This window comes from Chelmon rostratus, chromosome 24 (assembly GCF_017976325.1).
Source record: "Chelmon rostratus isolate fCheRos1 chromosome 24, fCheRos1.pri, whole genome shotgun sequence".
NCBI classification, from domain to species: Eukaryota; Metazoa; Chordata; class Actinopteri; order Chaetodontiformes; family Chaetodontidae; genus Chelmon; species Chelmon rostratus.
The window spans coordinates 3,471,508-3,542,075 of NC_055681.1; the positions used below are offsets into that span (position 1 = coordinate 3,471,508).

The 70,568-nt window shown below is 42.9% G+C and overlaps 4 protein-coding genes across 7 annotated transcripts in view; 3 read left to right on the plus strand and 1 right to left on the minus strand.

Annotated features, from left to right (window-relative positions):
• The first annotated feature begins 560 nt into the window (after positions 1–560).
• Positions 561–13,006, plus strand: gtf3c3 (general transcription factor IIIC, polypeptide 3). Its single transcript, XM_041966220.1, has 19 exons — positions 561–816; positions 1,002–1,074; positions 1,933–2,282; positions 2,377–2,500; positions 2,618–2,809; positions 3,250–3,415; positions 3,575–3,722; positions 3,830–4,001; positions 6,924–7,024; positions 7,146–7,317; positions 7,926–8,128; positions 8,233–8,334; positions 8,446–8,578; positions 9,377–9,602; positions 9,711–9,765; positions 10,795–10,930; positions 11,458–11,582; positions 11,670–11,822; positions 12,084–13,006. Exons 1-19 carry the CDS (start codon positions 724–726, stop codon positions 12,204–12,206), a joined length of 2,847 nt encoding a protein of 948 aa, XP_041822154.1. The 5' UTR covers positions 561–723; the 3' UTR covers positions 12,207–13,006.
• Positions 13,007–13,755: 749 nt separating this feature from the next.
• Positions 13,756–45,554, plus strand: hecw2b (HECT, C2 and WW domain containing E3 ubiquitin protein ligase 2b). Of its 4 annotated transcripts, XM_041965973.1 has the most exons (32): positions 13,756–14,227; positions 21,983–23,180; positions 26,004–26,111; positions 26,198–26,292; positions 27,200–27,275; positions 27,353–27,522; positions 27,686–27,828; positions 28,279–28,379; positions 29,271–30,199; positions 30,292–30,436; positions 30,870–31,022; positions 31,702–31,803; positions 32,494–32,644; positions 32,752–32,855; positions 32,949–33,073; positions 33,830–34,015; positions 34,666–34,818; positions 34,904–35,006; positions 35,089–35,185; positions 35,302–35,385; positions 35,659–35,768; positions 36,569–36,689; positions 36,816–36,929; positions 38,171–38,323; positions 38,409–38,507; positions 38,602–38,731; positions 38,820–38,966; positions 39,050–39,164; positions 40,123–40,208; positions 40,287–40,399; positions 40,526–40,684; positions 40,762–45,554. In XM_041965973.1, the coding sequence occupies exons 2-31, from the start codon at positions 22,778–22,780 to the stop codon at positions 40,635–40,637; spliced, it is 4,728 nt and encodes a 1,575-aa protein (XP_041821907.1). In that variant the 5' UTR covers positions 13,756–14,227; positions 21,983–22,777; the 3' UTR covers positions 40,638–40,684; positions 40,762–45,554. The 4 variants fall into 4 exon arrangements, with proteins under 4 accessions (XP_041821907.1, XP_041821906.1, XP_041821909.1 ...); XM_041965972.1 differs by having other exon boundaries at positions 40,526–45,554; XM_041965975.1 differs by having other exon boundaries at positions 29,274–30,199; positions 40,526–45,554.
• Positions 45,555–46,657: 1,103 nt separating this feature from the next.
• LOC121627450 (methyltransferase N6AMT1-like) lies at positions 46,658–48,812 on the minus strand. Its single transcript, XM_041966366.1, has 6 exons — positions 48,424–48,812; positions 47,668–47,754; positions 47,499–47,589; positions 47,327–47,410; positions 47,108–47,249; positions 46,658–47,027 (listed from the first exon to the last, which is right to left on the minus strand). The coding sequence occupies exons 1-6, from the start codon at positions 48,582–48,584 to the stop codon at positions 46,897–46,899; spliced, it is 696 nt and encodes a 231-aa protein (XP_041822300.1). The 5' UTR covers positions 48,585–48,812; the 3' UTR covers positions 46,658–46,896.
• A 16,162-nt stretch (positions 48,813–64,974) lies between these two features.
• Positions 64,975–70,568, plus strand: part of LOC121627431 (vascular endothelial growth factor C-like) — a 13,760-nt gene continuing 8,166 nt past the window's right edge. The window contains exons 1-3 of the mRNA XM_041966340.1: positions 64,975–66,011; positions 69,713–69,965; positions 70,356–70,546. Of these exons, the coding sequence (XP_041822274.1) occupies positions 65,910–66,011; positions 69,713–69,965; positions 70,356–70,546 (546 nt within the window). The 5' untranslated portion in view covers positions 64,975–65,909. The remainder of the gene's footprint in view (positions 66,012–69,712; positions 69,966–70,355; positions 70,547–70,568) is intronic.

Here is a 70,568-nt window from a genome sequence, read left to right on the forward strand (position 1 = left end):
AAGAAATATTAGTGAAATGTACTTGAAGTATCAATAAAAGTGCTCATGTAGTGCAGGAAAACACACCTGGTGAGTGTCATACAATCATAATTAGAATTATTTGATTATTATTACTGATGCATTTATGTGTGTGAGTTCAAGAAGGAGTTAGTTGTAACTATTAAACCTGATTATTTACACTATATCGATACCATAATACAATACTGTGCTGTTGGGTGGTGTAATCATAAACACCATGTTTTTTATAAGCTCATCATATATCATATATGAGTCTACATAAGTGTTATAAAAAATAAAACATAAAGTCGGAGTACTTAGATTATAAAAATAGATTTTACATGAATTCTTCATATGCTATTTGTTTACAAAATTGATATATTGATTTTCACTTTATCTTAATTTCCGTTGTCTCACATTTAGCGGTAATATTTAGGTGCTTTCTCGCCTTTCACGACTAGATGTCGCCAAAACACCGTTATCGTTTTGAGTTAGGTAGCAGCGGTAACCCGGAAGTTGTTGTAGATCACGTGACTGCAGGTCACCGTGCTGGGGCGCCCGGCGTCCTTTTGAAGCGCAGCCGCGAGTGTTGAGGACGTCTTCTTCTGTTATCAGTTTATATTGTGTTACTGCTTTAGCGCGATGTGACGCAGTTTGTTTTGAAGAAGCATCTTTTTTCTCGTCAAACAGCTTCTGCCGGAGACACGCACACAGTTGCGGACAGCGATGTCTGCTTTCAGCGCTGAGCTAATAGACTACCTAGAGGGTAGGATAACTTTTGAGGAGTTTGACAAGCGGAGGGATGAGCGGAAAGCAAAGGTAAAATATAAATTATGGTAATTTTGGCTGGATTTCTATAGCGACTAGCAAAACTCATTTAGCTAGTTAGCTTGCTAGCTAGTTATCACCCTTCACATCTACACTGGTTACAGGCTTGTATTTGGTTGTTGAAATTGTCTGAAAATGCTAAGCTGTCATAAAGGTGTTATGTTGTGTCCTGTCAGGAGTCTGAGGTGTCAACTGAAGAGCTGGAGGACGATGCTCAGCCCTCTACCTCAGCACAGATGCCGAAGACCGGTAAAACTGCTGTCCGTCTGATACTGGTTGGGTTTTGAAATGGGGCTTTGATGCTAATCCAGGACGGTTTGGTTTCACAGGAGATGATGGTCCAGGTGCAGGGTCCTGGTGTTGTTTGCATGTTGTCACACTCTTATGATCTGCGGGGTCACTTGAATAGAACAAAACAGAAATTAGTAATGTTATTAGGAATAAATGGTGAGTTTCATTAAATAAAAAAAGTATTTTTTTCTTGAGAAAAGAGCGCTGTGCTTTAACTGTAAATACAAATGTCAGTTCTTTATTTCACCTGAAAAAACATTTGAAGCAGGTCACAGTGCTTTTTTTGATTTTGTTGTACCTGCAGTTTTCCTCTCAGGCTGCTTACAGCTGCAACACCCTCCACCACTAACTTACAGCCATACATCGGACAGATATGCACCCCACTCTGCATAATAATGGTAGCAAAACTGGTGTATGGGCATTGTGCTAATAATGACAGGCTGCATGTGGTCCCAACGACCTCGAAAAGTAGCATGGGACACCCTGTATGAAGCCTACTAGAATGCAAAGAATGAATTTCTTAGTTTTTTCTTAGCGACTAAACAAATACTTCAATGTGCTGATTTTCTTTGCCATGTTATATTCGCAAACTCATAAAACAAGCAATGTGAAGACATTGATTTGGCTCAGAGATATTGCGTTCCTCATAGTTTTCTGACATTTTGTAGACCTGATTGATTAAGCAAGGAAATAATCTACTAATTCATTGATACTGAAAATGATCATTAGTTGTAGTCTTAATGTAGCCTGAGAGGCGAAATGTGGGGCAAATCTGCCACGAATCATTTGCTGAGGCTCACACAACTCTCCTCTCAGAGGAGGGAGTCAGCCCGGGGGTCCAACTGGCCTTCGCCTCCATGCTGGAAGGAACGCCAGACCTACCCTCTTCAGAAGAGGAGGAGGAAGACGAGGAAGAAGAGGACAGCTTGAGCTATCTGGATGATGAAGATGATGAGGATTACAAAGTGGAGGAAGAGGAGAGGCGAAAAGTGGAGGTGGAGGTGGAGGAGATGGAGTTTGAGATGGAGAAGAAGCGGAGGCGAGGGAGAAGAGGGAGAGGACGCAGGAAGAAGAAAGAGGAGATGGAGGAGGAGGAGGATCCGACGGTTGGGGACGTGTTTGCGCTGGAGATGGAGCTGAGTCGAGAAAACAAGAAGATGATGAAGGTGAGGAGGAGGAGGAGGAGGCAAGAGTCTGTAGCTGTGCTTTCCCAGCGCTTCATGTGTGTTAGTTTCTGACTGTTTGTGTACGTTTGTGCAGGAGCGGCGTCATCGCAGCAAGCTGCCCCGAGCGCTGAGAGGCTTGATGGGAGAAGCCAACATCCGCTACGCCAGGGGAGAGAAAGAGGACGCCATCCTGATGTGCATGGAGATCATAAGACAGGGTACGAAACAACTCGCATGCGTGTGCTGTTAGAGATCAGAACAAGGCTAGCTGTAGCAGATGACTCGATGGTTGTGTTCAAAGTCAGTAATAAAAGTTCAAATTTAAACCCTTCCAGCTCCTCTAGCCTATGAGCCTTTCTCCACATTGGCTATGATCTACGAGGATGATGAAGACATGGACAAAGCGCTGCAGTTTGGTCTGATCGCCGCCCACCTGAACCCCTCCGACTGCGAGGAGTGGATCAGACTGGCAGAAATGTCTCTGGAGCAGGACAACATCCGGCAGGCCATTGTCTGCTACACAAAGGGTGAGTCTGACACTCAAGATACAAATTAAAAGATTTCAATTATATGTAGCATAAAGCTAAAATAAGTGCAAAAAGTTTTCAACAGCAGATCGTATCTTTTCTCTGCAGACTCACTGCATGAAACTCAATGCACTCACTCAAAGTCTCAGCTGAAATGTTCGGAGCACCTGTTTTAAAAGTCAATACATCAGTAGATCGCGTTCGTTTAGTTGTGGGAAGCCAAATTGAGATCAATATTCAGTTTATTTTGCAGCCTTATCAGAATGAGACATTTGAAGCGCATCTTGGGAATAAAAAGTTGTGTTGACCATTTTTGTTATCGACCAAATGATTAATCAGTTAATCGAGAAAATGATGAGCAGATTAATGAATAATAATCATTAGTTTCAGCCGTGCTATCACTATTGATGTACTCCACTCCTCGCTCACTGCTTCCCCAGCCATTAAATACGACCCCACCAACGTGCGCTACCTGTGGGAGCGCTCCAGCCTCCACATGCGTCTGGGCGAGCACAAACATTGCATGGACGGCTACCGCAGGATCCTGTCGCTGCTGCCGCTGGAGGACGGAGAGCATTTCATGCAGCTGTCCAAGGACATGGCTAAGTACAGGACACATACAGACAGATCTACATCCTCACTCACAGAGACTGGCACAACAGATTGTCAGAATCACACCACAGTTTAGTTGTGATATGTTTTTAAACCAGAGTCAGATGTTGGATTATCTCTGTCAGAGCTCACATCTGTGTGTGTTCTGTTTAGGAGTTACTATGAGAGTAGTGACTTGACCTCAGCTCTGGGTGTTATAGAGGACGCTCTGGCACGACACCCCAGCCTGGTCAGCGATGATTTCGTCAACATGGCAGCTGAGCTCTATATCGCCAACCGGCAGTATAGCAAGGCCCTGCAGGTACACCTCCGTGTGTTTGTGTGCAGTGAAGCAGCGTCTTGTAGACAGACAGCTAATAAGAGGTGTGTTTTGTCTTAATGAGTGCATCTACATGTGTGTTTTCCAAGGTCTTGGGCCAGTTTGCAGGTGTAGTTTTGATCAGGGATGAATCCACATCAGACGTCTCGGCGCCAACGCAGGAGGAGAAAGCGGCAGAGAAGACGACTGAGGGGCAGGAGAAGAGCAGTGACGAAGACACAAAGTCCAAAACAGCAGAGGAGACGGCGGCAGAGGAGAACGGTGAGTCAGTTTTAACAAAAACGAGTCATTTTCTTCTGCAGTTTCACAACAAGCAGAAATGTTGATATGTTGGGAATGTTTTTAAATAATCACAAAGTGGGATAAATGGGTTAGTTTGCTATCTTTGGGTTTAAGTTAAGTGTTCTGCTATCATGAAGCTGGCCCACTTTTCATCAGGGTAGATCACCATGGTAACCCATGCTGAACGACTAACATGTTGTGTAGGAGATTCAGGTCTAAAGATCAGATCAAAACCTGAGATCTTGAGTCATCATTGCCATGCTATCCTGATGTGGCCAAAATAGTGAGTTTACTATAGAGCACATATGTCAAAGAGATTCCATAAAGGGCTGTGTGGCTGCAGGTTTTCGTTCCAACCAAAGAGGAGCACACCAGGCCAACCAATCAACATCAAGGGATCATTAGTTATCAGCTGAAGACTGAGATCAGCTGATTAATTGATTCCAGCCTGGTGTGCTCCTCCTTGGTTGGAACGAAAACCTGCAGCCACACGGCCCTTTATGGAATCACTTTGACATGCCTGCTATAGAGTGACAAATAATGAAGAGCAATAAAGAGATTTGTAGAGATCAGTTAACTCTATCAGAGATGCTGGTAATGATTTTTTTTCACCATGTGTCCAATCTGGGTTTAAAACAGGACAAATTGTTTAGTGAAAATTTCCTGTCTTCAGACATTTTCTTGCACCGTCTCTAGTTTTTCTTTCTGCTTTGGCAGCAGAAACAGTCTTACTTAAAGTTTAACTGTGAAAAAACATGACTTATTTATAAGTTTGTCCATCATGAGGCAAAAGAACGTCAGAATGGTGACAATGCTAACCATAATTAAGGCTGAATATATAGTAATTCCCACGCTGTTTAAGGCTTTAATGTTTCTGCTGGTATATGAAAGTGTTTATTTATATATAGAGAGATTTATACATCACCTTACAGAATAACAGCTTTTGCTGCTGCAGATAGGGACTTTATGAAAAAGATTGGCCATGGAGGACTGGACTCATTTGGTCACAGTTATTACTTCTCAGGGCTCTAATGATGTTCACGGTCAGTTTAGCTTCGTGGTCCCAGTTATTCAGGATCACTGATGTCTGACTCAGTGAAGCTTACAAGGTGTTTTTTCTAACCTCAGCCACTCTAGCAGTAAAGTAACAGTAGCTAGCTTGTTGATGCAGATGGTGGTAAAATACTCTGAGGTGTAATAAATTTGACATTTTTATTGGCTTGAGGGATGTTTTAGACCTGACTCTCTTTATTAAAGAGACAAGAGGTGTTTGTCTTTGAAAGCACCGGCACTAAAACGCTGCTGCTCATTCATCAGGGAAGACGGGAGGACAAATCAGTGCTTTGAACAGAAGTCAACACAAGAGAAACAAAACAAAAGGAACAGAGAGAGAAAAGACGTCTTTTTGTGTTCTTTTATTAAAAAAATAAAATTAGCTCTTCTTGTGCTTCATTGTTGTCATTTATTTTCAAATCATGTTTCCCCTTTCATGTGCAAAAAAGTGTGAATCGTATTTGTTCCAAAATGTCAACTTTTTAATCACCTTTCAAACAAATACAGCTTCGTTTTTACTTTCACCATGAAGTGCACATCATTTGCAGGGAAAGAAGAAAATGGGAGAGATACAGTGACATGCAAAAGTTTGGGCGCCCCTGATCAAAATAATTTTTACTGTGCACAACTAAATGAGTTAAAGATTACCTGATTTCCAATCAGCAGAACATTAAAGGATAACTTTCGTTTTTACAACCTGGACCTTATTTGTAGCATTAAATACGACCATTTACTCAGCCAGACAACTTTGGTGGCATTTGGAGTCGTTTTGAAGAAATTAGCCCCAGAGGAGCGGCGCGTATATCCGTATAATGCGAGTACTCGGGGCATCCATGCGCAGCCTCTATATAACGCATAATCTGCGGCGAAACTCGTTCATATTCCAATATTTTGTTCTGATATGCTGGTGCTATTCCCCTCTGAGCCCGTGGTGGCATGTTATCAACATCCGGCGTCTCTAGACAACTACTTCTGACGTGGATGATGTCATTACCGAACGCCACGCGCTGCGAGCAACCAGCCACAACACGGCTGACTCTGCGGCGGTCGGCTACGAGTAAGCAATAACGAACCATAGCTGTGCCAAACTACAGCTAAACTAGCCGTAATGGACAATTTTCTGTAATATTTTAAGCAAGATTACTTTTAATTTCCATCCTGACCTGAGGAAACAGCTACCTGAAAATGTAGCTGCTGTGCTTGGCAGCTGCTTACAGATCAGCTGATATGCGGAACAAGGTTTGAGGAGTCAGAGTATTTATAAAGCTCTTAAATTTGCATCACCTGGCCTTTCCGAATGATGATCATGAACAAGCCATAGCACTATCAAGCTAATGACTCTTTCTTCTTTTGCATGGTGCTGCTTTCTTTTTTCCACCCTGAAATTGTACAAAACAAAAATTGTGCATCAGTCTTGCTTAAAATGTCGAAAGGATGGTTCACCTTTGACTTCATGCCTCATTCCATCTTGTCCTCACCGAACTACTCACAGTCACAGAAATTTGGAGCAGATTTTTACACGCCGCTGTAGCTCCCGTTTGAAGGACTTTAATCAGCTGCTGTGAGTAATCATATGCTCAAAAAGCAAAAACAGACTTAGAAAACTGACGTTCAGCCTATGTGAAGGGAAAACTGGAGTCAGATGATTTTCAAAGGGCCACAGTACTTTGTTGTGTTATTTGAAATGTTGCCTGCTAACAATCTTCACGCCTTAGCTGTGAATTTTTCTCACAGCTCCCACACTCCTCAGCACCATCAAAGAAGCTGTAATCATAGCTGTTATTTTTGAACATAGTAACGCTCATTGAAGATGAAGAAGTGTGTGTGTGTGTGTGTGTGTGTCTCCAGGTGAAATTAAGGATGTACAGGTACCAGACAGCGTCCCAGTGGACCTGAGGGCCAAGCTAATGGTCTGCCTCATTCACCTGCATGTCTACACACCCCTGGAGGTAAACAGAACAAACAAGGCATTATTGATTACATCTGACCTCATTTAAAGATATTGATTTCTTGGAGTGATGTTTTTGAGGCAATAGCCCTCTGTCTCCATCACTCTCCACCCTCTCACAGGGACTTGTGTCATCGCTGATGGAGCAGAATCCAGAGGAGATCGGTGACTTGTACCTGGATGTAGGTGAAGCCTACCTGGAGCAGGGCGAGTACATGTCTGCTCTGCCTCTGCTGTCTGCCCTCGTTATATCCGAAAAGTACAACCTGGCTGTCGTCTGGCTCCGGCATGCAGGTGGGAACAACTGATTCACATATCTCAAAGTGAAGATTTCAAAGCTTTAATACATTAAGCTTTTTTTTGCTTTTCTTCAACAAGCCCACACAGCGTTGGTTATCAGCCTGTAGCCATTTGAGATGTTGCATGTGGAACTCAATGTGCTGTTAAGTCTGTATTCCAATTGGAAAGCAGAAGCTAGCAAGTTAGGCTAACCATTCAGCATAGCCTCTTTTTGTTCCCCCGCCCCATTTATATCAGTGAGGATCAGCTACATAACAGAAACACGTGTTTTATGCAACACGCCCTCCAAAATGACCATAAAGTTGAATCAACACCTCTTTAAAACAGTTCGTAGTATATCCAAATTTTTTATATGTGAATTTTAATTTCACTTTAAAAGTTTCAGCTCCGTGGTTCAGACCTTTCAAGAGAAACGGTTTATTAATGAAATATCCTCTGAGATGAGAGGCGTCTCTGCAGTAACACACATCCAAAAGATTCTCCACTGTGTGAAACTGCAGCTAAGGTGCAAGACAGGATTTGAAATGACCCCTCTGTTTGGCTGGCTAGAGCAAATGAACAACGCTGTTATATAAGAGGCCTTCATCACGTTTCCCACGCAGAGTGTCTGAAGGCGCTGGGCCACATGGAGGTGGCAGCAGAAAGCTACAATAAGGTGGTGGAGATGGCTCCGCTGCACCTGGAGGCCCGGCTCTCCCTGGCCACCCTGCAGCAGCAGCTAGGTCGTCCGGAGTGCGCCCTCAAGGCCCTGGAGTCCATGTACGACAGCGAAACCCTGGCACAGGACTCATCGGCTGCACAGAAGGCAAGGGCGCGCCAGCTGGAGTCAAACATTTTCAAATATCTCATTCTTAAGAGGCTTGTGTTTGTGTGCCTGTACTCATGTCTCTGTTTATGCTGCGGTTGCAGGAATTAAAGCTGCTGCTGCATCGTTCCACACTGCTGAAGACTCAGGGACAAACACAGGACTACCTGGATGCTATGATCACAATGATCTCCATGCTGCTTAAGGTGACACAAAGCTGATATGGAATCGTGTGTGCATACGGCAGAAGGCCCATTTGCATTTCCATCACCTCCCGGTGTCTGACAAATGATTCAAACAACGTGTGTGTGTCCTAGGTGGCCATGCAGCGAGCTAAGGTGTGTGTGCGCTCTGTAACCGTGTCGGGCAAAAGTCACCTGCGGCTGGCGGAGGTCAAAGACATGCTGCCAGAAATTGCTGACCATGAAGCCGCCTATCTAGACAACACTGGTATGCATATTTGTGTGTGTTTGTGGGTTTTAAGTCTTCATACCTGGTTGCCTGGCTGGTGCACAGAGCCTGCAGTTGGCAGAAGGAACACAGAGCATTTGGCCGGATATTGTTCACTGTCAGCATTAACAGTTGCCATATGTGGAGACAAACCTGTTCATCGCTCTCTTAAAGGACCTCATTTGAAGCTTTGCATTGTTCAGCTCATTAACTACAAATAGCGGCTCGTTAGGACTCAATCTCTGAGCTTCATCCATGCAGAATTTCTAAACAACCTCTTGACAAAGATTGTAGAAACTCTATCTTAAAAAAAAGCTATATGGAGCTAGCAACAAGCTAGCTAAAGCTAGATTTTTGCTTGACATCAGGGGTTAACAGAAATCCAGTTTAGATATCTGCACTGTGGGCTGTATTCATAGTCAAATCCCATATTTCAGATGTATTATATGTGATTGGACCACATGGCGCTTTAATTATATTCCCCACAGTAACTCCATTTACGTCCTTTCATTCACTGCAGAGAGCAGTGATCGGGGGGAGCAGAGCGTGGAAATGGCTCTGCTGGATGTGTGTTCACATTTGCATGAAAGTGCATTTGTTGTCAAGTACATGCAAGAAGACGGAGAGAACAGAAAACTGTATTTAATGTGGATTTGTGACGTTTGGTGTCCTGATCAGCTCACTGACGTCAGCGCCAAGGCAGATACCGACTCAACAGCAGCATTCACAAACCATTCAAACTGCTAAACCTGAAATACAAACACGCAGTCACAGTGATGACATTTGTTCCCTGTCCAGGTAAAACCAACGTTCTGTCCAAAGAGGACTGGTGGCAGCTGCTGGTGAGCTGCGTGCGAACACTGTGCGAGGTGAAGCGCTACGAGGAGGCCGAGCTGCTGGTGGAGTCCGCCATGGAGTTCTACTCCTTCTACGACAACAAACCCCGGAGGAAGGAGATGGAGTTCTTCGGCCTGTCCGCCACCATCCTCGACAACAACTACTACAAGGCCTACAACTACATCAGGTCGACTCGCACGTACAGCTGCATCAGGCGGGGAAGAAGTTGCAAACCTGTATGTTGTCAGTTGTTGAAAAGTTAGACATAAACTGTCTGTCTTTCTTGTCTCGACAGATTGCTGCTGATGGAAAACGTGGATTTGCCTCAGCTTTGGAATATTTTCAACCAGGTGTGCTAAACATATTTCTGCACCTTTTCATGAAACAAGTAACACAATATGTAAGGGATGATAGGTTAGAGTGAGTAGGTTCCTATGGAGACACAAACCCTGAACCTACTCTCTCTGCTTTATCCTGCTTAGAACACGGCCTAGTACTAAAGACTTCAATAATGTGACACAAAATAATGATTAAAACATATTTTGTTGATTTAAAATTAGCCCAGTCTCGTCTGTCACTGCTGTCACTACGCAGCAGCACTGAAAGTAAATGCGTACGTTGCGTAGCAACCGCCTCACACTGTGTGCAGGCTGGCGGGCAGAATAACATATTTCTATACAGTGATCATATCAAATATGGAGAAGTGACGGGATATCCCAGACCTGAGAGACGTAGCTGGAGACAGAGTTTGGTTTACCGCTGTTATTTTGTACTGATGGATAAAAGTCCCGCAGCAGCTGATTTTGGCGTTCAGCGTCATACATAAAAAAAAGCTGTCTCCAGTTTTGTCTCCACTGAGCAGTATTTTAGCACGTTGCTCGCCCATGCTGTGTTTTTCTTGGTGTTTTTTCGTGTCTGTCCGCGTTCAGTCTGGTCAATCTCTGTGTCCTCAAGTCTCTTGTGCCTTAATATTGCTTATCCTGTTGGTCCAGCATTGTTTTTTTATTTGGTCTTTTTTGCTGGGGACATGTCATTCTCCAGCCACACGTCAAGTGTTTTGTCCTCTCCAAACAAATGAAAAGCAAAATGCTCTATATTTTGCTTCTCAAATCAGCTGCCAATTTGTTATTGAGCTTGGTACATTAAGGGATTGCCCCTTTAGTCGATGACTGTTGCTATGGCTTCCCTACCAACTGAGTACCTGAGCAGCCGGTCGTCTATCGAGAAATAAACACCACTGAATCTTGGCAATTGACCGATCAGAATTGCGTATTTAAGAGTGCCGTGTTCTAAAGCACATAAAAGCTTTAATCAGTGACAAAAATACTAAATTCTGTCTGTTATCAAACGTCTGGGTCATTTCTTTTCCTTCTCCTCAGCTGACGATAACGTCGCAGCACCAGCGCCACCATCGCTTCTGTCTGCGTCTGCTGTTAAAACATCCCGACAACCACGCCTTGTGTGTCCTTTGCGGACACAACGCCATGGTGTCGGGGAGCTTTAAACATGCTCTAGGTACGAAACATGAACGGCATATTTTAGCTCCTGAAGTGCAAACTGGTTTGAAAACTGATGTTGCAGCATCCTTCGCTCGTTGTCCTCTTGGCCATTGTCTCAGCTTGGTATCGTGTTTTTCTGGATTGCAGATGCATTACAAAGCTAAATAAAAAATATATATGGCTAATGCTAACATAGCAGAAATCCCTTTTTTAATGTATTTATTTGGTTTTAATTGCTCAAAACTATTTGCAAAAGTAACTAACAATATAGTTGCAGGGATGCAACTGTTTTGTATATGTTATAATTCCACACACTCCCTTTAATAAGCATGTCTCTTGTCTAGCATTGTAGTCTAAGGATTCACTCTAGTCCGTCAGCCTGAAATATGACCAGAATACAGGCATAAAGTGAGCAGATTGTAGTCCACGCTTCCTCGAGCAGGCTGTCATCAGTTTTGGTGATATTTTTCCGCTCAGTCTGGATGAGGAAGTATTTGTCGGTAATTTTCCAGTCATCTAACACATGTTGAAACGTGTCTTCAGGCCAGTATGTTCAGGCCTTCCAGACTCACCCCGACAACCCGCTCCACAGCCTGTGTGTCGGCCTCACCTTCTTCCACATGGCATCGCAGAAGTATGTAGCCAAAAGACATATGCTGGTGCTGAAGGTACAGTGTTTGTGTATCATACACCGTCTTTTAGCTTTTAGCATCTGCTAGTCTGTTTTTCCTAAATACGTACGCGTGTGTTTTCAGGGCTTCTCCTTCCTGTGGCGGTACGTGGAGCTGCGTGGGGAGTGCCAGGAGAGCATGTTCAACCTGGGCAGAGCGCTGCACCAGATGGGCCTCACACATTTGGCCATTCATTATTACCAGAAGGCTCTTGCAATGCCTGCACAGAAGCTGGAAGTTCGTATGCACGCAACACACGTCACCTAACGGTTTCTTTCCTCATGCTGACTTGACAGCGTTTGAATGCTCAGCCTGCTGTATCATTGTGATTTTAAATTTAGAAACTTCTCCCTCACTTTTAATCAGGGCATTGATAAATGGGCCAGTTTTTGTGTGCAGACAATCCTCCAGGAGGCCTCAATAATGCAGCCTTATGAGATCTTTTCCTCTTCTTGTCTGTCCCTCTCTCCATGCTTTCACCACTCGTCCTCCCTGCAGGGTATCCCAGACGATCAGGTGGATCTGAGGAGGGAGATTGCCTTCAACCTCTCCCTCATCTACCAGGCCAGCGGGAACGTGGAGATGGCCCGGCAGCTCATCAACACGCACTGCGTTGTTTGAAAGTGCACGCAAAGAAAATCCTCATCTGTGGCAGCGCTTTTGACAAAGATTCAGCCCCCGCAAATACCACCTTATAAAAAATATGGAGGACTAAAAATTTAATTTTACAAATCCCATCAGTTTATCTATGTATTTCAACTTCTCTAGTTCTGTGTATTGATTTCTGTTATGACATCAGTGGGACGTCACTGTAAAGCATTACTGGCCACAGGATAGTTTCATCTGAGCTGCTGGTGGTGTATAAAGGTCAGCTGACAGTGAAACGTTATTTTTATAACATGTATCTATTTAATAATTTATGTATTCACGTCAGTATTCATGTTTATTTCTGTATTTATTGATTCATGAACAAGTCATTTTTTGTCCTCCATATTTAACAGCTTTTGGGTCTTATCATAATATATCCTGGCAGTTGTGATGTGTGTGACTGTGCTTTAATATGTTTTCATAGTATCTATGTTTTTCCATCTTCTCCATGCTAAATGAATGGGATCATCAGTTGTAATGATCGTTTCAGCAAATGCACTGAAAAGCTTTATCACCTCGACAGTTGACTTCTGAGACTGAAGTAGCACCTGATCAGTTTTTTAGACTGTCCCCCCCCCAGAGTCCCTGCAGATATTTGATTTTTTATGTCGGATAAAGTTTAGTTTAGATCATTTGCAAATGTGTGCACATTGCTAATGTTGTTCAAGAAATCAATATTTTCAACCAGAACTACTGTGAAAACCCATTTTGTAAAGACAGCTCTACAAAACATTTTCAGTGCAATATGTTTTTATATTTTTGAATCATAAAAATAAGTGTGATGTTTTGGACTTCGGGCTCTATGTTGTGATTTTTTTTTTATTTTTTTGTCTTTTTTATTTTAGTAGTGTGATAAAAAAGATGGACGGACAGACTTTCCCTTTTGTTGTTGTCGGGATTAAGGCGGTGGGATTATTTGACAAATCCCTCCCTCTCTCTTCTCCCAACCGTCTGCTTCCATCATGTTTCCTCCGCAGGTCACTGCACTCCATCTAGGCCAGAGCCGGGGGCGGGACAGGCCTGCTGGGGGAAGGAGGGGCAGAGCTTTCTGGGCCTCTTCCCCACTCACTCAATAATATGATCACCTATGTTGAAAAGAAAAGTGTGATGTTTTTTGGTTCCTTAATGAGACCCCTTAATGAGTGATTGTGGTACCCAGGTCTGCCACCCCCCCTTCTTGCCTTCCCATAACACCTGCTATTGGCTGGGACTCTGTAGCATATTCACACCATTAACCCCTACCCCTCCTTTGTGTGACATTTGATCCTGGGATGCCCTTATTAAACAGCATCACTGCCTCCATGTGGACGCCGCTCATTGAGATCATATCTGGTGAACAAATCAGATTGTAATTTCTGCGAGGGAGCGACCTTTAGCGACCCCTTTAAGGTCCACGACCCTCAGGTTGGGCACCCGGGATCTGAGAGGAGGGGGTGGTGGTGGGAGGTGTTAAATCAGTTATTTTGATGTTGAGCTCGGCCAGTATGGACTCCCACAACAAGGCCTGGCTTTAGGGAAAAGTTGCTTGTTATGTGAATATGTTATAACCAGACTGCGCTTCGATTCCCTTTCAGTCCGGCATGGAGGAGCGTCAGCGGAGCGGGGATAAAGCGTGCGAAGGAGCGGAAACGGGGAGGCGGATGTGAAGCGGTCCAGCCAAATAAATAAGATATGAACACGTCTTTCCACCCAGCCTGGCAACATCACCGAGAAGTGAACGGCGCCGCGGAGAGGACGAGGCGGCAACCATGATTTAGACGCCGGGATTGACAAAAACAAAAGCGGACGTTTTCGACGGGAGGTTTCGCTTCGACCGCAGGTTGGGACTACCGAGAGGCGGCGGCGCTGCGCACGGGCTCTGGAGCGCCGGATCCCGCTTGGAAGCCGATGAAGAGTCGGTGGTACCCGGGCCGTCGTCCATGATCAAGCGGCTTCTGGGATCTGTTTGGGATGTGGAGGGAGCTGTAAACGACGTTTAAATCACCGCAGCAAAGGTAAGCGACGTGTCTCGTGTGTGTAATAATAGATTATTTTATCTTATTTTTGTACATCAGGTGGTTTGATGTGGATCCTGCAGCCTGATTTGTCAGGATCAAGCCATTACACATCAAGTATTTTTTTTTCTCACCCATCACTGGGCTGGTGCTGTGAGCTGATGAAGTCATGCCTTGATGGGCTTCACTTGCAGCAACAGTGACAAATACAGGCCTAACCAACGACAACAAAGCCAAAAATGCCATGTTTGTCCTGCAGCAGCATGCGTTGCTGTCAGGATGAAAAGAAGCTTTGGTCAACAGTGATTTCATGCTGCACACACACACACACAGTGCTGGAGAATGTGAGTAAATCAGATCAGGCCTGTAGTGTGCTCACACAATCAGATCAATCCCAGAATAACAGGACAGCTCATCTCCTCTTTCCTCTCTAATAGCTTCATGCAGGATCTGACCCTGATTGTAATCTCTATATGATAAACTACAGTGCAGGTTGAGGTTATGTTTGTCAGGAAATGGATTGGCAGGTCGTTGGGGAGCTCCTCATTGTGTTTGCCTGAGATGTGTGGCTAACAATGAGGATGTGGCTTTCTTCAGCATGCACCGATATTTCACCTGCAGAGATGTGTTTATTACTAATCTGAACAAAACATTTTATTTTGGATGTGTACTCCAGCATCCCTCAGTGTACAATAAGTCTTTTGGATGGTGTTACATATAATTCACAAAGGAGTAATATCATTGATCTTTTTCTCCAATGACACTGGAACCCTACTTGGTTCCAGTGTCTTGCTAAAGGACACTTCAGCAGGGTAGTGGTCCAGTTGAAGTCGGATCCATCACCACTCTGCTTCATCTCTGCAGGGAGATTCTCATGTTTATTGAGCCTATTTTTGACTACAAGGCCTATTGACCCGATATTTGAGACTGCTTTTCGTTACCTGTGCATCCTGTCCTGTGCATTTACTGGAATTAAACCTCAGATCTACATTTGAAAATACCTTTTTTCGTTTGCTCTGCGATAAAACTCACAGCAATGTTGTGTAATCTAATAAATACCTCCAATATGTGGTTGATGTTAAAGCTGCCAGGCCACATGAAAAATGTATAATCCAACCCACGTTATTTCAAAATGAGGCTGTAACAGAATAATTTGCCAAACCTAGATTCATTACGTTTGTACCAGTACTTAATGTGAGGCATTGACTTTGTTCAACACACAGGAAGTGACAAGTCAAAAGAAGCAGCAGAGGTCAAGATATCCTGACTTTTAGTCTTTTTAGCCTCTGTAACACTCCTGCATTTCGGATAATGCTTTCTTTCAAACGCCATTTCTACATTGGTATTGTTCTGTAGAAGATTTGAAGTCTTAATTCCAGTCCAAAGTAGCCTTGATCATCAGGCTTTAGAAAGCGTCACATATACAGTTAAAAAAATTGTGTTATGTTATGTTTTTGAACAATGAACCTTTATTTCAGAGACAAAAGCAGTGTGTCCAGACTATTTCTTGGCCTGGAGTAGTGATTTCTTGCAGTCTCCACTCAGCTGACAGGCCGCTGGCTCTAGCTTCATGTTTTTCATACAGACATGAGAGTGTTATCAATTTTCTCATCTGATTCCCCACAAGAGTCCAAGAGCATATTTCCCAAAAATGTACAATAATTCCTTTAATCCTTCCTATTAAACCGCGACATAAACCTAACCATAGCCTTTGCTTTAACCCCCCACCAGCAGTTTGTCTTTGGGTGCACAGTTGGTGGAGCTCTGTCACGTTGGATCGGGCACTGTGGTCTGCAGAAGGTTAGAAACACAAGAACGCACTGAAACGAAAACACAAACTGGCACAGAGGAATGTGATGGGTGTGTTGGGGACAGGAAGCTGTCGCCTCTGACGGGACCGCCTCATTGTTCTCCAATCACGCTACAGCTATTTCCGGACTGTGTGTGTGTGAATGCTGTGTGATAGTGGTCCTGTCCCAGGACTTTTTTAGAAACTGAGTAAATGTAACTTATTTGTCATCCAGATCACAAAACACCCAACCAGAGGAGCTGCAAGTTAACAGAGAGGCAGAAGCAGTTAAAGGGACAGTGTGTATTTTGCCCTCATGTCTGGCTGTGTCTCTCCCAGCAGACAGAGAAGTGGACCACCCCAACACCACAGTGTTATTTGGGCAAATAGGACACATTTCTGGCATCTCTTCAGGGACAGGGTCAGTCTTCGCTGCAGCTCCGCTTTGTGGTTTAATTAGGCTGATGTGTTTTTTTTTTTCTTTCTTTACATCTGAATCTTGCCAAGTGCAGATTTTAAGCTCCGACACTTGCATAATTCAATAATGTCGCCCCCTTTCTGTACAGGCACAAACGCTACCCTACCTTGAAGAATAGTAGCAGTATTTTGTTTTCAGCGGAGAGTTTTAGAGTCAGAGAGATGAGCTGATCCTCCTGCCCACAAATGTTTAGTTTTTATAGGAAACACTTCTGAATGTGCATGCACTCACCCATCATTGCTTTGTTTTAGCGTAGGATGAAAGTAGTACCAAATCAAAGGCAGGTTTTGGGCGTATGTGCATTACTTCCATCGCTTGCAGCCTGTGTGCGTTGCTCCACCATCATCGGCTGACAGTGTATTGATGTCAGTGCCTGGGTCTGTTTCCACCGAGTTGTGTGTATATTTAGTCACAAAGTCTCACCATTTATAAATACTCTGCAGATGTGAAACTGCTGCTGCAGGAAAGGTTGCATTTACTCTATCTCACACAGTACAGACAACACTTCAGGTATGAAGGCCCACATGGACAAGAGATTTTTCAGATGTTTTGGTTTTAGATTAAAAAAAAATACAACACATAATGTTAAAGCTGTACTAATAAGTATTTCATAATAGCAATAACTCAGTTTTAAATCGGTCCATTTATTGGTCTAGGTTGGGCCTGAACACTATCAACAATGAGTTGACAGAGCTCAGTGTCAACAGTGAGCCGAGGAAGCTGTTTTGGGATTTGGGACAAAGTAATTACATCAGGGAGTGCACCTTTTAAGCTGATGGGGTAGCCCTGCCACTGCAGCAGCTCACCTCCAACCTTAAAAGCTTACAGTCACACACACCTAAATCAAAACCCAGCTCAGATGACCAAACACACACTCAAAGTCTCAGAGGCGTCGGGGCAGTAGGGCAGTGATGAGTCAGCTCTGTGATCCAGTCTGTACACTCCATCAATCTGCTCACTGTCTCCTCTGCCTGTGTGTGTTAGTGAAAGTATTTGTTGGTGCATTTGTGTGCCACTTTACCTGTGCGTGTGTGTGTGCGCCTCCCCACCAACCACCTCCTGCTACTGAATTCAGCCTGTACAGAGCTGCAGTCTGCTGAGGTGGAAATACAACATGACATTCTCCAAAGGGGGGGTTGGGAAATCTATGCAAGCTGGGAGACCAGTGTAGAAACTCATGCCGTGTTCACTCCTCAGATGGCAGACTTTCACAGCTCTGAGGTTAAATAGTGGAAAAGTATGCAGATATGTTTTGTTATGAGCTCCTTTCATGGGTTTGGCTGCCTCTGATAACCAGACACTGCCTCCCGTCCATCCATCATTTCATTAGATTTAACGTCTTTGCAGTATCATTACATTAGAAATATTTCTCTGGAGTGTTATGTCACGCTAGTGTAGAACAGAAATGCATTTGTCCAGAGCAGTACCACATGTCAAGCTGATGACAGGCTCAAGAATGATATATCGCTGATTCATATTGTACAGAGAAACTGAAATCATGCTACCCTTGATGCCCACCACTGCCATAAGAAACAACCATTGGCACACAGCAGGATCGTGGCTCTGATTGGGCAACTTGGTGTCGGTGAAATCTGGAACACCTTTTTAAGTTTAATCATCCTCTTTTGGAAATATGTACATTACAACTGCAGGATCAGCATCGTTGTTTATAGTGTTTTACTGCCACTGAAAATGAGGAGTCAAACTTCAGGTTGGTTTGGTTCAACTTTAGTTTGCATTAGGGGATAAATGTGGCGCTTGGTACTGGCTGACACCTAAATAAGTGCTAAGCAGCTGGTGTGAGCGCAAAGGGATATTAAGTGCATGCCTAATGTGGAATTCTGGGCTGTAAGACTGAGGCTGACCAAGGCCAAAGGTCAGCTCAGTGAATACGCAGGAGGAGGACGGGGAGGTGTGGTTAGGGGTGAGAGTGGGGGAGGTTTTGTTACAGGTCAGGTATTAATAGCTCAGCCTTTAAATGTGACCTTGAACATCAGGCTGTTTGTAAATTAAAGTGGAGCTGACACTAATAGAGAGTCAAGTGATCCCACTGCACTGATGCACCTGTTCTGTTATAACACAGATATTATTGCTGGCTCTGCACAAATAATGCATTTGAAATCTTCACAAAGTTACGTCGTTCCAAGTTAAGTCATGGTATGAGTGTAACAGAGTTTACAGTAATACTTTGGTGTTTACCAGACGGGGAGGGTCAAATGTGGAGCTTCTTTTAGTCCAGACCAAGGCCAAAAACAGTCTGTACCGGACCAGACCATGTTTCATTTATTAAGTAATGCTTTTAGGTAGTGTGTGGATAAAGTGTGACTGATCGTTACATTCATACACTGACTTATTAGTGTGTGGACATGTACAGCTTGTGACAGTGCAGACGGTGAGACTATATAGAAGTGTATGTGCGTGTGCATGGCTACAGTCACTGTGCCCCAGTCTCCAGGAGCCAAATTTTACTGTTTTACTATTTTGTGTGCGTGTGTGTGTACATGTGTGTGTGTATATATATTGAATAACCTGCACAGAATGCTGGTACAGAAAAAGTTACTGAACACATACCCACATGTTGTAATCATGCTAACATCTGTGCAGCCTTGGATTGAAAGTGGGATACTGTTATGATTTTAGCATCTAATTATTAAAAATGCTGTAGTGAAAGAACAGGGAACTAATGGCAGGTGTAGGCCTATGTATTTCAACAAAGGGAAACCAAGAAAATTGGAAATTTAACCTGTTTTAAATAACCTAGACTATAGATTGCAGAGTTTACGAGGTGCGCTTGAATGCATCATGTAGTCCCTTTCGGCCACGCGCTTTGCTGCACGAAGCGCAGTAGATTTCGGAGTTTGTGCGGGGCACCTGAATGCACCATGCGTAGACACTCGGACACAGACAGCGGGACAGAAGCGGCGCGTCCGTGAATGACACCAAAACGTGGTAAAAACTGTCAACATGGGGTTTTATTACATGATTATTTTGTTACAAACATCTACGTGGACGATAGATTTTGTCGCCAGACGGAAAATCCACCCGCATGTGTCGCTGGTCAGGTGCTAGTTTTGGAACCAGTGGGTCTGTTTGGTTTTTCGTGGTTAGTATACTTGTGGAAACAATGGTTGTAATGGTTAATGAACGTAAGCTCGTATCGTTTAAAACATGCATGATAAACTTAGAATGTAATACTAAATCACTGAAGTAATCCTTTAAATGATAAAATATACAAGACGTTACGGTATCGATGTGAAATCAAAGAGTAAGCTAATCAACACACCTGTGCACTAACAACAGGTGTGCAGGAGGTTGGACGAACGACTTGCGGTCACTTAAATGAGCTACGTCTTGGTCCAGTGACGGACTCCAGTCACCATGTGGCATCAGGTGTACCCATCATGATTGAAAAACAGCCAATCCTGTGCACCAGGCAAGAAGTTATTAAGTTATTATTAAAAATAAATCATTAAATTCCTCCTGAAACGCAGTTTAGCATTAAGAATGAACATAAATCAACAAAGTTTTAGAGGAAATAACAGTAAAGTTAGATGCACTGAGGCAGAGTTTCACCTAATTTGCATTTTATTCACACACACTGATCTGTTGCGTTTCTGTTGCCGGACAGCTGGATGGAGATGTAGTTGCAGAGGCGGGCGGGTGGACGGGGCTCCAGCTGCAGATTGAAGCAGTGTGGTAATGCAGCGGATTAGAGAAGGCATTCTGTCAACATTAAATCCCCCCCATTCTCTGCTTTAATCCTGCTGCTGGATCAAGGACACTTACCTCCCAAGAGCTTCACGTGTGTGCATGTGTGTGCATGTATGTGTGATTAGTTTTATATAGACAAGAGGCAGCACTGCAGTGTGTGTTTGTGCACTCTCAGGATGGAGTTTCTGGAGTGTTTTCAGAGAAGGGGAGAGTGAAGGGTGTGTGAGTGTGCTTTAATTTGTTGGTACAAAGCCTGCAGACATTTCACTGTGATGTTCAAGAGTTTGTATGTGTGTGAGTGTGTGTGTTGGCTGTTTGGGCACCAGTGGCTATAAACTCTGCCACCAGCAACATGCTAAGCACAGGCCTCTGCCAAGAGCTATTTATAAGACTGTCCAGATGTGAGTGTGAGAGAGACAGAGATGAGTTTATTAAGTGTTTTATTGTCGTATCTCTCACATCATTGTGGTTAATAACAGTATTTAGAGGTTGTTCCACAGTAAAACCTTGGAATTATTTGGAAAATAAGGAAACTGCGTTGTCCTTCTGACAGGATTTAATGTACCGATCATGTTTCAAGCTAAAATTAATTATCACAACATGCGGGCACACTGCTTCTAACTGTTCAGACTGGCAGGACGAACTTGTACAACTTTTCCTCAACGTTTCCTCTGAAAATGAGTCTATTTATAGCTCATGCAGTTTCCTGTATACCTCTCTCGCCCTCTCGCTCGCTGTCAGCAGCACATTGCGCAGCTAATTTCGAAGCTTCCTGAAGGGGTACGGTGTGCTTGTGTGTGAGCGCACATCCAGTCTTATAATGGAAAGAAGGATGGAGAGAATGAGAGGAAGGAGGGGAGTGGCGCCTGAACGTCAGCTCTGACGTGACTGGTGCGGAAGCTGAGACGCGGTTTGGCGTAATCATCTCTCACCATGGCAACCAATGTGCGTGTGTGCGAGATAAAGCAAATGAGAAACTTAAAGAAGATGAATGAGAGAAAGTGTGTGTGTGTTGAAAGGTTGACGGGATCTGGTTTTATTTCTATCCATTCAGGATGTGGAGTTGAACTTGTTAGTTAGCTTGCGTGGAGACATCTGTACAAAGTCATTGTGTGGCTGACAGTAAGGTCTGTCTTTGTGTGATGAAGACATTGTAGTGGTATCAAAGTTCTGTAAAAATATAGAAAGATTGAGTCATTAATTCATGTTGTCAAAGGGTGAATTTTGAGGAAATGTGTATCCAGAATATATCAATTTAGAGGTGCAGTTACAAAAACTGTCGGTTTTGTGAATTATTTCTAAAACTGTTTTGTATATTTATGAGATTCTGAGACGTGAATTTAAAAGAAAATCTCAACATTTTTATGAAATACATTTATTTATTTGCGCTCTTGCACCGTGCATCATCTATATCTGAAGCTGAAAAATTAGCGTATCTTAGCTCAGCGTTGCATAGCAACTGATAGCAGTTAGCTGCAAAAGCTGCAAAATGCACATCCCAGACCATAAAGAGCGCAGACGCTCTCCTCACAACATGCAGCTATCAAAACGTTTTTCTCTGGGAGTGCTAAACATTTTCTTTGAATTACTTTTGCAGCTCCTCACATCTATCTCCTCAATAGTTTGTTTTCTACCCCGAGTAGTTACACTTAGTCATCTTCATCACAAGTGACACAAAATATTACCACAAGATACTGACCATCATCCCTGTTCTTGTTCCTCCTCTTTCCCCTATCATCTGGCTTACCTCCTCTCTCTTTCTGTCTCTCTCCGATAGGTGTCCAACCTCCCTCCACCCCTCTCCCCCCTGTGGACCATAGGAACGCCCCGTCATCACCCCCTCCTCCCCGGAAAGACCAGCGGAAGGATTCCCGGATCGCCTTTCATCCCTAATTCCTCGTCTCTCTCTGCCCATCGCTCACCTCCCTCGCTTCCCTGTGTCGTAATGGGTACCTGGATGATATACAAAATACCTTAGTGCCCTGAAGCAAGGCATTGCTGTGCTGTTGACACATTTGTCAAGATGGCAAGAGGGATAAATCGACACCAGCGACATTCACAGTGGAAACGTGACTGATCTGAGAGGGAGAAAAGGGGAAAAAAGAGCGATAGAAGGTTCAGCTATGGTTCAAACTGCCTCACGAATGATTGACAGCTAGTGGAACGTGGGACCTCCAGTGGGGCCATTTTTTTTACTTCAACTGCCAGCCATTCATAGCTTCTGCAGTTTGGTCAAGCGGGGGCACCCTCAAGCTAAAGTACTTGCATCTCTCCTTCCCTTCTTTCCTCTTCCCTAACTTCCTTCCCCCTTCCTTTTTGTTTTCTTTGGCCCACCCACCTGGCCTCCACCATTCGCCCCTCCCTCACAACGGCCGTCCTCCCCCCTCGCCCCCGCCCCCAGTCATCCCCCTCCTCTGCCCCCTCATCCCCCCATCACCATCATCATCACCATCACCACCATCCTCACCCTCAGCCCCACTCCCACCACCACCACCATCACCATCCCCAGCTCTCCTCCTCTCCCCCTCGCTTCTTGCCCCCTTCCTTCTCCGCCTCCTCTCCCGCGGTAACCATGGCGTTGGCCGCCACTGCCGCCTCCTCCTCCTCCTCCTCGTCGACCAACGGCAGCGCCCGAGAGCACCTGCTGGCGGTCCGTCGGCGCACCCCGCACACCCGGCCGTACACGATTGGGCCCGACAACCTCCGCAGCCTGACGGTGCAGGGCGCAGTCGGAGCCTCCACCTCTGCGTCCTCCACCACTATGTCATTAGCTATGTCGTCTGGGAGCCAACCGGAAGCAGCAGGGGTGGGGCTCCAGCGCGCCAATAGTGACACGGACCTGGTGACGTCGGACAGCCGCTCGTCACTCACGGCGTCTACGTACCAGCTGACTCTAGGCCACAGCCACCTGGTCATCTCCTGGGACATCAAGGAGGAAGTGGATGCCACTGACTGGATTGGCCTGTACCACATCGGTGAGCAAACTCAATCTGCCCCCTCCTCCACTGAAGTGTGGTACAGTCTGTTTCAGGAGGGGGAATTAAGATATTTGTTTTGAAATTCATGCAAGAATTAGCACATTATCTGACTGGACTTTGCAAAATCCATAAAGTGCAGGTAGAGTCGCTAACGTTAGCCTCAACCCTGATAGCATCGAGGACTAGCTGAACCTTTCTGATTTAACTTACATTCGCAGGAAATAATGTTGTCAGCTAATGACATGCTCCCAGGTCTTGGATGTAATGCTAGTTTACGACTGTAGGTAGTAAGCTAGTTAGCCTAGCGTGTTAAACTTTGAAGCTGAAGTTTAAACAGATAAACACTGTTTAATCCATTTCTTACACGCCGCTGTTTTTGTTGTTGGAGTTGTTGTGGTAAGCCATGCCTAGCTACTGTTGCTAAGCTGTGATTGGACAGTTGTTCTGGGGAGGGGTTTATGGCATTAATAGACCAACATCCTGCCTGCTAACCACTGCAGTCTTGCCACAAATAATTTGCCTTTGAGTCTGGTGGAAGCTAGCATGTTAACATCATTATTACTCTGCTGGCTAGAAACACACCAATACATTTTACTGTATCATGGTACCGCGAACACAAAACAACCTTTTCTGACCATTAATTTTATGGTAACATCACAAAAAAACCCAATGCAGTGCAAGTTTCTTGGTATTAATTTTTCCCTGTCCGGTGAGGTATTAATTGTGCACAGCTAATTCTCAGATGGACCTCTGCTGTGGTCTATTCTTGCTTTCTCATCATCATCATTCTCGCCTGTCTCCTGCCTCCCGTCTCTCAACGCCACGCTGCCTCTCCCTCTGTCTGTCCCCCTGCCTGTCTGTCCACACGTCTGTCCTCCTGTTTGCTTAGTGGTGTAATAAAATTTGCTGTAGGATAGCGTTATTGAAGAGGTTGCGACTTGAAACTGATCTCCTCAAGGTTGGAGCATTACATCAGCTGCACTGCTGCTGCAGTAACTGGCTAATGGAGTGTGTGTGTGTGTGCGTGTGCGTGCATGCATGTGTGTGTGTGTGTGTGTGTGTGTGGAAGAAGATGGTGATGAAAGGCCGTCGGTTGTCCTGAAGAAAGTGATGCTGACTCAGCGTCAGTAGCATTTAAGAGCAGTATGTCTCTTCTCATGTTACGTTCTTTCTCATGCACACGTGCATCATTTTAAGTGCGTCCTCCTCGTCCTATCGTGACATACTGTTGAATGACGGTGGGTGTGATATGAAGTGATGCTTGTCTGTCCCAAAACTATACAAGAAAGGCACGCAGATCTGTGTGAACGGCATTTTATAAGCAGACGTTTTAGTTGTTTCACAAGCATTTTCTCTGGACTGTGCATAAAGTCTAGCTCTTTTTCACGCAGGTTTGTTTTTTATTGCTCTGCCACATAGCATTGATCCAAGTATATTTTTTCACTGGCTGCTGTTGTTAGTCCTCATTCATTCTGAGTTTAATTGAAGATAAAAGCCTGTCTCTGTTCACAGTCTGTCTGCTGGGCTCGGTGATCCCCTGTAGCTCTCGGGCTCAGGTGTGAAACAGCAGCTTTCAGCCGCCAGTGAAATACACACCGTTTCACAAAAGCTAAGGTCATCTCAAACCACAGGTGGCCGATTTTGTCTGTGTGTGTGTTTGTGTGAATGCGATTGAGTGGACAATCCTCTATCCAGACAGAGAGTTAGAGAAAGCAGGGGAAAGGTGATGCCTCCAACCACTCTGCAGTTCTTGGGCAGTATTGACCCACAGGCAGGGGGATTTCTCGGGCGGTTCTCCCCAGGGGAAACTGTTTCCAGCCTGGCTGTCGGCCATGCTCCCCTGGAGCCGCCAGAGCGCCGCAGCCTCTCCCTGCCGTCTGACCTGTGTGTGTGTCTGTCACACTCTCAGGCTGTAGTTTATGGGTCAGACAGGTGTGGCTGTTTGTGTGTGTGTGTGAGGAATACTGATTTGCTGTCACCAACAAAGGCTCAGGCTTTATTGATGGTGACCTGGTGTGACGGGGGGCAAGGGGAGCACTGTATAAATGAGTGTGTGTGTGACTGACGGACATCAGCATTGATCCATCAGGACATGGGCCATTTGTCACAGGATGTACACATAAATGTTTGATGGCTCGACAGGCAGCGTCAGGGCTGTGATTTACGACCTGAGGGCAGAGTTTCCCTCCACTAAAAGACACAATAAGCTTTTACTTTACAGTGTACTGCTCCAGATTAAACCAGCGCCTTTTTGGCTCGGGACCTCCTCACAAATCAGTGTCTAGTCTGAGCTCCTTGTCACATTTCACAGGTCTGTGAGCTGTCTGCTCTTCAACCAAAGAGACATTTCCTCTCAAGGTCAAAAGAGGTCCAATTGTCCGGTATTTGACAAAAATATAACTGAAGAAGAATGAACACTGTGAGTTAAAGCCTGAAATCAGTGTCCAGGTGAACACACAGATCATGAAACCAAATCCAACTCATGATGTCGGTGCTTTTGGCTCGTGTTTCCTCGCTCTGTTGACTTCAGTGAATCAGAAATATGTTTAAAACCAGCAGCTTCCGACTCTCTTATGTGTTTACATAAGTCACCATCTTGCTGAGATGTGTGTGCATGTTACTGCCTCATTAAGTGAGTCAGTAGCTCAATAGCTGTTGGGGCAGTATGTGACCTTGCCAAATGTCTCCTTATGTTAATTGTTTTGTGTCCTTAGCGATTAGCATCTTACAGCTGCCTAATTCACCAAAGCGTCCATGTGCATTATTGAAACAGAAGGCGCACATGTTCAGCTTCTGAGTGTAAATGTGTGTGTTTCTCAGATGAGACGTGTGTGGCCAATGTGTGGGACTCCAAGAATCGCGGCGTGAACGGCACCCAGAGGGGTCAGATCGTGTGGAGACTGGAGCCGGGACCCTACTTCATGGAGCGTGAGTGGACTTCATGAGCGTCGTGTTTGCCTTAAAGTCTGAGAAAGTAACCCTGGTGATCGTTGGTGTCTGTGTCCTCTCCACAGCGGAGACTAAGGTGTGCTTTAAATACTATCATGGCGTAAGTGGAGCATTAAGAGCAACGACACCTTGCATCACCGTCAAGAACCCTGGCGTACCGGTATGTCCCATCTACAGCTCCCCCCAGTCCCTACAGTCTTTACTCAGCCTTGAATCTTTGTCTCTCAAGCACCTTGAAAAATATACTGCACCCAACTCAAGGGTCCCCAGTGAGAGCAGACCGAAGCTGCAGCTGGACTTTGTGTTTACTGCTAATTAGCAAATGTTTGCATGCTAACCTCTGTTGGTTAGCAGCAAGTTAGCATTGTCATTGTGAGCTTGTTAGCTTTTAGCTCATAACTCTTAGCAGCTAGCATGGCTGCAAACTCTGACATAAAATAAAGCGGTGCTGTTTTCTGCATCTGTGATTTTGCCAATTTCTGGTTTGCTAATTTCTGAAAACTACAGTACGCCATCATGGTTTCTACTTGACTGCAGCTCCAAAACAGCACTGCGATGCTTACTCCCTGGAGTCAACCTTCTCCTGTGAGGTACAAGTGTTGTTAGTCTTTGGCTAACTTTCAGTGTGACTCTGTGGAAGTAAATCTGTAAATATGGGTCCTGGTTATTAGCTGCAGATCCACCTTCCATGAAAACAGTGGCTGATTGTAGGAGAAAATCTTCTTGGGTTCAACTTGTCTTCGACTGAAGCTGAAACAAATTTGGAGATGTCAGGGATGCAGTCAGAGCCAGTGGAGGGAAATGAACAGAGAGAGGTGGACGTCGCTGAGCTCTCGGCAGCACGAACTGAGGCGAAGAGACGTTTGCTCCATTTGAGTCAGTAAAATTTAAAGCAGTCGGCTTGAATCAGACCTCTCGGACCGTTCTGCTGCTCCCTCGCTGATGTTTCCTCCTTTTAACTTTACGTCAAACTTTTTTTCCTCTAACGGTGAAGTCAGTTCACTTTAAAAATGGGAATGGTGAGGGATCCACTCATACTGCTCTCCTATTGGTCGTTTTCTCATTAGGTGGGCAGTGAAGGCCAAGTGGAGGACCAATCAGGGACCGAGCATTGTCGGAAACTAGTCAGCTTCACCCTATCAGGTGAGAGGAATGATTCAGTAGAATTGTAATGTAGCTGTGGTCCAGTTAAAAAACTGACTGAGTGTTTTCCACCCCAGACATCCGGGCTGTGGGCCTGAAGAAGGGCATGTTCTTCAACCCCGACCCCTACCTGAAGATGTCCATCCGGCCCGGGAAGAGGAGCGGCCTCCCAAAGTTCACCCACCATGGCCAGGAGAGGCGCTCCTCCATCATAGCCAACACCATCAACCCTGTGTGGCATGGGGAGGTCAGCAGAAACACACACCTTCACAAACCATGACATCCACAAAATAATTAAATAATGTGACTTGACCTGACTTCCTCTTAAATGACCTGAAGTTAAAAGACAAAAGCAGATCTAAATACACAATGTAAAAATACTGGACGTCTACCTGTCGATCTTCCTGTAGAAATACACCTTTGTGGCTCTGATGACGGACGTGTTGGAGATCGAGGTGAAGGATAAGTTTGCCAAGAGCAGACCAATCATCAAGCGGTTTCTGGGTCAGCTGATCATCCCTGTGCAGAGACTCCTGGAGGGGCCAACAGCTGAGTGAGCACAAACACACACACACACACACACACAAACTGTAGTATGTGTGTATTTGCGCCTCCTGCTTACTGAAAGTGAGCACTCAGACAGAAAGAGAGAACATCTCCACACACATCCGACCTTCAGCACTTAACCGCAGTGACTCAACAAAGTCCAGTCAATACCACTCAATACGTACCAATCAGCTCATTGTTCAGGCATTGATTTGACATTGATCTACAACTGGAGGACGTTGTCCTGTCCGGTGAACCACGATGTGTAGAGTGTGTATACAGTGTTTCTCATAGGGAGATGGTTTATGGTGGGAGGAGGTGGATCAAACGGCACTGAAGCCACGAAGTCACTGCGAGAAAATTCAACACTTTTCACTTAAATTTGCATTTTATACATAAGACACATTGTGCATGAATACCCATATCTGTTTGTGTTTGAACTCTTGTGTGTGTGTAGCGACCAGCCAGTCAGCTACAGCCTGTGTCGTCGTCTTCCTACGGACCACGTGAGCGGGCAGCTTCTGTTCAGGGTGGATATCACCTCCACTGGACAAGAAGGTGTGTGTGTGTGTGTGTGTGCGTTATGCTTCCTTTAAGTAGTGACCAACACCTCATTTACACCTGGTATTAAAATGGGATCTGTATCCAGATATGTTATCCGGATAATAAACAATCCGGCCTTGCCTTTGTGTTTGACGTCTGGTATTTTTAAGATCGTTGTCCTCATTGAGGTCAGATCTCTCACACAACGTGTGTTTGAGTAACCTGAGGTGGCGGCAAATCAGCCCCAGACATTAAGAAAAAAAAACAGTTTTTGTGAGTTGTAAGGAAAAACTTTGTGAAATGCTGTCAAACAAATTCAAATTATTTGTCTCTTACAAATTTGACAAATGTAATATATAATTATTCATTTTGTTTGTAGAAAATATGATCAATTGATCAGTTATAAGCCTTGTTAACAGCAGATCAGCTGCACAGATGAGTGCAGCACACACAGCTGTTTCTTACTGTGTATCCTTCACTTACTAAGTTAGGAGTCATACAGTCGGGGTGCCACAGTGATGTTCCCGCTCTTCATCCGCAGGTCTGGAACTGTGTGGAAGTACATTGAGAGCAATTGAGTCAAATTCTTTGTGTATATTTACACACTTGCCCAAGAAAGCCGATTGTGATTCCTCCCATTTTGCCGACAGGCTGTGAATGCAGCACAAGCAACAAATGAAACTCTGGATTATAATCAGTGCACTCGGATCAAATGTGCGCTGTGCATAACAAACTGACCATCAGTCAGTATGAATTAGACATTTGGTACGTTCATTTAGGCGGTCTGACAGTTAAATGCTGCATTATATGATTTAAAAGCTGCTCATTAAAAATCCTCTAAACTGTGTTGTTTTATCCCCGCTCTTCTTCTATCGCTCCTCTTCATCCGCCCCCTCTTTCTCTCAGAAGCTTCCCCAGACGCTGTGGGAACCATCTTGGGAGGCGCAGTGAACGGTGATCCCGGCAGTCCCTCCGACGACGAAGACCTCCCTCACCCATCCTCATCTTCGCGCGTCACATGTGGACCCTCTCCCACGGGCTCCGATGAGGGCTCCATGATGGGCAACGGTGCTTGTTACTATGGTGATGATAGCGTGTGGCGGGAGCCTGGACAGATGGGAGAGGAAGATCTGCTTCCTGTGGCTGTGGGAGGCCACACCCACCGGCAGGTGTCACTCAATGACTACCTGGATGCCATCGAGACGCCCAGGAGCCCCGGGGACCGGCCTCTGGTGGGACCTTCGCCAAAACTCCGCTCCAGCTTTCCAACGGACACGCGGCTCAATGCCATGCTGCACATAGACTCAGATGAGGATGAGGAGATGGCGGGGCAACACAGGGAGCAATCGCAGGAGGCGAGGACACAGCAGAGCACAGACTTATCAGGGACATCGGCGACATCTGAGGTTCAACAGGGGAGCGAGGGTTCAGAGGCAGAGCCACAGGGGCAGACTGCAGCTGAGACTGGCGCTGGGGCCACAACAGAGACCAGTTCCTCTGCTAGAGCTCAGACTGGGACTGAGCCTGCAGGGGCCGAACATGGAGATGCAGAAGGTGCAGCCGGAGACAATGAACAGGCAGAAACATCAAGCGGTGCTGAGACAGCAGCTGCGACCACGGAGGTCGCCGAAGCATCGGCTGAGGCTGCACACATCACTGGAGAAACCCCCACAGCTCCCAGCTCCTCTCAGGCATCAGGAGCCGAGGCAGCCGTGGCAGCACCCGGGCTGGGCGAGTCTGTGGAGGAGTGTACCTGCCAGGAGCAGACCAGCAGAGCGGGTGCAAACCAGGAAGTACCCTGCAATTCCTCATTTGGTCCACTTTCACCCATTCAGGTGAGCGGCTACAGTTCTGCTGACTAAAAGCTACATGTCATGGATGCCAGGTGGGAAGAGCTTTTATTCAACATGTCTTCTTCTTTCATCAGGAGGTGGAGATTAGAAAAGAAGTAGCTCCAAAGGCGGAGGAGGAAGGGGCGGAGTCATCGAGCAGCGAGGCGAACGGGCCAATCGCAGCAGCTGCTTCCACGAGCAGCAACATAACTGACAGAGAAGGAGAGACATCAGAGGGTGGTAGGTGATAAATGTTTCTCTTAAAAAGGATTCGCTGCTGTTTTTTAGGTATAAATTAATTCAGTTTAACTTTTCTGGAACAAGTGAAGGACCAAACTGAAGTTTAGTGCAGGAGAAATGAAAGAGCTTCAGACTTAAAGCTAAAGTCCTTGTAAATAACTTGTGTCTCTGACAGTAATTTGTGCCAGACTTAGTAATTATCCCTCTGAGGCAGAACCGACAAGCTGCTACTCCCAACACAATTTCTATGGCGAGTCAGAGTTTATTTAAAGCTGGTGACAGGATCTTAAAATAAAGTGTCTAACCTCTTTTTGAATATCAAAATTGGTTTGTTCAGTAAACTCGAGTTTCTAATTTTCTTTCTCTCTCTTGTTTATTTTACCTGCCGCCTTGTTGCATTGCACACTTAAAAAAAGCCTTGTTTGAATTACAGGAGCCAGAGCCAGCAGTGGGGAGGGGGAGGAGGCAGGGGAGGTGTGGAGGAGGAGGCAGTCCATGCAGGCCTCTGGAGGCGTGGCCCAAAGCCAGGAGGTGTCCGGGGCCAGACAGAGTTCAAACGGGACAGCGGGGGTGGAGAGAGAGGCGGGTAAGATGCAGGGTGGAGGTGGATTATCTTAAACCTCTTTTATTCCAGTAAAGCTTTATTTACATGGGAACACTGAGACATTTCCACACCGCTCCCATGCAGCGTCACTCCTTTATCAGGTGCGACCGAGCAGCTCCACCGGAGCAGCTGGGGGCTAATTACTTCACCTGAGGTCTCCTTAATTGTTATTATTGAGGGAATCCAGGGTATGAATCATTCACTTTCTATGTCTATATTTTCCAGCCCCCTGCTGGCCTGTGTTCTCCTCTAACAGGAGCACATTAACTCAGACATTTATAGGCTGTCTGGGCTAAGCTGCCATGTCCTTCACTTTAAAGATGTTGCTTTGATTTTTATCTACTTTTGTTTGTGTCTCTTTTTTTCTTTTGAGTGTCTCCCAAGTCCAAGTATGTTTCAGCCTCAGAACAACGTGATTGCGTTAGTTGTATGTATTGTGTGCTGCTGCAGGGTTGGATCATAGTAGGAAACAGTGTTGGGTTTGAGGGGAGATGAAGCAGCAGCAGGACCTGGTCTGGTACTCTGAAGTCCACGAGGTTTTCTTCAGAACATGCAGCACATATGAAGAGACGTTTCTTCCTTTTCTTATAAGTGATGCAAAAATGTTTCGCGGTGTTGATGACATAGTTTAATGCGTGGCTGTGTGTGTGTGTGTGTGTAGGTGCCACAGCTCAGGTCAATGGCCACCAGTCTGTTCGCTCCCTGCCATCTGTCCGCCATGACATCAGTCGTTACCAGAGAGTGGACGAGCTGCTACCACCTAGTGAGTGTGTGCGTGTGTGTATGTGTGTGTGTACTACAGTGAATTATCATCACACACATATTGCATATGTGCGCTCAATGATGTAGTTTTAAGCAGATTTGTAAGTGTACGTGAACCCGTCAGTTATAACTCTTGACTTCTTGAGGATACAGTATAACATAGCTGTCATAATATTTGGTGACAGTGTGTAGAAATGCTAAACTCATGAAGACACGTTGAGCTTGAAGGTCCATGTTGTGGATTTCACAGCAGGGGTTTGGTTGAGTTTCTGCTTACAGCTGCATTACTGTGTGATATTCTGTGTGGTTTTCATTGGTTGGTCACTTTACCTCTTACACTAAACAGCAAATTGTGCAGTCATGTGAGGCCAAAGTCTGTTTTACAGGTTGGCTTCATATTGGATAGTCAAGATAAACACATTTTATTGGTCATAACTCAAAATCTGAAGCATTTCGACCACTTTCTGGTTGTATAATCGAGCTTTGTGGCGACTTACAGGGATTCATTGTTCGTCTTTTCCGTGGGCGTTCATTCCTTTACACCTTTGCTGAAATTCTCACCATTACTGATGCATAAAGCCAATTATACAGTTGTTTGTTTAGATGCCAAAGCTCTGCACTTTCCTCGTCAGCATGGCCTTGTTATTGTATGTGTCTTCAATCTGTGTGTGCGCGTGTGTTTGTGAACCAGACTGGGAGGCCCGTATCGACAGCCACGGTCGCATCTTTTATGTGGACCACGTGAACAGAACCACAACTTGGCAGCGTCCCACCGCTCCCCCCGCCCCACAGACCCTCCAGAGGTCCGACTCCATACAGCAGATGGAGCAGCTGAACCGCAGGTCAGGACACAGACACTGTAAAGTTCCACTGTTCCCATCACCTTCATTACTTTAAGTGCTTCTGTGGTGATTAACACACATGTACACACACACACACACCTTTCCAGGTATCAGAGTATACGCAGAACGATAACCAATGACAGCAGACCAGAGGAGCAGCCAGCCAATGAGCTGCCGCCGGATGAGACCGACATGCACCCCTCCATCCCAGGTAATCCCCTCACCGCACTGCATTCTGGTCTACGTAGTCTGTGAAGTCCCGAAGTTCTGATTTGTGCACTTTCTCCGACTGTGTGTGTTGCAGAGCTGCGGAGGGACAACAGTGTGGCTCAATCCAGTTCCAGGTCTCGTCTCACCCTGCTGCTCCAGTCCCCCAGCGCAAAGTTCCTCACCAGCCCTGACTTCTTCACTGTGCTGCATTCCAACCCTGTACGGCCATTCATTTTCTTCTTCTTCTTCTCTCTCTTTTTTCTTTCACCCAAACGTCTCTCTTTTCCCCGACCACCACCTCCTCGTAGATCACACACTGCTCTAATTGTTTTCGGAAACTGTAAAGACTGTATGAAATTATTAGGGGGATTCTCTTTTTTTTCTGATGCCAGATTTATAATACAACAACATGAAAGGGCTCCATCCAAAAGTTCCCTTTGGTTGATAAGGTGTATTGCCAAATCTAGTGGATGAGAAGATTAATACCACTCATGTATCTATTGGCTAAATATTAAGCTACAGCCAGCAGCTGGTAGCTTAGCTTAGCTTGAACACTGGAAGCAAGTGGAAACGGCTAGCCTGGGACTGTCCGATGGTTGCAAAATACGCTCACGTTAGAGGATGCATGCTAACATTTGCTGATAAGCACTAAACACAAATGACAGCTGAGGCTGATGGGAATTAGTAAAATAAAAAAAAAATACATTTTGACCTGATGATGGTGCTTCAGGGTATCACCGTGAGTCAGAATAGGGTACCCCCCTCCCTTCACTGGTGATTTCCATACAGTCCCTGACTCAAGAATAGCAATTAAATAGTATGACAGTGGGACGACTTCACATGACAAAACTTGACTCCTGTCTCTGGTGGATGTGTTTCCTCTCTTCTTTCTCTTGTTTCCTTCCTCCCTCCTCTACGTTCTCTTTCACTTTTCTTGCTTCTCTCTCTCTCTGTCCATCACCGTCTCTGTCTCAGAGTGCCTACCGTATGTTCACCACCAACACGTGTCTGAAGCATATGATCAGTAAGGTTCGTCGGGATGCTCACCACTTCGAGCGCTACCAGCACAACAGGGACCTGGTGGCCTTCCTCAACATGTTCGCCAACAAACAGCTGGAGCTGCCCAGAGGCTGGGAGATGAAGCACGACCACACCGGCAAGGTGGGGACCACACCTGCATCTGTGCACGTCTCCATTAACTCAAGGGCTTAATGGCTTTGGATGCAGTCGAATGTAGCGGTTTAAATTGACGACATGCTCAGCAACTTGTGTTGATGTCAGTGTTAAAACTTAGCAGGTTAGAAAGGCCTCTTAAACACAGTTTTATTTGTACATGTAATGCATGAAAATATATTATACCACATTCATCTTAGGGGTCAGTGTCATATTTCCTGCCACCTGTACCACATAATTAACGATATAGAATATTCAAACCACTTTGATCTGTCAGAGTTGGGATAGAGTTTACTAAATGCCAGAATTCCCTGCTTGAGGACGAAAAAAAAACGTATTCATCAGTAAGTATTATCCGTAGTATAATACATAAATGCTAGTAATTAATCAAAAAAAATATCTGTTTTTTATATCATGTTATTTATTATACTCCTGTAAGATTAGTGTGACCCACGTGATGACCACAAAGACTCAGAAATGTGGAAATTCAGAAAAAACGTGGATTTTAGAAAAGAAATTTGCGACGTGGAAGTAAAGTGAAGAAATACTTCAAATGTACTCTCAAATAATGCAAAGTACAGTTTGATCCACTGTATGATGGATACTTGTTGTGTGTGTGTGTGTGTGTACACATTCAGCCTTTCTTCGTGGACCATAACTGCCGTGCCACCACCTTCATCGACCCCCGGCTGCCTCTCCAGAGCACTCGGCCCCCGAGCCTCCTGGCTCACCGCCAACACCTGACCCGCCAACGCAGCCACAGTGCTGGGGAGGTCAGCCCACGACGACTGGTAAGGCACTCCTCTCCTCTGTGGAGCCACAGCTACAGCACACAGTCGCATCCTGTTTGAATCTCCTCCTCCCCTCCCTCTGTAGGTGGGTGAAGACCCTCGTCACGCCGGCCCACCCGTCGTGCCACGGCCTTCCAGCACCTTCAGCTCTGCCAACAGGGGGCAGTGCCAAGATGTCGTGCCAGTGGGTCAGTATTCGCACAAACACACACACGACCCTTCAGACGTGATCAAAGTCGACCCGCCTGAACGTGTCTGCTCTTCTTCTAGCTTACAACGACAAGATTGTGGCGTTTCTGCGACAGCCAAACATCTTTGAGATTTTGCAGGAGAGACAGCCCGACTTCAGCCGGAACCATTCACTCAGGTACGATCAATACCCAGGGCACCTTACAGAGCTCAGCATTGATACCTAGAGCTTCCAGATGAAGTGAAGCTACAGTCCCCGGCATCTCTCTCAGTGCAGTGTTGCTATGACAACAGGGAGAAGGTGCAGCTGATCCGCACAGATGGAGGGTCAGGATTGGCCAGGCTGTCAGGTGATGCTGACCTTGTCATGCTGCTAAGGTGAGACTGGCGTCCTCGTTTCCTTTTTTCCCTTTTTTCCTCCATTCTTCCCCTCCATGTTTCCTTCCCTCCATGATGTTTCCTTTTTCTAATTTACTTCCCTGTCTATTTCCCTTCCACGTCCTATTATATTAGTAGCATATCACCTTCCCTCTTCACTTCCTTCCTTCTTCCCTAATGTATTTCCTTCCTTTCTCTCTTGCTTTCAGCTTCGGTCAGCTGAAATTAATTCTGCTTATTCAATTTCTTCCTCGCTCTGTCTCTCCTCTGCAGTCTGTTTGAAGATGAAGTAATGTCCTACGTGCCTCCTCACGCCTTACTTCACCCCAGCTACTGTCAGTCACCTCGGGGATCACCTGTCTCCTCGCCACAGAACTCGCCTGGTAGGAGACAAGTCACACACACATACACTGAATGGTTCTGAATATTTGTATTCAGGCCAATACCTTTTACTCCCTAATTGGTTTCAAGCCCTGAGTTGGCAGCATCTGCCCTTTAAAATGATAATATGTGGCTGAGATGTAATTGAAATTCATTGTCATTTTTGAAACAATAGCTTTCTCACCAGTTGATGATGCAAGAAGAAACAGCGTGTACAACGACACTGATAACGATTCCAACATGAGCCTGGCTAATTGACTTAAAAGCTTCACTTTTAAAGATAAGATTTTATTGATCTTATGCCGGGAAATTCACTTGCTACAACAGCAGAATAAAAAGGGGAGTTAGAAAACACAAGAAGAACAAATAGACAATAAAAAACATACAAAATTCATTACATACAGAGTCTAAAAGTACAGTGTCCTTGGGTTTTTGCAGTAAAAAAAAAAAAAAAAAATATAAAGACACATATTTATGTATGTGTGTGCACATAATGCACAGGATAAGTTGCACAAATGCTAAGATATTAGCATACGATGACATAAACTACAAGAGAGGCTACTACCTCTTCAGGTACTGAGTTAATTAGTGAGACATGTTCATATTGGGCAGGTTAATGTCCTGTTTAGAAAGATGAAGATCAACTTTATTAATCCCCAGCTGGGGAAACTTGGTATTATTTTACACCCTGTCAAGTGTTTGTGTTGAATGAATATTAAATAGTGCTTTATTTGCAGGCAGTTTTAGCAGTTGATGATAATATGCTGTGTGTCTCAGCTCACCTCTTTCTGTGTGTCTGCAGGTACTCAGAGGGCCAACGCCAGAGCCCCAGCACCCTACAAGAGAGACTTTGAGGCCAAACTGCGCAACTTCTTCAGGAAACTGGAAACTAAAGGCTACGGCCAAGGACCAGGGAAGCTGAAGTAGGTGGAATGTTTTTGTCTGCAGGAAGCAGCTGTTTGTTTGTTTGTATTTACACGTGCTGCCTGTCTGTCTGTCCACTCACTGGCCTGTGCGTGTGTGTGTGTGTGTGTGTGTGTGTGTCCTAGGTTGATCATCCGCCGTGACCACCTGCTAGAAGACGCCTTCAACCAGATCATGTGCTACTCCCGTAAAGACCTGCAGCGCAGCAAGCTCTACGTCAGCTTTGTGGGGGAGGAGGGGTGAGTAGAACGAGCATGAAACACACAACATGTGAGCATTTTACATCTCTGACTCATTTCCTGAACAATCTGGCTAATACATGATGTCCTGAACAATAATTCCCCACTCCTTTAATAAAGGCCACTCATGTCTTTGAACATAATTCAGCATTTTAAACATATTTTTGCATTTTAAATCCAGCAAACCTACCAAATATCACATTTCACTTAATCTACTTTGATAATATTGTATTTGCAACTTTCATGTTGTAATGTTTACAAGTTTAACCCCAAAAGCTAAAGCACACAGACGTCACAGAAGTGTTTTCTTCTTTGCCTTTAAGTTTATTATAATTACACACTATCACATCAAAATATAAATTAAATCAGTATTGTCTCAAAAACAGCAGGAGATGTAATTTTCTTCACCCTGAGTGGTGTCTCCAGCACCACCATACTGACAACTGATGATTCTGTATCAGCAACAGACGATTATGAACATATAAACATTCACTAAAGGCTTATGGCCAGATCAGGTTTGTGCTTTCACGTCGTAATAGTTATTCAAAATGAACCACGACTGTCAGATAATTGTTGATTATAGGAAAGGTACTATGAAAAGGCTTGAGGAGTCTTTTTGGTGAAGTAGACAAGCGGAGAAGGGAAAAGATTCATGGTTCTATCTCAGAGAAGAGGAAACTCCACAACAATTATCCCACAGATTTAGCTCCTTTACAAATTGTACAAAGAGCTTCTAAAATGTGATGTTTTGTAGTGAATTCATTGACTTAACAATTGGCACAACTGCTGTTGAAACTATTAATCAACCCATCAAGTAGTCAACTGACAGGAAATTAATTGTTAACTTTTTTGATCATCTTGTAATTCTTCTTATAAATTGAATTCATTTCTAATAATTCTGAGGTTTGGACTGTTGGTTGGAGAAAACAAACATTGTGAAGGTTTCACTTTGGGCGTTTCTCTCTATTTTCAGAATATTTATGAACCAATCAATTAATTAATGGAGAAAATAATCAGCAGATGAATCCGTAATGAAAATAATTAAGAATGAGCTTCACCTTCACTACAACAGTCAACGGCTGCTTTTACATTAATGCATGAGTAATAATAATCTTACATTGTATGATAGTGTAACGGTCACAGGGGACATGTTTCTGCTTTGAGTACATTTTCCAGATCTGGACCTGTCCTCCTCCTCTGTATGTGGTGAGGATGAAGTTGTGCCTGTGTGTCTGTTGCAGGTTGGACTACAGCGGGCCTTCCCGAGAGTTCTTCTTCTTGGTTTCCAGGGAGCTTTTCAACCCTTACTATGGTCTGTTTGAGTACTCTGCCAACGACACCTACACCGTCCAGATCAGCCCCATGTCCGCCTTCGTGGACAATCACCATGAATGGTGAGAGGCCGTGGTGACGCTCAGGCGTGATTTTCAGTATCCTGACGATGTGCATGTGTGTTAATGTGTTTGATGTGTGTTTCAGGTTCCGGTTCAGCGGTCGTATTTTGGGACTGGCTCTGATCCACCAGTACCTGCTGGATGCCTTCTTCACCAGACCCTTTTATAAGGGCCTGCTGCGCATGTAAGTACAAACCGCTTTTTAATGAACTCACCTTCCTTTCTGTAGGGGGGATATCAGAGTAAACACCGACTCACTGTCGTCTGTCACCATGTAGTCCCTGTGACCTGAGCGACCTGGAGTACCTGGATGAGGAGTTTCACCAGTCGCTTCAGTGGATGAAGGACAACGACATAGAAGACATGCTGGACCTCACCTTCACCGTCAACGAGGAAGTCTTTGGACAGGTTAGACTGTTTTGAAAAAAAAGACCTGCAAAAGATCAGCATTGTGCTGTTTGTCTATTTTTATAAGTGTGTGTATGTGTGTCTGTAGATAACAGAAAGGGAGCTGAAGCCAGGAGGAGCCAACATCCCCGTCTCTGAGAAGAACAAGAAGGAATACATCGAGCGGATGGTCAAGTGGAGGATCGAAAGAGGAGTGGTACAGCAGACGGAGAGCCTGGTCAGAGGCTTCTACGAGGTATGTCTTGCAGATGTTGCATATAAACTGTTTGAATTCCTCCGTTAAACTGCACTGTCAGTATGACACTCTGTGTTGTCCAGGTGGTGGACGCCAGGCTGGTGTCAGTATTTGATGCCAGAGAGCTGGAGCTGGTGATCGCCGGGACAGCAGAGATCGACTTGTCAGACTGGAGGAACAACACGGAGTACAGAGGAGGTAAGGAGGACCAGATTTATGGCAAACACAGTACTTTTACTACCCCCCTCTCTAAAAAACAGTTGGGACTCTGTTAAAATAGAATGTGATGATTTGCAAAACACTTGAGACTCTGTATTGAAAATAGCATAAAGACAACATATCAAATGTCTCATGTTGACCACTGTGCTGCACCACCTCATCTTGGGAACTGAGGGGACCGGTTGCTGTGTTGCTTGATGTGTGATTTCAGCTGCTCAGCAGTTTTGGGTCTCCTTTGTCGTATTTTATGTTTCATAATGTGCTGAATATTTTCAATGGGTGACAAGTTTACCACGCAGACTCTTTGTCTATGGAGCCATGCTGTTGTAATACACACAGAATGTGGTTTGGGATTGTCTTGCTGAAATAAGCAAGGCCGTCTGTGAAAATGTCCCTGAGCTTGTCTACTCGGCTGCATGTGTTAGTCCAAAGATAAGATAAGAGAAAACTTTATTTACCCCCAGCCGGGGAAATTTGGGAAAACCTGTAAATGTGGTTCACAAATGCTAATGAACTGTGCACTCATTAATGCTGAACCACATTTCCAGGTTTTGGAGTGATGTGGAACATAAGCTGCCAAGTAGACGATCTTTTTCAGGGAAGGCCTCGCTGACTTCAGCCAGACGGTCCCAAACCACATCCTGCACGGCTCCGTAAGGAAAGAGTCCGGATGCTAACGCGGTCCCAAACTGTCACCCACTGAAAATGTTTGGCACATTATGCGTGGATCCCGTTGTGGCCTGTTCCTGTCTCAGGTGTGAGAGGGTCACTGCTCCAGCTGCCTCTGGACAGAGTCCCCTCAGATCCCGCCGACGTGGATAATGACATATCAACATTCAGCACCACATCACCACACCGACTTCAGTTTGTTTGAAGGGCTTGGCCGAGGTCTTGTCACTCATTGCCATCATGGTCACGGTTGACTTCTTGTGTTCAGGTTACCATGACAACCATATTGTGATCCGGTGGTTCTGGGCAGCAGTGGAGAGGTTCAACAATGAGCAGAGGCTGCGGCTCCTGCAGGTGGGCGTGCGAGACAGACAGTTCATTCAGCTTTTTTTACAGAAACTGTTCACTTCAGTCTTCTCCTTCTCTCTTCAGTTTGTGACCGGCACATCCAGCATCCCTTACGAGGGCTTTGCGTCTCTGCGAGGCAGCAACGGACCACGCAGGTTCTGTGTGGAGAAATGGGGGAAGGTCACCTCACTGCCCAGGTAAACAGTGCCATCACGGTTTGACCATGTGCCGGACAAACAGGAGAAATTCCTGACTAATATTATATGATTACGGACCACGTGTCTAATATGTGTCTAATATCACTTCCTGTGGTCTCTCTCCAGAGCTCACACCTGTTTCAACCGGTTGGACCTGCCGCCGTACCCATCCTTCTCGATGCTGTATGAGAAGATGCTAACTGCTGTGGAGGAGACCAGTACCTTTGGGCTGGAATGAGACCCTCTTCTCAACAGCTAGCTGAAGAGAGGAAGCTGTGATGGGCTGTAAGGTTCAAAAAGCTGGATTTAAAGTCCCATTTATGGTTTGTGTTTAATTTCTAATGGGTTATGTTTCATAACAGAGGCTGATAAGACCTGTGAACCATCGGTAAACAGCTGTTTTTTGTTGCACCTGCACGAATTTCACACATACACTCTCACCTGTGTCATGTGACGAACGAGGACCTTCACTGCCTTTGGGACCAGAATCATAGCTGCCAGGGTTTGATCGATCGGTGACTGGGATTTTTCTTTTTCTTTTTTTTGTTCCTTGTTGTCACTTTCACTTTGATACCACGAGGTTAAAGTTTAAGAAACACATCAAAGAAGAAGCAACCACTGCCTTCTCTTCAAGCTGAGTAGACTCAGCCTCTTGTTTTCTAGTTTGGATGGACCTCAAAGGATTAAAAGGCCTGTCCAGAACTGTTCACTGACGCCCTCGTTGTAGTACAGCGTCTCCTTGTGGCCTGTTGTAGTGACTGCACTCGTGTAGATGGTGCATTTGTTTCTCAAAGCCTTTCAAGGACTCCCTGGGGTGACTTTTGGTAAAGTTTGTGGGATTTTCCACTGAACTTCGACGGCTGGTTTTGGAGACCCAGAACAGAAGCTTTGCTATTGTTGTTACAGTATTTTCATCTACAAGAAGAAGTGATTTTCTAATGATGTGGCAGTGACATGTTGTGATTAGAATGTAACTAACTTTATAATGTAGATAGTGGGGGGAGTGTTTTTTTGTTTCCTTTTGATCTGGATCAATTGGCAAAAAATATGTGGCCACCACTCGAGGTAATAATGTGTTGATGAGTAAATGAAGTTACATACAGTGTGTAACCATATCCATTCACTTTGATTGTATTTGACTGATCTGAAACTAGCTTTGATACAGTTCTATTCTCTAAAATTTGTTTAAAGTTGTCTACACTCAAGAGGTGTATATTGGAAAAAAACAACTGTATATCCAAATAGACAAAGTCAATGAAATGTCCACACAGCAGTGGTGGATCTAGAAAACTTTACATGGGGTGGCACAGGGTTGAAAACACTAAACACATCCTTTTTATTTTCTCTCAGCAGTCCAATCCGGCTACTCTGACCTCCAGGAGTCAGAATGGAAACAGATTTCTTGGTTAAATACACATTTTTAATTGCCAATATGCTCCAATCAATCAGTGAATATTTAACATGAAGTGATTTTCAGACCCAGTGCAGCTAAAACACTTCCAGTCTGCCTGTGTGCAGACTCCCGTGCACACATTCATTTGTTAATTAAATAAATAAAAACAACCCGTCCTCTGACACCACAGGTATGAAGCTATGGTCCCCAGCAGACCTTTAATGAATTGCCATGTTGTAAATTTCATGGCAATCCACTGAGAGATTTCAGTCTGGACCAGGGCTGCAACAATCAGCTGATTAATTGATTAAAAATTAATCATGTTTGTCCAAAACAGACACAAATCTGACTAAGACAGCAGATTTAGTTAACACTAATTAGGTGAAATAAGGTCAAAGACACTGGGGTATAATGTAACTTTCTCAATGCTTTTATTCCTTCAAACAGAAACAAATCAATCAATCAAATCAAATATATATGTTGCATTTCCTTTTTATTCTCAGTGCGTGGCATCCCCAGTGTCCAGTGTTTTAATTAAATTTTTGATTATTGTAGTGGCCTTATCTGCACTTGCCTTACTATGTTTTGAGTACAAAGAGTACAATAAAACAAAGAATTAACTTTGTTCTCTAAAATGCTGGAAATGATCAGATAAAAAGCAAAAAGCTCCATTTTATTAAGCATCTATGACTCAAAGTAATAAAATCGGCAGATTAATCAGGTATCATTATCGTCGTCAGTTGCAGCTCCAGTCTGGACCGAACTCCACGAACGTTGCTGTTTCTACAACAGTGGACATGCTCTGATTCTGAACCCCGTGCCTTCCTCTAGATCCACCCCTGCTACACACAGCCACACCACAACGGAAAAATACGACCAAGCTTGACACCGAGCTGCTGGTATCAAAAACACAATTAGTCCATCAGAGTTTAAGCTGCCACGTCACGTTAATGATGGCTCAGACGTCTCAGTAATACATCAACCAGCGTATTTGCTGTTGCTCATTAGATGAATACATCTTCTTTTCATTATTATTGGCTCTTTGTCACCTCACACACGATGAGTAGAAGCTCCCAGAAGAGCTCTAAATGTTGGGAGTTTTGTCGTTGCTCTTTTTACACTTACGCTGTTGACCACTTGTGTATTTGTACAGCCGTATTTGATTACACTTGCTGTATGCAAACTCTTCGAAATGTCTTTTTCTGACATGAAGCGTTGACACCGTTGAATAGTTGCTATAGATTTGCACTCTGTCATTTCAACATTGATTGAACTGTATCAGCTAAATGTTAATGTTTATGTTAATTTAATCAGGTTGTTGAGTGCAGTTCACACGGAGAGCTCGAAGCAGGCGCACAGTTCAAAACATACAGTCCTCATCATAGAGAAGCATGAACATTTTCTATAAAACCCATTCTGCAGGAGCTTGCAGTGAATCTTTTCTCTTTTGTACATTGAGATACTTGTTACCGTCCTGTTCACTCACATTGTCCCCCTCCGCACTATGAATGTAAGCACGCCTTGAACTGCCACACTGAAATACAACTGTCCACACGCAGGCCTACAACACCGACAAGTCCACCACAGAGTTCCTGAGCTAACACAACCCCCTCTGAATCCCTCATTTCCTACACATGGCAAATATATATGAATACATGGAAGCACATTTCTGCCCAGAAAACAAACAAACGAAAGAATGCATGAAAACGTATGTTAAATAAAAACAGAAATGCTCAATGCAAAGTCCAGATGTTGGCTTACGAAGTCAACATTATGAGATCCTTAAACCAAACTTTTGACTTACTGTCTCACAAAGCTGATTTAGGAAGGCAAAATTTAGACTTAACATCTCATTTTGACTTCACTCATGTTTTTGAATTAGTAAATCAAAATTACTGTCTTGTAATCAGCGCTGCTTAATTTTGACATATTGTCTATATCAAAATTTGTTGATTTAAGTCCAGATTTTTCCTCTTATTCCTGATTTTACGCTTGCACATAATTTTGATTTCATGTCTCATACTTTGTATCTGAGGATACTTTGTCTTTTACGTCACGTTAATGATGGCTCAGACGTCTCAGTAATACATCAACCAGCGTATTTGCTGTTGCTCATTAGATGAATACATCTTCTTTTCATTATTATTGGCTCTTTGTCACCTCACACACGATGAGTAGAAGCTCCCAGAAGAGCTCTAAATGTTGGGAGTTTTGTCGTTGCTCTTTTTACACTTACGCTGTTGACCACTTGTGTATTTGTACAGCCGTATTTGATTACACTTGCTGTATGCAAACTCTTCGAAATGTCTTTTTCTGACATGAAGCGTTGACACCGTTGAATAGTTGCTATAGATTTGCACTCTGTCATTTCAACATTGATTGAACTGTATCAGCTAAATGTTAATGTTTATGTTAATTTAATCAGGTTGTTGAGTGCAGTTCACACGGAGAGCTCGAAGCAGGCGCACAGTTCAAAACATACAGTCCTCATCATAGAGAAGCATGAACATTTTCTATAAAACCCATTCTGCAGGAGCTTGCAGTGAATCTTTTCTCTTTTGTACATTGAGATACTTGTTACCGTCCTGTTCACTCACATTGTCCCCCTCCGCACTATGAATGTAAGCACGCCTTGAACTGCCACACTGAAATACAACTGTCCACACGCAGGCCTACAACACCGACAAGTCCACCACAGAGTTCCTGAGCTAACACAACCCCCTCTGAATCCCTCATTTCCTACACATGGCAAATATATATGAATACATGGAAGCACATTTCTGCCCAGAAAACAAACAAACGAAAGAATGCATGAAAACGTATGTTAAATAAAAACAGAAATGCTCAATGCAAAGTCCAGATGTTGGCTTACGAAGTCAACATTATGAGATCCTTAAACCAAACTTTTGACTTACTGTCTCACAAAGCTGATTTAGGAAGGCAAAATTTAGACTTAACATCTCATTTTGACTTCACTCATGTTTTTGAATTAGTAAATCAAAATTACTGTCTTGTAATCAGCGCTGCTTAATTTTGACATATTGTCTATATCAAAATTTGTTGATTTAAGTCCAGATTTTTCCTCTTATTCCTGATTTTACGCTTGCACATAATTTTGATTTCATGTCTCATACTTTGTATCTGAGGATACTTTGTCTTTTATTGGGGATAACTTTTTTTTTCTTTTCCTGGCAGAAATTGGCTTCCATACAACCAAAGTTACTGCAGACAGACTGCTGTAGACTCTTTTTATGAGTGATAATGGTACAAAATACTACTTTAAAACCTAAACGGTGCATTTTATGCAAAGTTTGGGGGGGTACATTTGAAACTGATCATGTTGTCAATTTTTTTAAAACAGATTTTGATAAATCTTGGACCTACTGTTTTCCTTGTTTACTCTTTTAAAGAATGTACTAATAATCCAGAATATAATCTAACATTTCTGTGTGAAGTTGACACCTGGGTAGGAACATGGGTAAATTTTCATGTGCTCATTGATCTTAATGCGAATAGAATAAACAATGATATTCTTTCCCTCACTGAATGCACTGCCCTCCCTCTGTCTATCCAGAATGTACCAAAGTTTAGAGCCTCAGTCGGCTGCCTCACGTCTAACAGCCTGCCACTCTTTCTGTACAGTTCACCTCACTTTAAATATGAATGTTTGTCGGCACTCTAATCCTAAAATAAAATGTCATCTCTCTATGCAAGCTGTTTCTTCTCCTTTCCCTGTCACTTTGACTGGAATCGACCAAACAGAGGAGGATAATAAATGGAAATCAATATTTGTGTCATGTGTTTTCCTGAACATACAACAGATGTTCTGTCTTTTCAGTTCTAAAGGTTGTTTTGTTCCTGGCCAAGCATGACATGACGTGTAGTGAAAAACAGCCAAACTAGGGGCTGCCCGGACAGGTAGGTCCTGCAGGGGAGCCTGGCCAAAAGGGTCGACCTGGGCTTCAGGTAGACCAAGGGAGAGAACAGTCTTGGGTACATGGTTACCAGGCTTAAAAGCACTGAGTGGGCCATCAGGTCTACCTGACGAGTGAGGATCTTTATGTTAAATTAATGTCTTGCTTTCAGGTCTCCACGATGGCTTCTCGAGCCGGTCCGAGAGCAGCACTGACTTTCAGCACCGGGAGCGATTTGCCTGACACGACCAGATGAGGTGGGGTCTTTTACCATTATTGCAATTTAGGATCATCTCTGAGAGGGAAAATAAAGCAGTAAGAAGCACCAGATCCATAGAGCCCCAAATACACATTTAGATCTTTATTGAATTAAGGTTTCTGTTCTGGAATTTTGTGCTAATTAGAATAAATGTAATAGATAATACTTTATTTGTAAGATGTGTGCCATTTTTATAAAACATAAGTCAAAACACATTTATTTTAATGGGAATCAAATTAATGTGGAAGGCATCACAGAATAGCATTATCATTAAACATAGCACTGAAGAAAATGAACATCCGTCCATCCCTGCTGCCCTCATTTGAGGGCGTGCATGCCCAGAAGTGGGCTCTCCGGGCTGGGGCGCTGGTTGCTGGCTGCACGGTCCACCTTGTAGCAATAAGTGTGACAGACTGTGGAAACACTGTCAGCGTTTCCGTGAACTGAACGAGTCACCGGTGTTTTGTGCCGTGTTCAGAAAGAGGTGGATGCTGGAGCCATCATCGTGCAGGAGACGGTGACACGGAGGAGAGCCTGTCCGACAGACTCAGAGAGGCCGAGCAGCCTCTAAATTGGAAAATGGTCCAACTTGCAGTTCTGTCCAGATGGACAGTGTTAGTTAAGTTGTGAAACTTTTTTTGAACATCTGTAAAGCTGAAAGTGTTATTTTATTATTAAACCGGTCTGGGTGAATGCAGGGAGTCAATTTCTGCAGCTTTTTTTTTTTTTTTTTTTATTGTTCTGGAAACACATTAAATTCATCAGTCCATTACAGGCACCTTAGTCCTTTCGCCAGGGTCTTGCAGAACTGCTGCGTTTGTTCTGCAGAAGCACAGCAGTCGTCTGATGGCTTCTTGCAGAAATTACTGCGCCCTGTGTTATCCTGAACATGCTTCTACTCGCTGATGGTCAGTTCAAAGTGTCAGAGCATTTATTTGAGACAGTTCTGTGTTTGTTGGCTCCTGTGGAAGCGCAGGACAGACAGCCTCTCATTTCCAGCTCTTGTAGACAAGCAGGACTCTCCCCTCAAACCACACTGGCCCAGCAAACGGACGATCTCCTCTGGTGAGAACAAGAAAAACACTTGTTATCCTGAATGTTTCCTGCACTGAACATCAGTTCAGGGACATTGCTTAACTCACCAGGATCGTTCTCAGCAATGGTGATGAGGTAAAACAACCCTTTACCGGAGAGCAACTGGGCTACCAGGGGCAGAAATCTGTCGGTCACCTCTCGTCCTCGCCTCCCTCCGGCCCAGGCGGCCTCGATACCCGTGCCGCCAACCTGGAAGAGAAGCACACGTTCTTAACACGCTCCTCATTTCTGGACTGAAGACAACCTGCTGCAGAGAGCTGAAGCACCTCTTCTGAAGGTGTGACCACGTATGGAGGGTTGAAGAGTAGGACGTCCACTTTACCACTAAGGCGGGGCAGAAGACACTCCACCTAAAGGAAGTAGAGAAAAGCAGCCTTTAGACCTCAAATCATGGCACAGGAAGCGCGTGAACACCTGAAATACGAATGAAAGTCTCACCAGGGATGTGATGACAGGCTGCAGTGAAACGCTGTTGCAGGAGGCCGTCTCTGCTGTGCACTGCGCTGCTGCAGGATTCACATCAGTGCAACTGGAAGAGAAACCCTTCAGTCCACCACTGTACATAGACAACAAGTGTGTACCTTTTTATGGTGAAAATATCACTCACAGATACAAAGCTGAAGGGCCGACCACCGATGCCAGAAATGCCGACACCACTCCTGAGCCGCTGCCCACCTCCAGACACACACAAGGGCTAAAAACAGCAGAGAAACGTCCAGAGGTCACATTCAGGTGAACTACAGGAAACAGGATGAACTGAAGAAAAACAGATGAACTGTGTCCAGTGGTGGAGGAAGTCTTAACATCCTTTACTTAAAGTATTGATACCCCACTTTAAAAATGTGCCAGAATAAGTCCACAATTTAAAGCATGAAGTAAAAGTATTTAGTACTTCAATACTGAAAAGTAACAGTACTCAATGAAAATTTCACCCTGTGAATGTTACACTCGTTTATATTTCCTCATTGTATTCTAATGTGTCATGCATTTATGTAAAAGTAGGATTTTACAGTTAATTATCGATTGATTGTGTGGTTTGTAAACATCCTGTAAACTGTGAGAAACACAGTCTCAATGCATGGATGCACTGTCCTAATAATGAAGCCATTAACAAAGCAGTTGCCAATATATTTTCTTCTATGTAATACAAAACACAGTTTACAAGCTCTTCTTGTGTTTGAATGTAAAAATCTGAATATTTGACTCAAGCTGTCAGAGAAATGCAGTGAAGTAAAAAGTCGTATTTTTCCCTCTGAGATGTGGAGAAGCAAAAAGCGCCCTGAGAAGAAAAGTCTCCAACTCGTACTTCAACACAGTACTTGAGTAAAAGTACTTAGTTACTCCACCTCTGGCAGCATCTCACCTCATCAGCTGCAGCCGCTCGGCGTCTTTCTCCAGGGCGTCAATCAACAGGAAAGAGTCTTCCGCCGGCTCGTAAACGTCCCGGAACTGTCCACGTCCGGCGTGTCGGTAAACAGGTGTGGGATAACTTGTCGACATGTTCGCTGCACGGCTGGAGGACATCAGTGATCAACAGTCAGCTTCCAGCGCCGCTAACCGCCTGCACTCGCTACCGGCTCGTCAGCATTTCGTAAGTAAACATGTAACTGTCAGAAACTGTTCGTGTTGTCACACATTGGCACCGTGTTGTTCTTTAACGCTTGAGTCAGATTTACTCCAAAACACCGCTAACATGCTTCACAATCGCCTGGAAGTTAAAGCCATGTCGGTTTGCTAATATAGCTAGCTCGTTCCTAGCCACTTCCGTGTTTGCGACACACGTCACGGTGACGTACGCGAACCGCTTCCTGTTGGCGGCTCATCAGTTTGTTGTTTAAATTGGCTTGAATGTGTTGATGTACGTAGATGTTTGGCGATATGTTGACCAAAATAAATTAAGATGGTGTTAAGACGAAACGTAGACCTCTAATTAACCAATAATTATGTCTGACATTTGGCATTTATGGCTTGCAGTGTTCAGATTATTTCATTCAATAAGTTCCAGTTGTCAGTAAAATCAATTATTTTCTGTTAAATGTACTTAAAGTATCAAAAGTAAAAGTAGTCATGATGCCACACAAGTGTTACTTTAATATATATCTAAAATTATTAGATTCCAATAGCCAAAGCACAGAGTTGCAGGGATGGTCTAATATCATGCATTATAAGTGCCTTTTGTTTTTAAAGTGCTTTTCAAATTACTATTTAAGACTCTGCGAAATGTACCTGAAGTACTCATTATGCAGCTGAATGGTTATGTATTGAACCACTGGGTTGTTATTATGATGATTAGAACTTAAATTTGTGGAGCACTTTTCTGAGCAAAGAAAAAAAAATGCTGATGCAGTGTTGACAGCGAACAGCAAACAGATTAAAATAACAGAACAAATATAGACTTTGAATGTTTAATCAGTGCAGTTGCATGTTTTATCAGCTCATCCAAATGTAAAATGTGACTCTGAACATAACCAGAAACTACAGCCATCAGACACAGCCTCCAAAACATTATAAGCACAATAGTGCACTTTATCTAAATTTACACAGGTCAAAAGTGTGTGAATAATTTTTGAAGCTGGTTTTATTATTACCTGATGATCAAACATCCAGACTGCTGCATCATGCTGTCAACGACAGGAAAAATAGGAGGTGAGCAATATTTTCCAATGATCAGACAGGCACTAATGTGCATTTAATGCATAATTTATTGAGCACATCCTGTTCATCCTTTGTTTTAAAGTTCATTTAAAGTGTGGAAATGCTCAAGCAATAAATAAAAATACACTAGTATTCTAATGTCAGTGTATTAGTAATCTGGTAATGTTAGACTTTATGTACACTCACTGACATGACAAAGCATAGTTTTATTTCAGTCTTTCTTTAAATTGAAGAACAGCATGAGTCAGCATAAAATGAGTATAAATGCAATATATTAAGTATCATTAGTACGAAGGTAGTTGTTCCCATTCAGCACACTTTAAGTGCATGATTTAATGGTGTGCAAGTACGCTGCAGTATTCTCGGTCTGCTAATATGTAGTATATTGTAGTCTGTGTATTTTACTCAGAGTGTTTGTTTGGCATGTTTGTTTTCTTGAAAAGTGAATTAAACAGAAAAAGATGTGAATGGATTTTCTTTGCATCAATAGACTAATCAAACATGTTTCATCTCTCCTGTATTTGTCCTTTGATATTATAGTGAAGTAGAGGTGAAGTTAAATGTACTTTAAAGAGTAAATGTATTCTGTTACATTCCACCGCTGTAACAATTCACATTCAGATTTTATTATTTGAATTTACTATGAAACATGTTCCTGTCTCTTTACGGGCTGTTTTTGTTTTCACAGGACAAAAGACTGTAAAAACTACGACAGGATAATGGATGACCCCTGTGACCTTTGACTCCCACAGATTCATCCGGCTTTGATTGATGACGGACGACCCCCTTGAGACTGATTTTACCGTGCGACCGCCCTCTCGCCACAGTCCGTGATGCGGTCACCTCAGAGAAGGAAATGGACTCCAGTCAGTGTCTTTTTTGATGCTTGAAATCATTTCCAGATTGGTTTTTGTAATCTGTATCACAGGACATATTTTATGTCTTTCAGACAACAGCAGATATTTCCGGGCGGAGGACTTCTCTGAACTCCATCTGTGTGAAGTGTGGAGCCTGATCCTCCGACCTTCAAGGTAATTCAGATCAATAATTAAATGTATAAATAAAGACAGAAATCCAAAGCTCGGTTGGACATGCTGATTTATTGCCTTTGTTTTTAGAAAGCAGAATATAACTTCCTCAACACCAGAAACACCTCCCTTGAAAAGATCAAAACACACAATGTTGTGATTCTAAGAAGACAGTGGTCAGAATGCAGCCAGTGAAGGAGTGTAATCAAGTACTTTAGTGAACCTCAGTACTGTGATCATTTATCAGTGTGAACTATAAATATAACTGTACAGGCTTGAAAACTGTTATTGTTGTGTGATATTCACTTTTGTTTTCACCACAGAAGAAGAAGAAGACGAAGGGGAGCGTTCCCCTGAGCAGCTGAGAGGATCTTCTCTGAGGTAGGACATGTATTTCATTTTTGGAGCAGCTGATGTGTTTGATGTTGAGATGAATATTGAGAGCACGCGGTTGTTGTTGTGAGGTCAGTGGTGAAGTGTGGTTTCATCTGATGGTGGTGGATATATTTTCAGGGCTGGAACTGTTAGCTTCTTGTTGTCAGTCCCAGCTTTTGTGAGTGGAGGGTTGGTTGTCTTGTGAAGTATAAACACATTAAAAAAATCTGAGCTGGTTGTGAAGCTGAACAGTGTGTTAGCTGAGTCAGTCCTGTTGTTGTGAGGTGTGTCGACAGATGTTTTCAGTGTGTTACCTTCTTCATGCAGTCTGAGAGGGCAGAGTGTAAACTGTTGTCATTTAACTTGAAAACAAGCTGCTGAGTCCAGTGATTGTCTTGTGAAGTATAAACATGTGAATTAATGTGTAAAAAGTGTTGGACAAGCTTGAGAGCAGTTATAGCTCAGAGTGTAAAGTCGTGTTCCATGTTTTAAACAAGCTGTTGGTTGAAGCCCCTCTTTGTCTTTTGTTGTATGAACACATGAAAAAGGAAAGTTTGAGTGTGGCATGATGTCATCTTAGGAGTCCCCAGCAGGGTTTTGAGTCAGGTGTCCTCAGTTCTGTGAAAAGCTGTCAGAGTGGAGCTCCAAGTGCTGAAGGATCAGTAGAGCAGTGGCATGGCAGGTGCTCTGTGAAGCACCAGCAACAATGTGGAGACCTGGTTCGAATCCCACTGCCCCCTGATACCTGGAGCACAAGCGGGGGGTGGGGGGAAGGGAGGGGGGCCGTGCCCCCCTGGGAAACTTGGAGAGTTGGAATTAAGGGGTTATGCTGAAAAAAACTGGATGCAACTGACATTTTGCTGACATGTTGTGATTGTGCTGATTGATAACTTGAAAAACACACTGACACCTTAGACTAAAAAAAAGACACTTTACTAAAAAAAAGACACTTTACTAAAAAAAAGACACTAATACTAAAAAAAAGACACTTTACTAAAAAAAAGACACTAATACTAAAAAAAAGACACTTTACTAAAAAAAAGACACTTTACTAAAAAAAAGACACTAATACTAAAAAAAAGACACTTTACTAAAAAAAAGACACTAATACTAAAAAAAAGACACTTTACTAAAAAAAAGACACTAATACTAAAAAAAAGACACTTTACTAAAAAAAAGACACTAATACTAAAAAAAAGACACTTTACTAAAAAAAAGACACTAATACTAAAAAAAAGACACTTTACTAAAAAAAAGACACTAATACTAAAAAAAAGACACTTTACTAAAAAAAAGACACTAATACTAAAAAAAAGACACTTTACTAAAAAAAAGACACTAATACTAAAAAAAAGACACTTTACTAAAAAAAAGACACTAATACTAAAAAAAAGACACTTTACTAAAAAAAAGACACTAATACTAAAAAAAAGACACTAATACTAAAAAAAAGACACTTTACTAAAAAAAAGACACTAATACTAAAAAAAAGACACTAATACTAAAAAAAAGACACTTTACTAAAAAAAAGACACTTTACTAAAAAAAAGACACTAATACTAAAAAAAAGACACTTTACTAAAAAAAAGACACTAATACTAAAAAAAAGACACTTTACTAAAAAAAAGACACTAATACTAAAAAAAAGACACTTTACTAAAAAAAAGACACTAATACTAAAAAAAAGACACTTTACTAAAAAAAAGACACTTTACTAAAAAAAAGACACTAATACTAAAAAAAAGACACTAATACTAAAAAAAAGACACTAATACTAAAAAAAAGACACTAATACTAAAAAAAAGACACTAATACTAAAAAAAAGACACTAATACTAAAAAAAAGACACTAATACTAAAAAAAAGACACTAATACTAAAAAAAAGACACTAATACTAAAAAAAAGACACTAATACTAAAAAAAAGACACTTTACTAAAAAAAAGACACTTTACTAAAAAAAAGACACTAATACTAAAAAAAAGACACTAATACTAAAAAAAAGACACTTTACTAAAAAAAAGACACTAATACTAAAAAAAAGACACTTTACTAAAAAAAAGACACTAATACTAAAAAAAAGACACTAATACTAAAAAAAAGACACTAATACTAAAAAAAAGACACTAATACTAAAAAAAAGACACTTTACTAAAAAAAAGACACTAATACTAAAAAAAAGACACTAATACTAAAAAAAAGACACTAATACTAAAAAAAAGACACTAATACTAAAAAAAAGACACTAATACTAAAAAAAAGACACTAATACTAAAAAAAAGACACTTTACTAAAAAAAAGACACTAATACTAAAAAAAAGACACTAATACTAAAAAAAAGACACTTTACTAAAAAAAAGACACTAATACTAAAAAAAAGACACTAATACTAAAAAAAAGACACTTTACTAAAAAAAAGACACTAATACTAAAAAAAAGACACTAATACTAAAAAAAAGACACTAATACTAAAAAAAAGACACTAATACTAAAAAAAAGACACTAATACTAAAAAAAAGACACTTTACTAAAAAAAAGACACTAATACTAAAAAAAAGACACTAATACTAAAAAAAAGACACTTTACTAAAAAAAAGACACTAATACTAAAAAAAAGACACTAATACTAAAAAAAAGACACTAATACTAAAAAAAAGACACTTTACTAAAAAAAAGACACTAATACTAAAAAAAAGACACTTTACTAAAAAAAAGACACTTTACTAAAAAAAAGACACTAATACTAAAAAAAAGACACTAATACTAAAAAAAAGACACTAATACTAAAAAAAAGACACTAATACTAAAAAAAAGACACTTTACTAAAAAAAAGACACTAATACTAAAAAAAAGACACTAATACTAAAAAAAAGACACTTTACTAAAAAAAAGACACTAATACTAAAAAAAAGACACTAATACTAAAAAAAAGACACTAATACTAAAAAAAAGACACTTTACTAAAAAAAAGACACTAATACTAAAAAAAAGACACTTTACTAAAAAAAAGACACTTTACTAAAAAAAAGACACTAATACTAAAAAAAAGACACTAATACTAAAAAAAAGACACTAATACTAAAAAAAAGACACTTTACTAAAAAAAAGACACTAATACTAAAAAAAAGACACTTTACTAAAAAAAAGACACTTTACTAAAAAAAAGACACTAATACTAAAAAAAAGACACTTTACTAAAAAAAAGACACTAATACTAAAAAAAAGACACTTTACTAAAAAAAAGACACTTTACTAAAAAAAAGACACTAATACTAAAAAAAAGACACTTTACTAAAAAAAAGACACTTTACTAAAAAAAAGACACTAATACTAAAAAAAAGACACTTTACTAAAAAAAAGACACTAATACTAAAAAAAAGACACTTTACTAAAAAAAAGACACTAATACTAAAAAAAAGACACAGCATCAGGATTGTGATAGCTGTGTTACTAATGTGCTTTTTACTATCCTGCTCTCAAAGGAGAGGACACCTTGTCATACTTTGCAGTGTTGTCTTGGCTCATGCCGACAAACTCATGTGTGAACCCTCTGATTTATGCTCTGTTCTACCCCTGGTTTACGAAAGCCATCAAACTCATCTTCACACTCAAAATACTCAGGGTCCCAGGACTGACATGGTAACTTTTCAGTTTGAATGAAACACACTGTCTTGCATCACCTACTGCATACATGTATGTGGGCATGTTGTCTGGCCAAACTCACTGTGTATTCAGCATGTAATGAGCAGCCCTCCACAGTGGTTGCTGACATCTGTCGCACACTCTGCAGCAAAACATGAATACACATAAGAAGAATGAGAAGTATGAAAGTGGCAAGAATTTCATCACTTTTGGTTTCACCACAATGGCACAATTTCACTCCTTCTGTCGTGTGATGTCTTAAACACTGATAAACATGAAAAAATTAAATACATAATGTGATAAAGCATCATACGTTAATAATTTGCCAGTGCTTTTCTACATGTGAAAAACATTATTACTCACGGAATATAACACAGTGGAAATGCCATCAGTTTACAGCAAATGACAACTTTCTTTTTTTTCCTTCCTCACAAGATGACTTGGGTTTATATTCCTTTCATATTCATTTCTTTGTTATTGCTGGTTTTAATACAGCCACATATCTGAACAACATTTAACTACGTTTGTTTCACACATGTTATGGACATTGTGTCAGGATGGCAGCACTGTTTGGCTTAGTCGAAAGACAGGTGGACTAACCAGCCAAGTGTTTGCTGACTTTATGTACAAAGTTACTTTTACATTTTATTTTTACCTGACATACACGCTTCCTACATGTACAATTCCATCAGTAAACTCTGAAACATAACCAGGCAATGTTACCTGTCATAAAGAGTAACTTGGTCATTGTCACATATCTAAAATCTAAATAATGTAGTATAGTTTGACACTATACAACAACTAATTAAATCTTCCGCTTATTATAGATCAAATTTATGTGTGTTAAAGCACGCTGAGAACAACGTATTTACATGAGTGACATCATTAACCTGACCTTTCTGTGTGTGCTGTTTTAATTTTGCCTCTCCTCAGAGTTGGAGTAATCACGAACCCGCTGTACATTTCTCTGACAAGCAGAAACATATTTTGTTTGAAATGAAACACAAATTTTAATTACTGGCACTTTCTTTCAGTAACAAACCTACAAACACAAAGACAACAAACACCAAACAATGTGTCTAAGTGGCATTCATTGTCAGACAATTGTGATCATAGCGGTTTCAAAAAAATCCACTAGAAAATCTGTTCAGTTCTTTAAGACACCTATACATTGATTGTTTTTGTTAAACTAATTTGGACTGAAGTGACTGAGCGTCTTATACTAGCTGTGCATGGCTAATACTCCTCCCTGTTTGTGAGAATCTGGTACATGAACAATGGTTTGTTGTCATCAAGGAGCTCCACGTTTGTGCCAGCAGGTGGCGCCAGTTATCTTGAGTAATCATGAAAAGCTCCACATGGAGGGTGATCATTGTGTGTCTCTCCAGGCTACTCATGGTGTAGAGGATTCAGAATATGCTGTTACTCAGCTTGCATAAACCACAACTGGGCAAAGTACTCAGGGTGAGAAACATCTGCACTGCTTGGTGTGTATTTCATTGCAACAAGTCCCTAAAACCTGCTGTCTTGAATCTCTGGTTTTCAAATAAAGGGGGTCTCTTAATTCCAACAACATCCAGTCTATCAACCAAGTGTCAGGTGAGTGTGAAATCCACTGCCTGCATTTTTAAATCAAACACATACATCTTCAACCTTGTGTTAAAGAATTAATGCAGATTCTTGGTCAAGGTTGCCGCCTGATTTTGCAGAAATCACAGAAACTCATCACTGTAAACCCTAATTTCATTATAACTTTCCTGTCATCTACTGGTACTGCGTTTAGTAACAGAATTCACAGGACCATCTCATTTTCAGGTATTATATACCCTTTTTATAGTTACTACACTTGAGATTTCCCAGAGGTTATGAAAATTGTCACACCCAACCACTAGGAGATTTTAGGATTATCTTGTTTCCCTGGAGGAGAAGATATGTTTGAGATCCTTCTTTGTTTGTTCTTTAAGCACCTGAAGAGGGCCTGGAGTCTGAGGGGACACGGAAAGCGGCCGTCAACGTCACAAAGGGTCGCAAGCGAGTCCAAATCCTTGCTTCGGAAGAAGAGAAGGCCGAGCAGATAAAAAAAGCAGCCGGTTGGTGCATTTGAATTTTTCACATTTACCTGGGATTTTTCCATTGACTGACTTACATGCATGAATCATGCGATCGCGTATGTAATTGACGGTCTTGTTAACGTAGGACTTAGGCCGTCATTACACGAAATCCACAAAGTATTTAATTACGTGCCTGCAGACTCTGTTACAACACTACACGAGGATCTCATGACTCAGACTTCAAATAGGGTTACTGACAACTTGCAACCACATTTGAGTAGAAGTGAATCAAGAGCAATGCTGAAAAAGGACATTCAAAGCCTCCATTAAATCCAAAACAAATATACAGTTGTTATTAATTTACATGCTGTGTTGTCTCTAGGTGAGGCACAAACTGTGTTAGCCAAAGCAAAGGCCAAGTCCAAGGTCATTCATCTGCAGTCAGTGGTTCTGGCTGAAGACTTTATGGCTTCATTTGCTATTGAATGATTAGAAATGATCCTGTTTAATTTGGAAATGCTACTCCCAATATTGTACAGGAACCTGTTGTTTGACAGAACGCAAGTGCTGCAGCCTCGCTGTGTGTCAGTACATCTCTGCTTTCTCCAGCCTCGCCAAACAGTTCAACACTGGTGACATCACTGGAATGTATGTGTGTGTGTATATATATCTATGCAATGACTGCTCTCCACTGTTGCAGGCACAGAAAAAAGAGGCACTTTTCCACAATTATGGAGTACAATGGAGTGCCGTGTGGACTCGCTCACTGTCTCATGCAAAGGGCAGTGTATAGACTACAGGCCACAGGATGTCGAGGCAGAGGAACAGCACTTGATAAACAGAGACAATGCCAAGCAAGGATGGCTGGGGAATGACAACAGCATTCTCAGTGAAGAACCTTGGAGCCCTAATCTGCTTCTACACCTGCCAAAGAGCAGTGATTCCTAACACATCTCTGGGGGTCATCGGGTGGAAACCTCCCTTCAACAGTGTTTCGCCTACTGAGTCCCACTACACCTCCAGGAGGCTTGGCAGTGAACTCCGGCGTCCCAGAGTCACCCCCCCCTAGTGCCAGTTCACACTGCTCCTTACACAATCCAAACAGCACTGCCACGTTCAACTGACCAAGAGATGCTCCAGGTAGTGGCCAGTACCGATGCTACCATTTAACTATTGCTAATGCTAACCGCTAAAAAGAACAGAAGAAGACAATACAGTTCTGATGTTACCATTTAGCTAATGTTACGTGCTAACCACTACCTGCTAAGAGGAACAGAAGAATAAGAACCAATAAAAGCGGGGTGGGAATACAAACCCTGGTTCAGGTAGGGGGTAGAAAGTGAAGAGGTAGAGTCAAAGATGAAAGTAGGGATTGGATACAGACCCTTGTTTCAGGTAGGGGGTAGAAAATTTAGAGGGTGCTGAAGGTGGAGGCCTAATCCACAGACTAGATTTAACAGCCTCTTCTAACATTTCCTTCAAGAAGCAGCAAACCCTACCATTTCCTTCAAGAAGTAAACAAAACAGGAAAACAACCAAAAAGATCAAAAAACAAGCCAACTCTGTATCTTACAACGCAAACTCACCTGAACAGGCCGCATGGTCCCAAAGAGAGACTCTAGCTGGCCACACCTCTTCCTGGATCTCTTCCTATTGGGAGAGCGAGAAGATGGGGCGGGGAAAGCAGAGCAGCAGAGAGGTGTCTTGTTCAGACTTTAACCTCTTCTCCCGCCTGGTTAGGCATGCATGCCTAACCCAGCTCTATTTTTCTCCCCCTCTCGAACAAACTGCACACCTCACCTCTCCTTTCTAGAACTTCCAGAATTCACCTGCTTCCTTCTCTCTTCAATGTCTGCGGCTAAGCTTCTCAGCACCTGATTATGCCGCCATGTATACCGGCCTTGTGATAAGCTAATTCTACAACCTGACAAAATGTGCTTGAAACTTGCTGTACCTGAGCAGAGTGGGCACGATTGATCGCCCTGTACCCAGAGACTTAGGTTCTGCGGGGTTGGCAACACATCGTATGTCGCCCCTATCAGAAATTTAATACGGCCTTCCTCCATATTCCACAGGTCCCTCCAACTAAGTTTCCTCTTCTCAACACCTTCCCAATTCAACCATTGTTCCTGTTTGGCTTGACCAACTGCTTTGGCCCCCCTTAACAACTCCTCCTGCCTACGCACCTGTTCCACTACAAGCTTTCTTTTCTCCTTTAGACCTGCTTTATTCCACACTGGTTTGCCTGGGCCAAGCCCCAAGCCTCCCCAGCCAAATTGAACATTTCCTACTATTTCTGCATGCCTGAGAGCTGCCTCTGCCTCCTGCACTGCTGCCCTTGGGTTCCATTTCCTCCCGCCAGAAGGATTCGGAACCACATTGCTAACTAACATGTCCTTACTCCCAGATAATAAAAGTTCTGTCCTAACCTTAGTGCATTTAAACTCCTCTGTTAGACTGGATACTGGCAGCTGAAGCACTCCTTTCCCATACAAAGCTACATTGCTTAAGCACCTGGGAGCACCCAACCATTTTCTAATATAAGAGCTAACTAGCCTTTCCATTCTCTCTGCTACAGATAATGCGACTTCATATACTGACATTGGCCACATTAACCTAGGATACAAGCCAAACTGCAAGCACCACAACCTCAGTTTTCCTGGGAGCCCTGATTTGTCTATTCTCTCCAGCCCTTCTGCAACATCCTTTCTAAATTGCACAAACTGTTCAACATCATTCAGGTCCACATTATACCACTGTCCTAGACTCCTGATTTCTCCCCAATTGTTGGGATTTCCTCACCATCTATAGCAAACTTCCTATCACTTACTTTCCCTCTGTATATTGAAATACTCCTTGACTTACTAGGCTTAATCTTCATACTAGCCCACTTGAGATTCTGATTGACTTTATCTAACAACCTCCTTGTACATGGCACTGTTGAAGTTAGCAGTGTCATATCATCCATATAAGCCCTAATTGGTGGAAGACGCATTCCATTCTGCCGTCTCTCCCCACCTACGACCCACTTGGAAGCCCTAATAATTACCTCCATAGCCATTGTGAAAGCTAGCGGGGAAACTGTACATCCTGCCATAATACCAACCTCCAATCTTTGCCAGCCTGTTGTGAGCTCTGCACTACTTGCACACAGTCTGATGTCTTGGAAATATGCTTTCACCAAGTTAACAACTATCTCCGGCACTTTAAAGTAGTCAAAGGAACTCTAAATAAGGTTATGTGGCACTGACCCAAACGCATTAGCCAGATCTAAAAATACAACATTCAAGTCTCTTTTCTCCCTCTTAGCTGTCTGAATCTGATGCCAAATCATGCTAGTATGCTCTAAGCATCCCGCAAATCCTGGTATCCCTGCCTTTTGCACTGTCGTATCTATCATACCATTCCTTTCTAAGTAATTAGCCAGCGTCTGTGCTACGATACTAAAGAAAATCTTTCCCTCAACATTTAGGAGAGAAATCATCCGAAACTGGCTAAGGTCCGATGACTCCTTCTCCTTAGGGATGAAGACACCTCCTGCCCTGCGCCATGCTCTTGGAATACTTTGTTTCTGTTTATAGACACAGTAGGGGACAACATTGGGCCCTGGGGCCGAAGAAGCCTTTGCACGCCTAACCACCTCCACAACTTCTCTCCATCTAGGTGGGCTCACATCCATCTCCTGCTCCACTTCCCCTAATGGTGGCATGTCAGGTGAAAGACCTATGTTCCTATTCTCCTTTGAATCTGAATACGTCAACTTCAAATACTGTTCAATCTCTGATTTCGTTGCCCTCCTTTTTCTTGATTAAACAAGCCTTTCACAAAATTAAAGGGGTTCCTAAGAAATGCTGACCTTGCACGTTCCTTTTTCTTTCTCTTCTCCCTAAGGTGTTCTGCCCTTCTGAGTACTGCTAACCTGCTTCTCAGTTCCTCCTGCAACACATTTATTCCCTCCCTTTCTTCTTCTTCTGACGCCTTCCTCCACTGCTTTCTTAACTGCCTCCTTTCCTTTACTAACTTCTCTATTTCTATTTGCCGCCTAGACTTGCCGACCTGCACCCTCTCGCCTTTCCTTTTGACAAGCACCCCAAATCTCTCTCGACCATAGGAGTAGATCACATCTCCAATTTTATCCAATTTCTCCACAACACTCCTCTAAGCCTGCTTAATATGACTGATAAATCTCTATCAACTGCCTCCCGCTCTTTGCTATCATTAGCCCTCGGCCACCTAACTCTAGCTTTCTGCTCCATGCTTCTCTCCTTGGCTGGCCTGTTGACCTCAACACATGCACAACTGCATCCCCTCTCCGTACCTCCTTCTCTCCAGGGATAGTGTTACTGATATCCTGCCAACTGTGGTTTTCTACCTGTCGCTGGACTTCATCCGACTGATTCGACTGACTTCTCAAGAAATACTGGTCGATGCAGCCACTCTGCCCTTCCACCGCTAAACACTTCCTCCTTCCCTGATGAGTTCTAAGGCCTCGGATTGATGTTATTTTCTGCCAGCCACATGGGCAAACTTGAAGCTTCTTATCCTCTGCTGCACAACTTTTGCTCTCCTTAGTTGCCTTCACTGTCACCCGAGTACTGCTACCTCTGGCCCTAAGAGATGGGTCCGTGCCCCCATCCCTCACTGAGTCATGATTCCAAGGCATAGTCATATCCGTTATCCTGTTCGTTACCATGCAATCCACCTGTGAGTCATCTTCCACCCCTGCTCTCGCTGACTCTTGGGGTATTTTCCTTATATTGGTTGTAGCTAAGTCTGGTAGTAGCAAGTCTAAGTCTTGCCACTGCTGCCATGGGTTGCTTGCCCATACCAGCACCTGTGGGGTCTTTTCCCTCCTGTCAGCTGTCTTTCCAAGCAGTCACATGGTCTTTCCCTTGTTGTCAGCTGCTCCATTCACAACAGTCACTAGCCAAGCTAGTTGTGAGTTAATTTAAACACAAGATACTTGTGCTCAAAAAGAGGATCCATTCTCAGTGAAGAACCTTGGAGCCCTAATCTGCCTCTATACATGCCAAAGAGCAGTGATTCCTAACATGTCTCTGGGGGTCACCAGGTGGAAACCTCCCTTCAACAGTGTTTCGCCTACTTAGTCCAACTGTGCTGTATATCGGTTCATTAACAGGGACATTTAACCAGATTGTTCCAGATTGAGCAATCTGGGTTGTCATCCTTGGAAACTGGAAAAGGGGAAACAGTTTCAGAAAACACCTAACTGGATGAACCATCTGTCTATTACCTATCTATCATGGGCTAAATTTAACCAATGAGATCAAAGAACTAGTCAGGAGAGGAGCGAAAATATCTTTTCCATGAAGAAAACCCTTTGGTGCCGTTCTTTGCTCTTGCTTCAATAAAAAAAAAACAAAACTTCATCTTCAGTTCACATACGACTGATGCTACAGCAGCTTCTAGTCTAGCCTCTGAAGGTTACTGGTTATTTTTGAACAAACACAACGCTTGTCCAGAGGTGCCAGTAGATCCTCACTGGACACAGATTGGAAATATTTTTTGGAAATACAGTTCAAAACTTCAAAGCACTTGAATAACAAAAAAGCATGTTAAGAGCCTCTAGTTTAGAGAGATACAGTATAAAATACTCAATTCTAAAATTTATTTGGGTGTTGATGTTGGACTCATGACTGGGAAATGGAAATATGGGCACTAAGAAAAAGAGGTTGTTTCAGTGATGGAAAATTGTGTTATTAAGATTGCAACAGTATGGTTTCTCCATCCGTTTCTGCATTTCAACAACACTAAAGACAAGTTCTCACTCTCCCATTGTGTTGGTGGATTGTTCAAATGGTTTGTTACTATTCAGAAACAGTTCCCAAGTTCCTAGCTTTCACAAATGTGCTGCTAGCATTGATGGTCTAGTTATAACCTCCTGTCTCCACCACTCAGGACCAAGCACAACAGAGCCTTCTCCAAAGCAGCCCCATCCCTCTGGAACACCTCCAGGACTGCATCAATCCGTCCATGTTCAAATCAAAACTCAGCTTTTCAGAACTGCTCTCAATGTTACTGCTATTGTTTTTAGTGTGTTGTTTTCTATGATCATTTTAACGTATCACCGCCACATGCTCATAAAATGTATTATCATTTATAGTTCGAGCAACTGTATAGTTTCCCTCACTTGAGAAATTTCAAGCTTCGACATTTTGTACAGCTCATGTGATGATTTAACACAAAGATTTCCACTATTTAGTTCTGCTATGTAAAATCTGGAAATGTTGATAATGTGTTGTCAAATATTTCAACTGTATCAACAGAATAATTTTGAAAGGAAAAACATACTGTGGGCCTGAGGGTAAGGACCACCCAAGAGGATGCAAGATTAGCAACAGAAAAAGAAAGAAAAGATGTATTTCTTCGACACTAAATTATGTCTATTATTTCTATTCTTTTTTTACTTGTCTTGCTTAGGTTTTAGATGTGTTAGTTTGTTGTCGGCCTCAGTGGAGGATCACCAATAAATATCTTGTCAGAGAGGTTGAAATTCTCCCCTTTGCCCCTTAAGAAAACAGCTAATCCTTTCCTCTTCAGCAGATGTCATCTCATACATTCAAGTGGCAGTCGATTTGTTTTCTCTTTTTTGACATAAAAATGAGACCACAAAAACATCTGCCAGCTTCTTGGTTTGTTCGTGCCACCGACATCAAACTGAATAGGACCAATTCTGGCATTTCAAAATGGTAAACCTCCCTCTCTATCACCTCCAATTCTGCGCTCCGAGCTCACATGATGAAATGGAGAAAGCAATGACTGGAATGTGGAATTTGGTTGCACGGATTTCAACACATAAAGCGTACTGCAAGCAGACACTTGCCACTGTGTGCGTGCATGTGTGAGTGTGCGTGGGCGTGCGTCTTTAATCCTTGAAAAGGCTGGCAGTGACTGGCCCAAAAATCGGATGTTTTCTCATTCGAGCGTTTCCCAGACACACCTCTTTCTCCCTCCGTGTCGAGGTCGGCCTCCTTTCTCCTCTTCCATTTCTTTTCTCGTCTGGCTGTCCATCTTCCCCATAATTTATTTTACAGTTGTCAGTAACTGTTTTGCCCTGGGAGAGAGAAAAAAAAAAGATAATTTAGACAAAGCTGTAAGCTCCCTCTGCTGGTTACCTCTTCTTACCCTCCCCTCCTCCTCATCCTTCATGACACACAGACATACATGCCCACAGCCTTGGGGCAGTATAGTTAAGGAGGTATGTAAAGTTTGTCATTTTTAGGACCTTGAACAGCCAAACCAGAGGGAGAAAGAACAAGGTGAAAGGGGAGGGGAAGAAGACAACAATGGAGCCTGATTAAGTGTGAAGGAGTAAAGGCAGAAAAGGTGTTTGGAGCTGCAGGTGTGAGACCAGTTTTGTGCCTTTATTCACACACACACACACACACACACACACACACACACACACACACACACACACACACACACACACACACACACACACACACACACACACACACACACACACACACACAAGTCTTGACATTGAAATAGTGCTTACGAAGGTGAAGAGAAACCAGCAGGAATTGGGGGCGGCTGACATAAAGCAGAAACAGCCAAGCGAGACAGAGACAGCAAAGGTATTAGCAGCTCATAAAAAGGCACTTAGAGCTGCAGTTCAGCAACTCACATATTCATCACTGCTGGCTGCTACTGAACACACACATTTTTTAAGTCTCAACGGCAAGCTTCTCCCATTATGAGGAATTACAGAGATGGAAGGATAAAGATGAACGTGTGAGAAAGGGAAGCGCGATAAGGAACGTGGGAGGATAATCTGATTTTATAATGACGGTTGAACCTGTTTTTTTGGGGGGTTTTTTTGCCTGTGTGAATGCCTTTTTGAAAAGTTATAAAAACACACACCGAAACACAACAGAAAACAAACCTCTCCAGCGAATTTAAGTCACATAACAACAGGATGGTGGCATATGCTAAGAGAAAGTCTATCAGTGCCAAGACGCTGCCCGCCTCTGCAGACACTGAACGGCCTGCAATTTCTGAGGGAGAAAAAGAATGTGACGGTATAATCAGCTATAACGCACGAATCATCTCTTTCAAATCCTTCACTCCACCCACGAGATACAATCCGTCCATTCTTGTTTTTTTTCTCATTCACTCCACCAGGATGTCTATGAGCAGGACTCACTCTATTTGGACAAGAACTTAATACCAAAAGCTGGACACTTTTTGTAAAACCTCCTGCTTTCCTTTTTTAAAAAAAAAAAAAAAACTCTATTTGAGAAGAGGATTTGGAATAAGCTCTTCCTCTTTCTCTCTCCCTCTCTCTCTTTGATGCTTTTCTCAGGAACAGACAGCCTGACAGAAAAAGTTGTGACAGATTTAGAAAGCTGCAAAAAAAAAGAGGAAAAAAAAAGTCCAGAGTGAGACAGACAGAGCTTTGCCCTGGAGGTTTCTGAGGAGGAAACAGGAGACAGATAAAGAGGCAGCCATAATCTCAGAGAGAGACAGACAGACAGACAGAGGGAGGGAAGAGCACAGCTGTTGTGAGGAAGAGAAGGGAAAATATAGATAAAGAAAGCAAGGAGGTGCACAAGTGTGAAGGGTGAGGAGAAGAGACTGACGAGAACAACCGAGGCTGGAAAGAAAAAGAGACCTACAAGAGAGTCAGCAACCGAAACCCAGAGCTTGAGGAATAAAAAGACAATAAGAAGAAGACAAAATAACAGAGAGAGACTCGAAGAGGTGGACATCAAATTAAACAACAGTGAGAATGGAGACGCAGCAAGACAAGAGGAAAGACTTCCCCTGAAGAGGCAGAAAAAAGGAGCAGTGTTTGACAAGAAGAAGAGGAGAAGATTTCCTCATCATGTTTTATTCAGCTCGCTTCCCAAATTCAAACAACCTGCGCCGGAAGAGCAACTTCGTCCCAGGATAGAATGAAGAGAGGGGCAAAGAGATACCGGCCCAGTCTGTGATACCCTCCTGCTCCTCCTTTTCCCCAGACTCATCCACCTCCCTCTCCTCCTCCCTTTCTTTCACTTTATATCCAGCTTTAAATTCACTAACTTCCTCCTCCTCTGTCCTGTATATCTCCTCTCCTCTCCATCTCCTCACTATGTGGATACCAGCTTTGCTCCTATGGATTTTTAAGATCAGCAATTTGTGCTCAGGACAAGACTACACAGACTATTACCAAACTGGAGACATGGGCACCGAGGTGAGACATTTCATTTCTCCATCATCTATAAAATCTGCTTGGCCTGATCTCAAATAGAGCTGTATCATTTCTCATTGGCTTTAGGCCAAACTATGGAGGAGTTTCACTTACTTCTACAGCTTAGTGTCTACATACAGGTGACACAAACATAACACCACACTAGCAATGAGGGATGAAAAAAAGTTGCCAGATCACAACCAAAGTAAATACCTATGGGAGGTTTTGGAACAGAGCTTTCCAAAAACATCAGAACACCCAATGAGAGCCTATGTTTTTTAGAAGAACTGTTGGTTAAGCGAGTAAAAGTCTTTGTTTATTCAGGAAGTCTCATTGAGATCAAGATCTCTTTTACAAGAGAGACCTCACAAGCAAAGTATGTGTGTACAACATTTTAACGAGGCAATTCAGTCACACAATGATCCATCCAGTGGTTTAAGTATAGTGGTAGCTGCATGAGCACACAGGATATCTCTATAATCCATGTAGAGAGGGCTGAATGATGGTTTGCCTATTTTGGAAGGAGAGACAAGCATTTTCTGTTATAGGAATTCAAGTGTTTCAGTTTTTGAGTGAGGTTTTGTAGGGTAGTATTCATAATGCTGTAATTTATTTAATTAGATTTACATAAAGAGTACAGATCGAAGATGGAATATCAAGGCTCTGCGCTCTTGGAAATGAAAACATTTTGTCTTTTTGAGTTTAAAACAAGCTCTCAATTCACAAAAGACCTGGTTTGTGGTGGAGTTGATGGCATACAAGATCAATCAATCAATCAAACTTTATTTCTATAGCGCCTTCCAGCATCCAAAAGGAGCACAAGGCGCTTAACAAAGAAGAATAAAAACAACAAATAAATCAAATAAATTAAAACAAGTAAAAATACTTTTAAAAAACACACAGTCAGAAACAGACTAAGCATTAAATGCCAGGCGGTACAAGTGCGTTTTAAGATGACATTTGAAAGCATTAAGATCAGAGATAGTCTGCAACTGTGGTGGAAGACAGTTCCAGAGCTTAGGGCCGAAGATGTCGGCATAAAAACATACATTGCAACGGTGCGTTGAAAATAAAACAGCAGGGGGCCAAAAATTGATCCTTGTGGAACACCTTTGACTTGATATGACACTATAAGCAAGAACAGTCCAAACCAGACAGACATGAACCAGGTATAAACAGAATCTTCAGAACCAATGGAAAGCAGCTTATTTAGCAAAATATCACAGTTCAACAGCCATTTATTCATAACTCTACAACACAACGTACGCTGCAGCATCTTCATGCTACACACTCTACAAAACAACTTATTTATTGTGGAGCACGGAGAATGTACTGAAAAGTCTCAGCTCATCGCAAGACAGTCATGATCAAATGTATCAGGAGCCTTTGACTAATCCACAAAGAGTGCAAAACAATTTTAACTATTATTCTCCTGAATTCCTGAAGTGACCAGTGATCCCAGGAGTTCAGACAGGCAGGTAATAGAAGGCTTAGACATAGGCCCAGGAAGGTGTTCATCCCATCATCTCTACAACAGTTTTTGTTGGGGTTTCCTTGAATATATGTTTCAATAATGCACATAATCATTATTAATTTTAACTAAATTAACTGCCAAAGGCCCTATTGGTAGTTGTAATTATGCAAAGGCTTCAATGCAATCGATCTGACTCACCAAAACAATTAAAGCCAGTCTCATTTCAGCCCCAGCAAATAGAAATGTTGTCAAACGTGTTTGCTTTTTGTGAAGTTACAACTTCTTTCTGTCACATTGTTTCAAATAATACTTTGAGCACAGTTCTGTGGAAAACCCGTGATTTGCTTTTGTTTCAACTTGAAAAGTGTGTGTTTGTACTTTACAATAGCCTCATACAGAGGATGTTTATACTGGAAGACAGAGTGAGTGACAAATGCATGGGTGTGTGCATGTGCGTGTGTCTGCATGCCAGAACTATCCAATGATGGTCATTCGTCCATCATGACCTCATAGTCCCAGAGCGATGACCTCATGTCATGTGATCACTTAACAACACAAAGGAGAGAGACGGAAAGAAAAAGAGCAAATATGAGAAGCTGTTGAAAGAAAGAAGAATGAAGAGTCCATTCTCAAATGTACAATAACAACATTATGCCATTGATGTAGTAACACTAGCTTTTAAATAATTAGCAAATATTAGCATCCTAAACTAAGATGGTGAACATGGTAAACACTATACCTGCTAAGCATCAATATTTTAACATTGCCATTGTGAGCAAGCTGGTGTTAGCTTTTATCTCAAAGCACTGCCTCACAGAGCAGCTAACATGGCTGTAAGCTCCTGGTCTTGTATGCTATCATAGTCTTTTTTAAATACAATACTTGTCTTAGAAGAACTGTAGAAGTTACAGTGAATAAAGTGTTTCATATTTGATGTCCCAGGTAGGGGAGGTCAAAAAAAGAATGAATAATTTGGTGAGACAGATGAGATGGATGGATAGAAACGGAAAGGGTGGGGGACAGACACAGAGAGTGAAGGAGGAAGAGATAAATGGAGAGAGTGATAACAACACAGATCTGGTTTCTGTTTAGGTACTGCCAGCTGTACCAGTTTGCTCCTTCTCATCCTGGGAAACCAAACAACCACCCTCACTCCCAGAGGGAATTAATATGTGGCACTCAAACCGCCAGCTCCCAGCTGACATTGAGTGCCCTCAGATAATCCAGAGGCCTCTATTAACCAGTCTGTCACACAATTAACCCATTATGATTCATCTACTGTGTTTCCACAGAAAACAGAGTCATCTATCATGACGGCAGAAAAAACATTAAGGGGATGACTCACTGTGGAAATGGTTTACAGAGTGGTATCTACTATCAACTGAGATTTCCTGCATGGACCTGGAGCAGCACATAAAGCCCTCTTTGTATAATAATAATAATAATAATATGGGTGTTGGCTGAGCTGACAATTTCAAGTCTGTTTGGTCCATTCAAGCAGACCTCATGCTGCATTTAAGGTCTCCTCAGAAGCTCTTACACAGGAAGCTTGAGGTTGGCAGTTTAACTTGTCATGAAGGGCACGTTAAGGAAGGATGCCGTGAAAGGTTGTCCGAAAAATTGATTGGTTAAGCAATAGAGGAAAATAGAGGTACAAAGCAGCAGCAGGGCAGGCATTTTAAAATTTTATCACATTGCAAGAGCAGTACTGCAGAGTCTCACTGTTATAAAAGGTAACCACAATAAAGACTGAAAAGAGCAATAGCAGCAATACTGAAGCATAAAGAAAACGCAGACTTTATAGCTTCCTTGTGTACTCGAGTGGAACAATGTGTGTGTGCAGATGAGAAGAGGACACACAAACCCATAATAACTAACAGTAGCCAACAGCAACATGTTACAACACATTGGTAACTGAGGTATTCACTGTTTATCCAGCTCAAACCAGCTAAGCTTACACTGTAAATTCTACAGTATGCAACAAAAAGCAAATTGTCCTCAATGCAACACTTCAAAAAGAGCTTTTACATTTAGTCAAAACAGGATAGTGGGTCAAATTTGTCAATTATGAGCCAAATGCAAGTTTTCAGTTTCTTTTAGCCTCATTTTATTGTCTCCTATTTTTTCCCCTCTTGGTGATGTAATCGATGAATCCAAATTCTTTGTGGCAACATACGAAGGACTGTTGTGTTATTAAGATCACATTTGTCTCTATGATTCTTCTTTCCAGGCTCCAGCTATGTCAGATGACCGGGCCAGTTTGGAGACAGTGACGAGTGTGGATCAGCTACTACAGCTTCTGTACCCTGAATACAGTTTGCTTCAGCACTGCCTGAGGAAGAAATCCTGGCACGTCTCCTCTTCCTCCTCTTCCCCCTCTTTTCCCGGCTCCTCAGCAAGCCCCTTAGTCCACTCTCACGATGAGGATCTGTGGGGTCAGCCGAGGGAGGAGGCTCTTTACAAAGTGGACGGAACTTTGGGAGGTAAACGTTGTCCAATACCATGTGTCATACGTCCTACACTAGTTAAACTGGTCCAATGGCGTCTAAAATCTGACATTAACATTAAAAAATTATAATTTTTTAATTATAGCCCCTTCAACAGGACAGTCTGCAGCTTTTGAAAACACTAGAGTGGACTGCCAGACAGATTACATTTCAATGGAGACAGACAGAACTAGGTGGTAAATGCAAAAATGGAGAAAACAAGCATAGTTGGAAAGAAGACTGGAAAATGAAAATTAGATACTACATTGGAGAGGTTGATGATTTCCTGCCATCACCCCAAAACCACTAATAACAGATAAATTAAGACCCAAAAGCTCTCTTGTATCAGCAAACAAAACCAAGTTACTTAATCACACATGTTTTCAGTCATCCTAGAGGAGATCCAGCGGACGTCATGCCAGCCCAGAGAGGTGTGTGTCGAGGTCGCCAAAGAGTACCCAGAATCCACCAGTCAGTTCTACCTCCCTCGCTGTGTGGCGCTGCATCGGTGTGGCGGATGCTGCACCAACGAGGCCCTTTACTGCACCAATACGAGCCACACGCTTGTCAACAAGACAGTAAGCCGCAAAGCTTCTTTCT

Excerpts from the sequence above, each read along its gene's own strand:
- hecw2b (XM_041965972.1), top strand. The coding sequence starts at position 22,778 with ATGGCGTTGGCCGCCACTGCCGCCTCCTCCTCCTCCTCCTCGTCGACC. Across the intron at positions 23,181-26,003 it reads GATTGGCCTGTACCACATCG|ATGAGACGTGTGTGGCCAAT; the intron begins GTGAGCAAACTC and ends TGTGTTTCTCAG. Across the intron at positions 30,437-30,869 it reads AGGAGAGACATCAGAGGGTG|GAGCCAGAGCCAGCAGTGGG; the intron begins GTAGGTGATAAA and ends TTTGAATTACAG.
- LOC121627450 (XM_041966366.1), bottom strand. The coding sequence starts at position 48,584 with ATGTCCTCCAGCCGTGCAGCGAACATGTCGACAAGTTATCCCACACCT. Across the intron at positions 47,755-48,423 it reads GAGCGGCTGCAGCTGATGAG|CCCTTGTGTGTGTCTGGAGG; the intron begins GTGAGATGCTGC and ends TGCTGTTTTTAG. Across the intron at positions 47,028-47,107 it reads CATTGCTGAGAACGATCCTG|AGGAGATCGTCCGTTTGCTG; the intron begins GTGAGTTAAGCA and ends TGTTCTCACCAG.
- gtf3c3 (XM_041966220.1), top strand. The coding sequence starts at position 724 with ATGTCTGCTTTCAGCGCTGAGCTAATAGACTACCTAGAGGGTAGGATA. Across the intron at positions 3,723-3,829 it reads AGTATAGCAAGGCCCTGCAG|GTCTTGGGCCAGTTTGCAGG; the intron begins GTACACCTCCGT and ends GTGTTTTCCAAG. Across the intron at positions 10,931-11,457 it reads GAGCTTTAAACATGCTCTAG|GCCAGTATGTTCAGGCCTTC; the intron begins GTACGAAACATG and ends ACGTGTCTTCAG.